At 38.6% G+C, this 72,089-nt stretch overlaps 1 protein-coding gene and 1 long non-coding RNA gene across 2 annotated transcripts; both read left to right on the top strand.

The window, feature by feature from the left end:
* Window positions 1-13,948: 13,948 nt before the first annotated feature.
* KCNE4 (potassium voltage-gated channel subfamily E regulatory subunit 4) lies at window positions 13,949-17,395 on the top strand. The gene is made up of 2 exons (XM_034439410.3): window positions 13,949-14,152; window positions 15,103-17,395. Exons 1-2 carry the CDS (start codon window positions 14,101-14,103, stop codon window positions 15,633-15,635), a joined length of 585 nt encoding a protein of 194 aa, XP_034295301.1. The 5' UTR covers window positions 13,949-14,100; the 3' UTR covers window positions 15,636-17,395.
* A 27,399-nt stretch (window positions 17,396-44,794) lies between these two features.
* Window positions 44,795-55,239, top strand: LOC117678822 (uncharacterized). Its single transcript, XR_004595141.2, has 3 exons — window positions 44,795-44,840; window positions 52,633-52,678; window positions 54,719-55,239. It is a non-coding gene; the product is annotated as an uncharacterized LOC117678822 (long non-coding RNA).
* Window positions 55,240-72,089: the final 16,850 nt, after the last annotated feature.

Raw genomic sequence — 72,089 nt, 5'->3', positions numbered from 1 at the left:
ACATTTCTGGCAAGTATGTATTAAAAAGAGTATTTTGGGAGAAGGGGAGGGAAGAGAGATTAAATTTTCTTCCTCATCTGAAGGCAAGCCATAAGCATAATGTCAACATGATGGAATCTGTAAATTTAATTGGTCTGTCAAGCCTGTCAGAAGCACTGCAGTTAAGGCCATCCTGTGGTAATCCTCTTCTTAGTCAAAGCCATGTTCAGTCAGTTTTTCCTGGAGTAAGATTTTTTTGCCACTTTTATTGGTCTTTTACCCTTCTAAATATACCTGCTTGCAGAAAACATGCAACCTCATTAATATATAATGAAAAATAATAAGTACAGAGATGAAGTTGCCTATAAATCGTTGTGACATTGCATTCTATACCTATGATTATTTTCATTGCAGAATTGAAATCAAACTTGTAAAAACCACATTTTTAAATGAACTCTGCCTTGCAAAGAAGTACAATATGAGAGGTAGATTATAGATTTTAGGGTAAGGCAGAGAATCAGCACTTTGCAAATCATAAGCAAACCCCACTAAACAGCTGCAAAGTACTTCCAGTGTTGTAATCATACATTATTAAGGTGACTAACTATTCCCCCATTACCCCTCAAAAAATCAAATAGAAGTAAAAAAACCTCAGTAAAACCCAATAATTATAAAACTGGTGGCAATCAAAATAGGATGCATTTTGCAAGTAGCAAAACAAAATTCAGACACATTCAAAAAAAATGAAATTACATTGATAGTAACAATCCTAAATAAGAAGGATCTGAGTCCCTTGGAAGTATAGCAAAACAGATTAAATTTCAGAAATTCCATCATATAGGGGCAAAAAAAATGTTCAAATGGGGTAGTCCATAATGTCCCTTTGAGAACAGCTCTTGTGAGGGCATGGCATCTTACGGTTGTTGCTCATCTGAATTAAGGAACCATTATTTGGCTTCGATATTAGGCCACCTTAAGAAAAAAAAAGTGAATGGCTGTCCAAGAATACTTCTTTGGGTAGGGCACTCAACATACACAACCCAAAAACCCCAAACTAAACTATAAAATCCCTCACATATGGCATGGCGTCAGCTATGTTACATCATTTATATCCTGTTTGTTCCAAGGAGGGTAGTTCTCAGCCATCAAATACGGTCTACCCATATCTAAATATTTCCTGTCCTGGATTATTTTATATTTAAAAACCAATTATATTCAGCAGTAAGGACCACACACATTTCTGTACTCCAGCTGTTCATTGTTTATATTGAGCATCTAATTGTATGCCCCTGGAAAATAGCTGACTACAATTTAAAAACTACAAGCAAAACTATTAACATTGCATAGGATTAACAAGAAGCTTTTTAAAAAATATGCAATTCTAAATCATTCAGCTGAAAAACCAAAGAACAAGACCAAAGAATCAAACAAGACAAAACAGCCTGGAGGATGCACATGACTGAATCAGGAGATCATAAATATTATTTTTTAAGGGGGGAAAAGAGGGATGTCCTTTTTGTCTTAAAGATGGGATACATTCATTCTGAAGAACTGCTCTATTAATCCAGATGGATTTGAGAACTTCTTCCTGGTCTACAAACTGTTCTGTTTAGGGAAGATTACATTAGTTAAAGAGAATCTTGGATGAAATGAATTGACTTAATGGAAATAGCATTGGCCACTGTAGTGACTTTTGTTATATTGCTCAAGGGCAGTCTACCATTGATCATGCTATCTTTTAGAACTGCTTGAAAGGATTGGAGTATAAGTACCATTCTGCAGGGGTTCCATGCCTTCTTAAAAGGCAGGTTCCAGCTGTTAATCCCCAAGGCTGAGGATTCAGTGATTGAGCTTTTGGTCCCTCCTGTTCCTCTGTTCTTGCCCCAATGCTGTTAAACATCTTTTGCATTTCTTTGAGCAACTGGTTCTGGCAACAGCAACATTAACACTTTATTTTCAGAATGTAGCCTGTTTGCTGATGAACGACAGCTATTTCAAGATTGTTAACATCTTTACTGCCGGTACGAGTGGAGTATTGATTCCTTATATATTTCCAAGTACCGGTTTTGTTCTATAAAGTCATACACAGCTGGGGTCAGGTATAGTATAGGTGGTACCTGGTTCAATAGTAGTAACTGCAAGAGGGACCTTGGAGCCCTACAGGACAATCACTTAAATATAAGCCAGCAGTGTGCTGCAACTGCCAAAAAAGCCAACACTGTCCTAGGCTTTATTAATAGAAGGATAGAATCAAGATCACATGGTATTAATACTTACCATAATGCCTTGGTAAGACCACACTTGGAATACTGCATCCAGTGTTGGTCACCACGATATAAAAAAGATGCTGAGACTAGAAAGAGTATAGAGAAGAGCAAAAAAATTGATTAGGGGACTGGAGACTAAAATGTGAAGAATGGTTACAGCAATTATGTCTAGTTTAATGAAAAGAACTAGGGGTCACATGACAGCAGTGTTCCAATATCTAAGGGATGCCACATAGAAGAGGGGGTGAACCTTATTCTCCAAGGCACCTGAAGGCAGGTAAAAAAGCAATGGATGGAAACTAATCAAGGACCAACCTACAAATAAGGACAAATTTCCTTACAGTTAGAACAATCAGTGGAATGACTTGCCTCCACAAGTTGTGGGTGCTTCAGCACTGGAGGTTTTTAAAGAAATTGACTATCATTTGTCTGTAATGGACTAGGGTTTCCTACCTGAGCAAGAGGTTGGACTAGAAGATCTCCAAGATCCCTTCCAACTCTGTTATTCTGTTACTTTCAGGGCCATCTTCTAGAGAAGAATAGACACCTCCACTATAATTAACCCACAAAAGGGTTGTATTTTGCATTACTGGGAGGTCTTTCTAAAATGGCATTGTACATTTGTTTACTTATTCCAAAATCAGACAAGCCAGGATCTGGGGGTTCTGCTGCTTATTTTGGTGAATGGGACCCACATTTTCAGCTGCTACAATCTTTTAAAAAAATCTATGTGAATTCTCTTTTAGTCAGCCTGTTTGAAGTCACTAAATTTCTGAAATAGATTAAAGATCAAGGAAATTGAATAAACAGGTTAGAGCTTGAGCAAGATCCAAAGATCCTCCCACCTTCTTCTCGCTAGTTATAAATTAATATTTTACATATTGGCCAGGTTCAACACTGCATTGAGTTAAGGATACAGAACTTTTCTCAGCCTTAGCGTCAGCCTCAGGGCTGTATTTTGGCTTTATGCCAGGGACTCATTCCAAAAAGTGACTTAGTATTAAAATATAGATGTAATTTAATTTAATTTAATTTAAATGCAAGTGTAATTAAAATGAATGTAAATAAATAAATTGCAGTTGACATAATTTAAATTTTTTAAATTATTTTCTCCGTTTTCATCCAATTTGGAACATCTGATTTGATAGAAACTTTATGAGGGATCTATAGAGCTTATTTAAAGCTTTTAAAGTCTGCATGCAGCCCTGGGATCATCTGAGTGTGCAATTCTGTACTAAATCATGGTTTCTTCAACCATAGTCTTTTTGAATAATCTGCAGTGATTGGGTTCACATCTCATGCTGCATCAGAAACCACATTTATAAACCACACAGATACAGATGAAACATATGATGTAACGTAAAGCAGGGACTTTGGATCCCAATTTCTCCCCTCCCCCTTCCCAGTAAGCCCCCCAAGCCAAGTCTGCAACCTCAGAAAAGGACAGAAACTGTAGAGTCTTATCCTTTTCCAAGAATTTTTGAAGCCCAGTAAGGAGAGAACGTCCACCCCACACCATATTTCATAGTTATCTCAGAAGAGCAGACGAGGTCATTCTAACCTTAAACACATACCAGATGTTTTATTTTCACATCCCCCCCCCCCCGCAAATGCCTTGTCGTACAGCAGTTCAAATGGATTCCCACCCGCTGTGGTTTTCCTGCCACTTGCAAATTTCACATGCAATGTTTCCACTGAAACTTTCTGTGAGCATTCACAAGTTTTAATATTTTCTTTTACTTACATAACATTTTGCATTATCTATGTCTGTTTAGCTTAAAGCCCAGTGCTGAATGTATTTTCCATGGACACAATGTTCTCTTTGATGATCCCTGCCCTGCCTTTTACTTAAAGTGTCACTTGTAACCTTGCTCCAACCATGAAATGGCCTCAACGAAGTGAGAAGGAAAAGGTAATACTGGTCAGAGTAGGAACAGTTCTGTGAAGGTGGAAGCAAGTCAGGCCTTTTGTAATCCAAGGCCCCACTATGAATGAATAGTAAGGTGGTATTCATCCGGTTCGGACCAATTCGGGCAAATTGATAATGGAAATTTTAACTGGTTTGGCAAACCAGCAAATACCACCTCTGGCTGGCCCTGCGCCCGCCCACCTGCTTGCCTCGCCCCGCCTGTCCGCTCTACCCACTCTGCCTCCCTCTGCCCCACCTCAGTTCCAGCTGGCAAAGAACCAAGCCGACAGCGGCAGCTAGAGGCTTCTCTCACTGAAAAAGAGGAGCCCCTGAAGCAGGGATGAAATCTAAAATTTGTTACTACCGGTTCTGTGGGCGTGGCTTGGTGGGGGGGTAATGTGACTGGGTGGGCATGGCCAATTTTTGTTTTTACTTTTAAAAGCATTTTTTCTACAACCTTAAGAGGTTGCAGAAAAAAAGGCTTTTAGAAGCCTCTGACGATCAGGCAATCAGCTGGGATCGCCAGAGGCTTTTAAAGGCATTTTTTTTCCTACAACCTCTTTGGCCAAAGGGGTTGCAGAAAAAAATGCTTTGAAAAGCCTCTGACGATCCCAGCTGAGCCGCACAATCATCAGAGCCTTTTTTTTAAAAAAACTTTTAAAAGCATTTTTTTGGCTGAAGAGGTTGTAGAAAAAATGCTTTTAAAAGTAAAAAAAAACAGCCTCTGATGATTGCGCACCTCAGCTGGGCATGTGGGGGGCGCAGGGATTTTTGCTACCAGTTCTCCGAACCATCCACTGCCATCGCTACCGGATCAGGTGATCTGGTCTGAACCGGGAGCATTTCACCCCTGGCCTGAAGGCTTCTTGCACCAAAAACGACAGGCTGAAAAAGAAGCCTAAGTCCCATTGCCACCGCCCTGTTCTTCACGCCGGCCACGCACACGCAATCCATTGCCTGTCTCCCTGTTTCTCCAATTTTTCCTCCCTGTGAAGGAGACTTTTGTTTTTGGACATCATTTTCCAAATGCTTAGGATCTATTTTTGTGGAACTTCAGACTTCATGTTATTACCATACTGTGATAGTTTGCTTCATCTTTCCAATTATGCCTGTTTTCATTACTTTATGGCTTCCCAGGCTAACCATGTTCCCTGGTCTGAAAAATGCTCATAGGAATAATTCTCCTAAGCTTTCTTCCTGTGGGATTGTATAAAAGCATGGGCAGCCCGGGAGATTGCTACCGTTGATGAGACAATTGAGTAAAGGGAGACAGAACATCTGCACCTTTCTGTAGCTTCTTAATTAAGTGAAAATCCCACCCAGCAGAGTTTGACCTATTTATTCTGAAGAAAATGATAAAGAAAAGAGGGCATTAAGACACAGTATTACATAGTACTAGAATGGATTTGATCTTGTGAAGATTGAATTCCCAAGCTGTTCTCAATCAGGGAACATGAATGAAAAGACTGGCCTTTTTGGTTGTGGCCCCCCACATTATGGAACTCTTTACTCGCAGAGGTGGCTTCTCGGCCTTCTAGTAAAGACAGTTAAACAGTTCTGCTCTGTGTACTTTCAGCTTGAACTGTCTGAGGTGTGTGTGTGCTTTTGTCTTAACTATAGTTTTAATCTTTGACTTCTTTCTTAGAATATTGTCTGGATACAATCTATGGATTGAGCAAAGACACAACATCAAGCACAAAATCAAACAACAAAACCTGTAAAAATTAAAATTGCTCCAAACTGAGCCAAATGCTGCCCCTCAGCATAACCCAAATTATTCAGGGATTTCTCTCTTTTGAAAAGGCTATTTGAAGGGTTGTATTCCTGTTTGGAAGACAGAAATGGGAATCTTTTGCCTATGAAGAGCTTTTGGGCTTTCCTCATAGTTGTCTGCCTGTCTCACTCTCAGTATGTCTTTGGTTTTAAAAGTGGAGAAATCCTGACATATATTATTCTCTTGTATTCCCACTGCCGTTTTCGCTGATCATAAACAGATGGCCCCAGAAAAGGCTAACACTGAGTCAGCTGCAAGTACAGAAATGAAAAGCCAGTGGGAAATGAATGGGGACTAACTTCTTAGAATCTACTAAATCCTGAGAGTTGATTCCATTAATCCTCCTTGACTCATGACAAGAGAGAATCCAGCAAATAAACATAGCTGGAAAAGGATGATCTTTTTCAAGGGGTTAATGCTGATGGCTTGTAATGTACTGGTTGATAACTGTTCAGTTTCCTGGCGAAAATGTTTGCTTTAGTTTAGATCCTATAGAAATAATGCATCCTTTGGAAGCATTTTTTACCGGAAATGCTGTAGAATACGATGAAACTTAAAAGAGTTATTTGGTGGGGGGATGGGTGGGAATTTTTCAGCAGTATTATCATAAGATATAAAACTTCTTTAAAATAGTTGTTGTGGTCGTTCAAAGTAGATGATGTGAATCTATGCTATTTGTTTATTTAATTTGTTTATTTATTTATAGTTCATGTTTCTGCCCATGTTCATGTTTTAATTGGTTTGTATTTTTAATTTTGGGCCAAATTTATATATATTTTAATTGCTTTTTAATATTTGTATTCCATGTTTTTTAATTCTGGCTGTACACCGCCCTGAGTCCTCAGGGAGAAGGGCGGTATATAAATTTAAAAATAAATAAATAAATAAATAAATAAATAAATAAATAAATAAATAAATAAATAAATAAATAAATAAATCTCCCTCAACCCTCATATTGAGTTGCAAATATTGGTTTATACAGTAATGCTGTAAGACTTGTTTGCCTTTTTTGTAACATTAGGGAATTGTGGAAAGGATCATTCTTTTTTTTTTTTAGCGAAAGAAATTAAAAGTCAGAAATCATACCGTAGCAGTTTGCACTACAAAATGTCATAGCCCACCGGGAGTGCTAATTGGAAATGCCCATAAAGTCATCAGGATATCATTACATTATGGTGATGGTCCATAAAGTCAGCAGGATGTCAAAGCTTAGTAAATGGAAAGTTTACCAATAAATACATGGAAAGTTTGCCAACAAATAAATTATAAGAAAATCTTTGGAAAAACCTGGGAATATATGCTGACTCAGAATGAAATCTTCCTTTGCAATGTTCTATTCCCACAGTAGGCAATCAAGAGCTTAAAGATTGTCAGTGGAATGGCATGATGTTGGTCATGTTTCTCAGGAACTGGCATTCATATTCTGCCCCTAAAGCAGCATTGGGAGCAGCCACAGAAAGCAACTTTTCTGTGAATTAAACAAATGTGTTTAATTTAGTTTGAAACCTGTTCACTTTGCTGTTGGCCCTTATTCCAAAATATAGAAACTGGAATGAAAGGGTGATAGTATGGCTCCAGAAACAATTTTTCTTCTGTCAAATGCAGACAGTTGGAATGCATGATGAAACATGTGTAGAAATACAGTGGCAAAGATTGTTGAGAAATATCCATTCAGATATTATGGGAACCTTTATAAAAAAAAGTGCAAGCAATTACGCAAACATATGAGCCATGAAGTTTGCTGAATGTCTTTTTTCATTCCATTGCTCCGAGAATATTCCACATTTCCTCTCAGTTATTAGAATAATACCTTTGACTCAAAACAGTCTGATGAGGAGCTTTGTTCGAATGAAATTGTCCACACTTCTTAGCTAGCATGCAATGATAGATCAATCTTTTGTATTATGTTGGAAAACCATGGAACAAACACAGGATGCAAAGCTAACAAAAGAAAGAAAGAAAGAAAGAAAGAAAGGAAGGAAGGAAGGAAGGAAGGAAGGAAGGAAGGAAGGAAGGAAGGAAGGAAGGAAGGAAGGAAAGAAAGAAAGAAAGAAAGAAAGAAAGAAAGAAAGATCCAGAAATTCTAGATGGAATTGTTTTTGTTTGTTTTCTGCCTGTCTTATCACAAAATTTATGAATTTGGGAGTGTGGGGAGCAAAGGAGGAAGCAAGGAGTAGTTCCGGCAAAACTGTAGTCCCATGAATTTTGCTAAAATGTTCCCACTATAGCTAATTGCATTTGTTTTTGTTACAGCTGGATTGCTAGATTGTCTATTGTAGCAATCTCCTTACCACCCTGGAGAAAAGCTTCTGTGTTTATTTGTTTTTCCTTTGTTTATTCAAACGTAGGCACATAGTTGGATGAATTTTGACTTTCCTTACTCCAATAAAGTCCTGTAAAGACAGAAAATGCACTGGGTTACACAAACATTTAGTATTAATATTTAGTTTATTAACCTTCTGCTAATCTTTTATGCAATATTTTGATGTATACTATAAGCATATGTATAAAAAGGCAATTATGATAAAAATTGTCAATATTAACAACATCATTATAATGGTGGGGTTATGTAGAGTAAAAGCAAAGTAAAGACAAAACAATGCTGCATCAGATTTCAGTGCAATGAATCCAATGTCAACAACTTTTGAATTATTGTGCAGAAATGCATGATAGAGGAGATTTAAAAAAAAAACACTTATTCAAGTGTACATCTTGCATTAAAAAGAGTGTGTGCAAAAGTTCTGAAAAAATATTTTTTTGTAAAAACACCATTGTTTAACATTTAAAGAACAGTCAAGAATTTTTTAAATCTTATCCTAGGGGAATTATGATGCTATCATTTAGGAATCGTCATCTGGTAAGAATCTAAAATGTTTTCTCATATACTTTTCTCAAAAAGTGATTCAGCCAAGGCAATATCTATATCATAAATCCAAAATATGGTTGATTTTCAACTATTTTCATATATTGAATCTAGATCATTACTTGTACTATTGGAATGGTTTGTCCGATGTGCAGTTTCGATAACAGAAAACAGACAGGATTATGGCAGAGAGTGAATTCTTACATTTGCTGTATGAAAACACAATGAACAAAAAAGGCTGCCAAACTATATCCATATTTTACTAAATAGTGATATTTGCCTCTCCAGCTAATTCATTCCTTTAAGGCAGTTAACAGTACAAATAATGAAAACCATATAAAGCAAGCCAAGTGAAAAGAAAAACAGAAAAGAATTTACCCTTATCAAAATTCTTATGCAAAAAAGAGAACTTTTCATTTTCATCTAGATCAGGGGTGTCAAACTGGTGGCCCGCAGGTCGGATGTGTCATGCGCAGGCCACGTCCATCCCAGCTCCGCGAATGGAAAAAAGTCATGAAATGTCACGTGGCGGCAACATGACCCCACACATTTTACACCCGTGATCTAGATAGTTTATTGAGTAGCTTCCATACTAGGCATTTAGTCTGGAAATGTCATCATTCATATTTTAAAGTCCTAATGCAGTGTCATTCTGTTTTTAAGGCATTATTTGTGACAATTAAAATAATATATACAAAAATGCATTTGCATAATTAGTCTGTTCAGTGAAAAAATATTATGGAAGCTTTTCAGAACTTTTTTTTTCTTACATTCAATCATGTCCAATTCTTGGAAACTGGCTGGACAAATTCCTGAAGTTTAAAGTCTAGAGAGAAAATGTATTAAAATAACAGTAATATAATCTAAATTATTTCTAAAGACAATTCATTTCTTAGTATTTCAGTCTTTCTGTTTTCTGTTTCTTTTAATGGAAACTATATTTCACAATAATTTTACAATTATCCAATTGGATACAATTATCCTATACTGGATGGACTGAGAAGAAAAAAAAATGCTTATTCTCTAATAGGTATTAAAATATTTCTTCAATATCAGTCATTTGCAGGAATTTGGGAGTTCCTTAGTTTCCATGAGGATTGTACTCTGAGACACCAGAAGCCAGTGAATTGTCCACAATGTGACAATCAGCTCAATCATGATGGAACACAGATGCTTAGGGAGACTGGGGAGACAAGTAATGATAGCAAGGCATTGTGGCACCTTGACCTCTGTGAGGATTGGAAATTCTGAAAGCCAGGATGAGATCACAGATCCTACCAGTGGGAAATCACCTGTCCTTCAATCCCAGAAGTATTGCAAAACTATCTTTGCAATATTTCTTCTGAAATGATTGTTGACTGACTCAATTTTCTGAGTTTGTGCGCATTGCCAGAGCATAGGGCTATTGCACTTAATTCAGATTAATGTAGTGCTTACATGGAAAAGGGTATTTAATCTTGCTGATTAAATCTTTATTTATAATCTTCATTCTAATATTTATTTTAGACACTTAGACTATTTAATCAATTTTCTAAAATTGCTAATCTTTTCTTCTTCCTTCCTTTTGTAAAATATAGTATGTTTAACTTATTCAAATCCTTGACTTCAGAAAGTCTTTTTCAATTGTACTACTTTCTATTTGGTCTTCCTCATTCTTTTGAAATGATTCATGATTCAGTTTCCTTTGGAGGCTTGTTTTTGGTATATTTCTGTTTAAAATGGGATCTGTCTCCTTTTTCCTACATTTTTATCCCAATAAGCAGTTTTCTTCCTGCAGTTCTTAAAAATTAACTGTTATTATATTGTAGCATCAGTAGAGAATTGAAGATAATACAGGCTATTCTGAAGGGGCAGTCTTAATAATAAGTTACTGTGGTCAATATGTCATGTAAATTGAAAAATTTGGTGAATTTTCATTTCCCCATAAAAAGTGAACTTTTGTACAAATACTATTCTATAAGTAGAATGGGCCTTTTAAACTCTTCAGGGAGTTTTCTGCTTGCTCTATTGGCTTCCTTCCCAAAGTATTTCAACTGCTTCTTCAGTTTTTCTTCCTTCTCTTCCTTATTTGATGAGGAAGAACAAAGTGCTGCTGGCTGATCTTCTTTAGACTTTTTTTAAAATAGGGATGAAAAAAATGATTTCTTTTAGAATATTGAGATTTTAAAGTGGGCTTTTAACTAGTTGACAAATGTGTCCATGTCACAAGTCTGCATGCTCAGTTCACAATCATTGACAAACCCATTGAACAATCTACCAAACATCCTTACAGCAAATTGTGTTGTACAAATCCAGAAAGTGAGGTTAGTTTAGGATTCAGTGTGAGGAGGTATATCCAGAAATTTGGATTAATCGAATAAAACCTTATTTAAATATTTAAGACACATAAGAGAGTATTGTTAAATATGGCTATTGTGTAGTAATTATTCCAGGGCAATATAAATTGGATTACTGCCAAGAGCAGCAACCAAAACTGAAGCTATAACCAAAAGTTTCATCACCCACTTTGCCACAAGGGGTAAGGGCAAGGGAATCCAGCAGGTTCTGACAGGTTCTGGAGAACCGGTAGTGGAGATTTTGAGTAGTTCGGAGAACCAGCAAATACCACCTCTGGCTGGCCCCAGGGTGGGATGGGAATGGAGATTTTGGAACATCCTTCCCCCAGGAGTGGGGAGGGAATGAAGATTTTGCAGTATCCTTCCCCTGGAGTAGCATGGGAATGGAGATTTTGCAGTATCCTTCCCCTGCCATGCCCACCAAACCACACCACGCCCACCAAGCCATGCCCACAGAACTGGTAGTAAAAAAATTTGGATTTCACCACTGGGTGAGTGTATGACAGGTTTTAAATTTGTGCTTCCTTTTATTCTAAATTCCATCCAAATAGGGTGTAAATATTTTACAGTTTGTATAAGCAGTCTTCAGTCCAGGATTTTTTTCCCTATCTTATCCTCCCTACCCACCCTCCTACTAGCCAAGAATTCGATTCTTGGTTATTCAGCAATACCAAATTCCATTTCATATTACCTTTCCTTTACAGATATTATCTAAATTAGTCAACCATTAACCATCAGGATTCATACAGTAAATTGTGAAGTTAGGACTTCAAAAAAAAAAAATCAATGTATTTAATAATGGGGACTTTATAATGAAAAACAACCCCACACATATTTCAACAAAGATAAAAGGCATAGTGAATCATATATATTTATTAATGAACCAATAAGTAACAGAAATAAGTTAGGCATTATCTAAATTTTCAGTGGCCCAACTCTGTGAAATTTAAAGTGAAAAATTCTACTTTTTCATTACTTTTTAAAATCACAAATTCCTGAATTTCTCTGAATAAAATAGTTTAATTGACATAGAAATCCTTAAGCAATGTAGTTGCTTTGGAATGTAGGATTGACAGAAAAATTCTTCCATTTAACAATTCATTTTGAGTTGAATGGTATTCCAGGATGATAAAATTTAGAGCATGTGTTCCTAGTTGCTTTATTTAAAAACAAACAAAAAACCACCAAAGACTTAAGTTTTATATCCTTCTTGAGGGTAGCTACTGAAAGTACAAGTGGTTTGAAAACTATTATTTCTTCATTTAACTCCCACCCTTTAATATTGCTGATATGGCACATAGTTAGATAATCAATTGTTAAAGGATGTAGAACATGCTGTGATACCAGGGTTGCATTTTGGAGGAATAGATTTTATACTTGTAGGGATTTTATATGGTTTTAACCACTGACCGCCTGTATGAAGCCAATGGTATATTATAGAAATGCTATTCAGTAAGTAAATAAATAAATAATAAATAAATTTGTGCGTACTTGTTAAAGGCTTTTTACTAATTTGAGGGTAGCAGCTACACTCCTAATAACTGGCCTCAAGTCTGCTTAGAACTGTGTTAAAGTAATCCAGTTCTGTACTCAGACTCCTATTGAACTAAATAGTTATATGTATACATAAAAATTGGGGAGTTTTATGAATAAACCAGCTTTGTGCATATCAAAAGTAATGATCAGAAGTTGAAATATTCATTAGGACCTTACATTTTAATATTTTATGTATCTAAGCCAAAACGTGGCATTTTCCTCACTTTTCCTGAACAAGCTGACTTTCTGCAACATAGCCTTGTCAGGGTTCCAGCTTTGCTTGTGAATGCCAAGTCTGCTCCCTGTTAGGCAGACACTGGACTTTCCTTCCCTTATTTCCTGATAAGCCAGCTTTTCCAGGCAGAGGAGAAAGACTGAAATCTTGGCTTATCTTGAATGTGTAAGAAAATGTAAAAGCTATGCTAGATAACAGCCCTTCCTTCCTAAATTCTTCATTTCAGAAACAAAATGGAATTGTGGGAAGTACATCATCCTTTATAGCATTAAACATCTGAAAAATCAAAATTTTTGGTTCATCTTTTCAATAACTCAGAAATTTACAAACCGTGATCTATTTTCTCCTGTCCACTGCTTCATGTGCTTGCGATACATTTTTCTGTACAAATGTGTGTTGGTTATTGAAAGGATCTGCTGATTATTTGGTTCCCATGATAAGATCATCTGTATTTTGTCTAATAAAAGAAGCTGATGATTATTTTCACAACCACCTTAGGCAATCCCATTTTACAACCACAGTTGGGTGGAATGTAGTCCAGGTTGCAACTCCAAACCATTTTATGCTGCTTTATAATACCCATTATAACTACTTTTACTAGACCAGCAAATCCCATAACATCAAATGTTTCATGGTCGTATTGTAAACTGAAGCATTCTAACTTTAACTCTGCAAGTCTCGGTGGGCCTTTTTGTTTAATCCCAGCCCTTTGTTTAAAGGGATGGATTAAATTTAAGATTTGATAGCTTTAATTTAAATGCAGTCAAACTTTTCTGTAAATTATAAAGGCCATCTGCAAGAGTACTAGGAAGGAAGCAGTGCTTACACATCACCATGAAAGGGGTTTTCTGCTGATGACAATTCACTGCTTTTTGCAGAACTTATTCCCTGTGCATACAAAGCAGTGTTTAGCTCAAGTCACATAATTCATCCATAAAGTGTCTGTGCTTAACCCAAGTTTTGTGTCCAACTTTCTAGCCTTTGTTTAGGAAAGAATGACTCAGCCATCCCACTGTTCTTCATTTTACAGAGGTGTCAGGAATTTAACCAGTTAAAAGTCTGAGGCCATTTCAGTTTGTGGGCTGGCTCTAGCATGAAACTATTATATACTCTGGGTCACGTGGCATAACATTTCATCCAAGCTAGTCTATTAATTCTGGCAGCAGCCAGAGAAAGTTTCAGAGCTTCTGGAATCCGGCAGATGTACTGTTTCTTTAGAGCTTTGGGAAGCACGGCATTATTTGCAGGCTCACGTAAGTTTTTGAACATTTTTTTTTTATTAGTCTAAGGCACTGTTCTAGAGTGGTAAGCTATGCGAAGCTTCACTACACTAACTGGTTTGGTTGAAAACCAACTCTGTCTCTCCTTCTTGAATTTTAGAAGTGCTTTTTCAGTCATTCATTGCCATGTACTCTCTTTGTAAGGAACTCTGATGTAAGGGAATCTTTGGATATAACTGGAAATACTGCTTGAATGGAAATTTTAGTTTGCAAAATTCTGTAGTTTTGAACTAAATGATCCAAAAATCATAATAATTTCCATTAGCACTTAGGCTGTGTAAACCACGTTATCAACTTGACTTAATACATTTCGTGGGGAAGACTGAGTAGGATGGCAAGAAAAAAAAAGGAGAATCAGTGTAGTATAGTTAAAGTTTTGGACTTGAACTGAAGAGAACCAAATTCAAGCCTATTATCTGCTCATTCAGGGGGTAGTGAAATTATTGTTTTGGGAACAAAATTGAACAACATTTTTCCAATCTACTTGTAGGTCTGTCAGCTGTACTGTACATATTTTCAAAAAACTGATTATTTGTATTATAATAAGTTATAGTGGGGCTCATTACCACTTTGATCTCATATTTTACATGTAAATATTCCTGGGTTCAATTTTTGCTGTCTTTAGTTTTAGAAGATCAGGCAGCTGGTGGTAAAGACTTGTGATTTTGAAAGTTGTCCAAGTGGATAACACTAGGCTACATAAAGGAAAAATAAACTTCAGTGATGTACAAAACAGTTTATTATGAAGCTAATTCCCATGAACTCTTATCAAATGTTCTTAGATGATCAAACTGTTTTGTCCTGACTAAACTATTGGTCTATCTCAATTACCCAACCAATAACTATAAATTCACATATGCATTAGGATTAATTTCCTATCATCATTGCTTGATATTCATGCCTTAACCTCTTACTTTCTCCAGGAGCCAGTCTTCTTCCAAAAGCTTTGATGTTTGTAATGGATCATCCTAACACAACACAGTCCCTGCCGGCTGTTGAAAACTCTGGCTCTGTTGTTTCCCTGTCTGAGAAGAATGGAGGTAGTGGCAATGAATACTTTTATATCCTGATTGTCATGACCTTCTATGGAATCTTTTTAATGGGAATCATGCTAGGCTATATGAACTCCAAGAGGAAAGAAAAGAAATCTAACTTGCTGCTACTTTATAAAGATGAGCAGAGGAAATGGGGACAAGTTGTAAAGCCTCTGCCAACAGTCTCGGGACTGAGGTCTGTCCAGTTTCCAATGATGATCAGTATGCTGCAAGACAGCATGGTACCAGCTTTTTCCTGCGCCTTGTGTTCCATGGAGGGAAACAGTGAATCTTCCTTGCCAGATGTTCACCTCACTATTGAAGAAGAAATGCCTGTTGATGAACCAGGAGAATCGACGGAAGCAGCCCTCCTCAAGGACAGTAGTGAAGGCTCTTCAGAAAGCATCCATCAACATTCCTAGCATTACCAGGTTCTGAAGACTCAACATTTTTGAAAAATTATGATCAGTTTTGCTTCTGGCATTGATTCATCCATCATCAGGATGGGTCATTATATTGTTGGAAGATGGAAAGAAAAGTAATAAGCCCAAATATAATATATAACAGAATGGTTTTGTTACTAAAAACAGAGAAGGATTTTTTTTCCTCTGAAGGAAATATCCTGGCTTCCCTTCAGCTTATTTCTGAATGTACAAATGTGAAAGTAGTGGTGATATGTATGTGTCTATTTTATGAATAACCAGTGATTTGATAACTAATGCCATGAATATTTTACCTTATTAAACGTCTCAATGAGACATTCCTAGTCTCAAAATGACTAAACAGCAATAATACAGAGCAAAAACCAATCTTTGCTCATTCGGTGTCTAAGCGGCAGTCCACTTGAATGAATTCCTAACTTTCAGATATGTATAATCGTGTAGAAGAAGTAAGTTTATACAGATATCTGAGCAGCAACTGGGAAGGGGGCATGATAATGAAATGGCATGAAACAACAACACTTGTGACTCCAAGTATATAGCAACAAACAACAATTACCGCTATTGTTACTTGTTTATCCCAAATAGAATGGATGTGGAAGTAAATCCTACATTAATGTAAATTTCTAGATCAGTAAGCATTGTACAAAACTGATAAGTTAGTTCTGTTAACATCCTGTTCATTCTGAACGAGCCATGAATCACAAAAAGATCAGGGGCTATAATGCCCCGTTAAGATATAACTGCACCACAAGCAGGCCCTGTATGACCACTCGGATGGTCTTGGTCTGTAGCTGTCATCATTGCAGCTCTTCATTAATCCATAATGAGTATAAAACATTGATCACAAACATGGTGAGTTTCTGATTCTGGATTTCTGGTTTAAATAATCATTTTAGGAAGTATTCAACCATAGCTCAAGAATTTTTTAATGATCATTTGTTACAGTATTTTACAAACACATTAATTAAAACATCATATGGGTTTTAAAAAGTTTTACATGTAACAGTGATCCCAAGATTCATTACTTCCATCATGCATTGCATTGGACATCAACATTGGGCTTATAAGTATGAGAACAGAAACACTGCCAAAACTCTGAGTTTTCCAAGTTAAATAATGCAGAAAGATATGTATTGCCATGGGATACAGTCTGTGAAAACAGAAAGGGAATAGGCACAAATGAGGTAAAAGTCCTACTTTTCACTTCTATTTTAAGGCATTCGTTCTAATTCTAATTTCAGACAGAGCTAACCAACTTCATTGATCAAAGAATATTGCCATTTTGTCTGTCTGCTATCAACAAGATCATTATGTTATAGGAACCTTGTTTGCTTGTTCGTTCATTGATGAGTGGCTACAAATCTCATTAAATGCAATAGATGTATTGCTATTATCTTTGCTGATCATCTTATAAGAACAATCTTGGGGTTTCTATATTTCAAGAAGGACTGTTTTCAATATTCTTAGATGCCAAACTATGTTTGGCATTTTGCCTGGAATCACTTGAATTCTGAAATTGTACAATTCAAAATAATAAATGAGTTGATATATTTTTTCCATTGCTTTTTCTTCATTGATTATGAAACAAATGTATTGGTGATTCTCTATTCTTTTCAGCTTGACTCAAAAGTCAATTGTGTATATACTTTGATACCACACTGTATATATTTGAACTGTATTTAAATATTTTTTCATTAATCCTCATTTTATTTAAATAAAAATATGATAACGTTTTGTTATTTTTATGGAATGATTATTCAGTGACTAAGGTTTCTGCAACCAAAACTACTTCTTTCTTCTTTTTTACCTTCAGCAAACCATTTCCTGGTAGTTTCCCATACTCCTCACTGGAGTTATGGGATCAGGTTCATTTTAAGTGGCAATATGAGAGCCTTGATAGTACAAGGGTTTAAGGCACCTTGTTATTAAGCTGCTTAAGACCAGCTGCCTGCAATTACTGCAGGGTTCGAATCTCGCCAAGGCTCAAGGTTGACTCAGCCTTCCATCCTTTCTAAGGTAGGTGAAATGAGGACCCAGTTTGTGGGGGCAATAAGCTGACTTTGTATATACAAAAGGATGAAGGCTATTGCTGAGCACATTGTAAGCCGCCCTGAGTCTTCGGAGAAGGGCGGCATATAAATCAAAATTAAAAAAGTTGTGGACCCGGCAGTGTTGGCAAATTATCGTCCCGTCTCCAACCTTCGCTTCATTGCGAAGGTTGTTGAGAGTGTGGTAGCGCGACAGCTCCCCCAGTACCTGGATGAATCGTCGTATCTGGATCCGTTCCAGTCGGGCTTCAGGCCTGGGTACAGCACGGAAACGGCATTGGTCGCGTTGGTTGATGATCTCTGGAGGGCTCGGGACAGGGGTTGTTCCTCTGTCCTGGTCCTATTAGACCTCTCAGCGGCTTTTGATACCATCGACCATGGTATCATGCTGCACCGGCTAGAGGAGTTAGGGGTGGGGGGCACCGTCCTACGGTGGTTCTCCTCCTTTCTCTCTGACCGGTCGCAGTCTGTGTTGACAGGGGGGCAGAGGTCGGCCCCGAGGCCCCTTGTATGTGGGGTGCCACAAGGGTCGGTCCTCTCGCCCCTTCTGTTCAACATTTATGTGAAGCCGCTGGGTGAGATCATCCGTGGTTTCGGGGTGAAGTACCACCAGTACGCTGACGATACTCAGCTGTACATCTCCACCCCGGACCACCCCAATGATGCCCTTGAAGTGATGTCCCGGTGCCTGGAGGCCATGCGGATCTTGATGGGTGGAGAAACAGACTCGGGCTCAACCCATCCAAGACCGAGTGGCTGTGTTTCCGACATCCCGATATAGTCAGTTGGCACCATCACTGACTATTGGGGGCGAGTCATTGCCCCCCACGGAGAGGGCTCGCAACTTGGGTGTCCTCCTGGACTCACGGCTGTCTTTAGAAGAGCATATGACGGCCGTGGCCAGGGGGACTTTTTATCAGGTCCGCCTGATTCGCCAGTTGCGTCCCTTTCTGGATCGGGACTCGTTAAATACGGTCACTCATGCTCTTGTCACTTCCCGCTTGGACTACTGCAATGCTCTCTACATGGGGCTCCCCTTGAGGAGCACCCGGAGGCTCCAGCTGGTCCAGAATGCGGCCGCGCGGGTGGTTATGGGAGCGACGTGGCGCTCCCATGTGACCCCCCTCCTGCGCGAGCTGCACTGGCTCCCGGTGGTCTTCCGGGTGCGCTTCAAGGTTTTGGTTACCACCTTTAGAGCGCTCCATGGCATCGGACCGGGGTATCTACGAGACCGCCTTCTGCTACCAATAGCCTCTCACCGACCAGTACGCTCCCATAGAGAGGGGCTCCTCAGGGTGCCATCGGCCAAACAGTGTCGACTGGCGGCCCCCAGGGGGAGAGCCTTCTCTGTGGGGGCACCTACCATCTGGAACGAGCTCGCCCCAGAGATACAGAAGATCCCGGACCTGCGCACGTTTCGCCGTGCTCTCAAAACTTTTCTATTTCAGCAAGCTGGCCTGGCCTAACTCCCCTCTTTTAAATTCTTAAATTTTAAATTTTTTAATTCGTGATTTTATAAATTGGGTGTTTTAATCTGTGTTTTGGCCGAAATATTTAATAATTTTAAGGGATTTTTAATATTTGTATTGTCTGTATTTTATCTTGGCTGTTCACTGCCCTGAGTCCTTCGGGAGTAGGGCGGTATAGAAATTTGATTAATAAATAAATAAATAAATAATAAATAAATAAATAAAAAATATCAGCTGTGATTCTTCTAACACATGTAATTCATCCAGGAACATTTCAGACTACTTTGTTCCTTAGTCTATGACAAAAATGCTGTTCAAAACAGAGTTTGTGTGTCTAAACCATTTGTTGTTTATTTGTTTGCTTTGGCCATTGTGATCAGCAGTAAATGATAAGCCTACCATATTAGGTTGCAGAAAGCCAAATAAACACTAAGTGACAACAGAGAATACAGATGACTTTAATCCTTTGCTGTCATCTCAAGGTCATTTAGATTTTTGCAGTCCTATTATGCTATAAATGTGAAGTGTTTCAATGTATTTTGTTAGTTTTTCATGAGCAGGGCCGGATTTAGATTGAAAGAAGCCCTAGGCTATTCCACTTATGAGGCCCTTTCACCAGTGGTGGGATTCAATTTTTTAACAACAGGTTCTGTGGGCGTGGCTTAGTTGGGGGTGTGGCTTGGCAATCATGTGACTGGGTGGGCGTGGCTAGCTGGTCACGTGACTGTGTAGGCGTGGGTAGCTCGTCATGTGACCGGGTGGGCGTGGCTATGTGCATAGACTTTTTTCAGAGGGCTGAAAAAAGTCATTTCTGACTGGGCCTCGCACTTTTGACCGGTCCTCACACTTATGACCATCCTCACATTTATGCTTGTGCAGCTTTCTTAACAACCATGTCACTCATTTCACAACTGCTTTTCTTCACCATGGTGACAAGATAGGGCAAAAACGTAAAATGTGAGGACAGTCGTAAGTTCGAGGACTGGTCAAAAGTGCAAGGACCAGTCAGAAATAACTTTTTCAGCCCTCTGAGTAGTCCATATGCATAAAAGGATACAGCAATAGAGAGGGATGAAGGAAGGGAAGGGAAATTAGAGTAGGAGAGAGAGGGAGGAAGAGAGGAGGAGAAGGAGAAAAGAAGAGGAAGTAGGGAAGAGAAGAAGAGGGGGAGGAAGAGAAAGTAAGAAGGAAAGAAAAGAGAGGTGGTAGGTTTGAGGAGAAAGATTGCTGTACAATAAAAAAGATGAAAGGGAAGAAAGCCAACCCCAAACAAATATAAAGATATTAAGATAAAGAATGAATTGTTAAACTTTAAAGAATAAAAGAGAACAAATATGAATAAATAACAATAATTAGAAACACACATACAAACATACAATGTATTTTCTTTGAACAGAGTATTTGGCCGGTTCACAAATTTAAACAGTGTTTAGTCATTTCAATTAAATTTACAATTTCTATATTTCCTTTTTGCCATATTTATTCCTCATCTATTTTTGTAAAAAACCAATATTACCCTTCATCCTCATCTCTAATCTTAATCAAATTCAATTTTTCCCTTCTATTCTATATTATACCCCTTCCCATTGTCATCTATTTTTATATCCATCCTCACATTGGTTAATTATGTAATATTAGTTGTTTAATATAAATTCAACATTTTAATATAAATCAATTAGTTATATAACTACCTTTTTTGTATATTAATCAATATGAACATGAATATTCCAATTATTTCCATGCAATCCAATTTCTTACAAATCAATTAATTATATTTACCAATAATAATAAACCAAATAATTTCCCCCATATATTCCTCCAAACCACAACTTAACCATTTCTGCTTTCAACACAATATACAATTAATAGTATCTCAATTATTACAATTCCCTAGTTAAATAGAGCTTTTTTTCTTTTGTGTTTTAAAATCTCCTCTTTTTCCCTAAATTTCCCGTTGTTTGCACCTACCTTTTTTGGTGAGGAAAAAGAAATCTGCCTGCCTAATTTTCCAACGTGCAAAGCCAACAGCCTGCTTTACTTTCTCTTTCGTTTTTCAGTATAGCTAGGGGGGGAAAAATCAGCACTCTTTGCAAGCAAGGAGCAGATCCGTGAGCAAAACAGCTGAGAGCAAATCAGCTGGGGGTCGGGAGCCGATCTAAGCAAGGGCTAATTAGCCTATGCTGAAGCTCCGGGGGCCAATAAAATTACAAAAAAAACACCGAACCCTTTGTTAAATTGCTGGCTCCCCCGCCCCTCGCCCACCACTATTTATTGGCAATAAATAGTGGTGCGGAGGGGCGGGGCAAGCCAGCAATTTAACAAAGGGTTCGGCTGCACCACTGGCTCTAGGGCGGCCCTTTGAAGCCCCGCGGCAAGAATTTAAACAAGTTTTTTTTCCTCTAGCCATCGGAGGCAGCAATAGATGGGGAGTGGGTGGGGTAAGCGAACGGCAGGCGATCCAAAAGAGCAGAGAGGGAGGGTGAGTGAAGGCGTGGAAGCTGCTTTCTCCATCCTGCCCACGTGGATCCCAGGCAGCGGAACTCAGGCTAGGGAAGGGGTGGGCAATTGTGGCTCTTTTACAACCTGTGGCCTTCAACTCCCAGAATTCCTCAGACAGCCAAGCTGTCTCAGGAATTCTGAAAGTTGAAGTCCACAGGTTGTAAAAGAGCCACAATTGCCCACCCCTGGCTACGGTAGGCTGGCGCCGCGCGGGTGGGAGGCGAGGGGCGGGTGAGCCAGCAATTTAACAAAGGGCTCGGCCGAACCCCCTAGAACCCCCAGAATCCCACCACTGTGTAGGCCCCTCTTGATCTTGAGGCCCTAGGCTGAAGCCTAGTTAGCCTATAGGAAAATCCGGCCCTGTTCATGAGCATTGCCATAATTCCCAATGGCCTTTTCTGCAATTCTCTAGAACAATAGATTTGGATTTTTTTTAAAAAAAAATTAAGAATCAGTTCTATGGGAGTAACCCTATGTCCTAATAATTAGAATCTGAGTTGCAATTACCTTTCCGTGCTTTTCTTGTAAATCAACCTGTTATTAAAGACAATATAACAGGCTGATTTTGGGCCTTGTGATCAAGTGGTAAATCCTTAAAATAAACAAGGATTCTTGCATATGAAGGAGGAGAAACAAGAATCAACTCATTGCTCACTTGTAGAGGGCATGATATAGTATGTAAATCAGGTTTCCCTGCCTGGAGCTCTCTCTGTGTTTTGGATTATAACTCTGCTTAAATCTATGTAGGATGGATACTTCCAGTGCACACATTTGAAGGGCTAGACTGGGATAAGATGCTTTAGGCAGAAAAAAACTTAAATAGAAAACATGTGACTTTTGGTAAAGACTGAGTCAGTGCACTTGCTAAAATACCTTTGATTCAGTTTTTTGGTTGTGGCAAAGACTTGATGGGAAAGCCTGCAGTTAGAAGGCAATAGTACAATTTGGATAGAAAGTTCTCCACCTCTACCTAGAGGGCAGGACCTTAGAAAACTTCCACGGAAAGACTCTACCAGTTTGAAAGTAGTTTTGAACCTCTGTGATCCCTTAGTGCCAGCAGCTTTCAAAAACCAAGCCAACTGGCGGCCATAAATTTGAAACTGCAATAAAGTCCTCTGTCTGTCTCTGAAATACTATCTCTGGGGAATTCATGGGGAATGTGTCTCTCACTTGCAACCCTCCCTCCCTCCCCCCCTCCTTCTTCTGGTTTTCAGGCCTCTCAGGGGAAAGTTAGTTTGACCCGTTTGCAGTTTCCTCTCATAGAAATCCCTGGGATCTTTTTCCGCAAATGGCCAGACAATGCACATTGTATGAAACAAGTGAATGGATATGGGTAAGACAAAAGGCATTTACCCCAGCCACTTTTTCACAGGGAGAGGTCAGTGAGAAGATTACTGTCTTGCAGCAGCTAAGGTCTCAACAGCGATTTTTGCTCTTTGTTCTCAGTGCTGTGAGGTTAGCAGAAGAGAAAACACTCAGGAATCCTCTTCAAACCACTTTTGAAGCCCCGCAGACAGGATGCAATAATGGTGAGGTAATGCTCTTACTTTTGAAATGGAGGCAAGAATGGCTCAGATAACCTTGAAAGGCCAAGCTGGTGTGAGACTGCAGCCTGACAAGGCCAGCCCTTTCTCAGAGCAAACTATAACAGCCGGTGAGTCTGGTGTGCTTATTAAAAGTCTTTTGCTCAAAGATGACAAGCAGGCAGTCGGCAGCCAGGCATCTGCAGACTTTCAGGATGACATGACTAGTTAACCCCCAATTTGGAAATCTTCCAGCAGTGGGGGAAGGTGGCGATAATGCTGACACTGAAAACCTGGACAAGGAGAGGCAGAAAGTGGGATGAGGGGAATCAGCAGGAAAAAATGTGACGTGCCACTATGTTGCCTAAAGAGCAGTGATTTCTGACAGTTTCTGTTCTTCATGAATAGGAATGGACAGTCCATAGAGTGAATAATTTTAACATAATTAAGGGATAGAAAAATAGTTATGAGACTTCAGCATTCTTGGACTCATATTAGTTTCTTAGGATAATTGCATTTAATACAAAGCACACATTGCTTTATCCAACTATGAGTAGCTGGTGAAGAAAATATGATTATACCAACAAAGATCGTTAATTAGGCTCCTCTGGTTACACCAGTGTTTGGTCCTTTGCTTGCTACATCTTAAAATTTTGTTTATAATGAGTTTATACTTTAGATGAAATGATAATCTAAAATTATTTTAGTTTTTAATTGTAGGTATATTTTATGCATACAAAATCACACAGAGAATATGCAAACATAAAAACTAATGGAGAAACATCTCTTACAAAACAATCATAACAAGATGAGCAGCCACTGTAAGTTAAAATCCACTGTTTGGTAGCAAAGAGATGCCTTCGTTCATTTTCCCAGGAAGCCAATTTGCATATTTAACTTTGTTTAAAATAATGCTCCATGGTTGCTATAGGAAACATAGGCAGCAGTGTTCATAGTCTCATACTCTCTTCCTGCAAGACACGTCAACAGCATTTTTCAAGCTATTCATGAATGCCTGTTGTTGAAGATGCACTAGAAATAAATAAAATGCCATAGGTTATACCTCAAGAGAAAGGGGAAGGAGAATACAGTTAACCATGTAGTAGTTTAATAGCACAGATTCTCAGAGTTTTCTTCATGCTTCACTAATTTATAAATGACAGAACAGACTTAAAAGACTCCAAATTTACATAAACTAATATAAGTTAATGGTATAAGGTTCACCTTACATTTAATGTTGCCAGGTGTCCACTATTTGAGCGGACAGTCTGCTTTTTTCACATGTTCACTATTTTTTTTCACAAAATAGTGGACATTTTTTTTATTCAAAAGCTTTATGATGAAATTAAAACGTAATTTAATATTTTACATATTATTATAATATATTTGATGTTTTGAATTTTAAGTAAAGTTTTGAAGTGATTATTTTAAAATGTTTGTAAGAAAATATATAATTTAATTGTAATTTTTTTTTTAATTTTTTTACTACTTAACCCCCCCCCCCCGCTCGTCTGCTATTTTTTGGCAAGCCTACTTACATTTAATTAAAATTATATGACAATTCTGCTTTTGCTCTTTAGATAGGTATGGAAAAATGTCATTTGCTATGGGGCTGATAGTTGCTTAAATGACCCTAGAACAGGGGTGGCAAATGTGGCCCTTTTACAACCTGTGGACTTCAACTCCCAGAATTCCTGAGACAGCTGTCTCAGGAATTCTGGGAGTTGGAAGTCCACAGGTTGTAAAAGGGCCAAATTTGCCCACCCCTGCCCTAGAAGAAGCCCCCACTCCAAGAAAGTCTTAGGCTGGTCACCCAGATGCTTCAACTGTGATATTTTAAAGTAAGAAGTAGCATTTTCTTTGAGTGCAGAACTACCCTAAGGCAGAAATAGGCAACAGACAACGTGTGGGCTGCATAAATTTCCAGGCTTGTCACCACTATTCATCCACAAAATAAACAAATTTTATTGACAAAACATCAGCCTGTTTCTGATTTTTATGAGTGGAAAACAAAATCTAGGATATTTTCGGTTGGGGCAACATCTTAATCTATACCTTAAAACATACTAAAAATATAGAAGTGTTCTTATTGTGATGCCACAAGACCTCAGCACAGCCTCCTGAGATCCTCCATAAATTTAAGAGGCTGAGCTGTGGCCTTACTCCTCATATATTGCCTGCTTCCTGCTTTAAAGCAAAAGTGGGCAATTTTTTTCTTGCATACAATTTGCTATTTCCATTACCAACACAACTATCTTTGTTCTGGCTTGCAGTCAGATGCCAATATTCTTCTTATTCATGTCAGAATGAAAGTCTTCTCTCCACCTCTCAAAATCATTAGCCAGTGAAGTTCTGCTATCCACAGAATTTATGTAACTTTGGGATTATTCTCATATAGAGCAACATCACATTGTCATGGTGGCATCACGTGATGTATCAGGACTTCCCCCCCCCCCTTGCTAAACTGGGCATGGGCGTGGCCAGTGCATGATGCATCTGGTCCATGGGCTGGGAGTTTGACAGCCCTGTCAGAGAGTCAAACCTAAAAGTTTAGTCATCTGTAACAACTTGCCTTTAACTTTCACCTGCTACCTCTCCAATCCTGGCTTGAGGAAAAAAGTAGAGAGAGTGCGAGAGTCTCTCCCAGGGGTACTATTCAGCAGGTTCTGGAGAACTGGTAGTGGAAATTTTGAGTAGTTTGGAGAACCGGCAAATACTTCCTCTGGCTGGCCCCAGAGTGGGGTGGGAATAGAGACTTTGCAATATCCTTCCCCCAGGAGTGGGGAGGGAATGGGGATTTTGCAGTATCCTCCCTGGAGTGGTGTGGGAATGGAGGTTTTACAGTATCCTTTCCTTGCCATGCCCACCAAGCCACACCACACCACACCCACCAAGCCACGCCCGCAGAACTGGTAATAAAAAAAATTGAATTCCACCACTGGTCTCTCCTCACTAGATTTCTGCTTCATTGTCTGGTCCACAGCCCCAAATCAGCCCAAACAGCTAATAGAACCTATATAAATCATCTCTCTCTTTTTCTTTCCCATCTCATGTCTGTTCATTATGCTTTAGTGCTCCTGTTATGCCCGTCTAGTGTTGTTGGGTTGTTAAAGAACACAGATATAATGTTATTCATGAAGCCTGCTAAACTTGTGTTTTTGAAATAAACACATTATCCTACTGCTTAAAATAAAAAGCCCAGGAGAGAAGGACATGCTCACTCAAAGCCACAGTGCCTCATTCTTACCCAAAAGCAGCATGGAAAATGACATTGAAATATATTAGAATGCAGACCTAGTAAAACTGGTTGCTTAAGGGGGACTTTAGCACTATAACACCCAGAATAGCTAAAGATAGCCTTAAACTGTCTCAATTTTTCTGGAGAGAAAGAAGTTCCCTGAGGATGTGCTCCAGCATGAATCCAAAAGCTTGGAAGACTAAAACTCTGGTCCCAGTGACTGACTCAGTTTGGATCCTGTCTCAGGTATAGGTTGATGAAGATGAAGACAACCTCATAGGAATACAGAAGAAAAGAAGTTGGCAGAGCATGTTTGTGTAGTGGTTAGGTGCAAATGAAAAAAAGCTGGTAATCACCTTGTACTGTATTTAAGTGTAAGAATTTGATAGATTATCCAAAAATTGCAATGGTATTTTTCCTCCCAGAGGAAAGAAAACAACAAAACATGTAAAAGCCATTTCTGTGTCATCTGTTTGAACAACAATGGTAAAAAGAATTTAAAGGTAGTATTAAACAGATCACTTTTTCTGTTGAAGAAGTTTTCTCTTAACTTTGATGTTTGGGGATTAGAAAATTAACCACATACTGCAACAATGAAAATAATAAGAAACTAATGGTGCAATTCAGTTAATGTCGTTCAGCAATTCCTGAAAAGAAATTTAATAAAGGATATTAGCCAAAATTTATATATTATACTGATAAATCCACAATATTTTTCAAGACGAAAAAAGAACAGAATGAAAACGTGCTTCTATAACATATATCTTATTTGACTGGAAACAGGAAGAGGAGGAGGAAATGGCAGAATAGATTGGCATAAATGTTTGCATCTGTCCAGAATAAAAATAAAAACAAAACACACGGTTGAATATTTAATTGGCAATGATGAGAAGCAAAGCTATTTCCTGGATGCTAAAGTAATTTCTTCAAATATAATAGGAATTGTGAGAGTAATAACAGACTTAGACTGAGCTTTCATCTGTTCTCAATAGTGAGGTAAATTTAAGTTTTGGAGTGCTGCCACATCAGACTATATATAATAACATGGAAAAGATGTTTGGATCTGATGAAATACTTGCATTCAAATCCAGAGTTCTTTTCCCATAGTAGCCAACCCAAATGTCTCTTTCAAATCTGCAAGCTTCTGATAAATAGAATGTATACATTAAAGTGTTTCTCTATTTGAAAAAAAAGAAAAAGGAAGCTATGTACTGAAAATTAAATAAGGAAGAAAATCAGGCTAGAATACTATTGCCAAGAAGAACCTCAAATCATGAGAAATACCCGCACCCATCCACAGTCTGACATGATACAATCCAAAGTGGTTCAGACACAATTATGTGTTGAATTGATTTCCCCAGCAATGATATGATATTATTGCTAGGGGCCTGTTAGTATACTAGATTCGGGCTCCTCTTGTAGTTCTGATGTTTCCATCAAATTAGGAATTATTTTGGTAAGCAAGAAATATTGGTGCAGAAATAGCACCAATTGTGTTGTGTTGTGATTGTGTTGAGTCTTCCATGTAACCATGAGGTAGGAAGACTTTTGGTTAAGCTTACTTCTAAGTTCTTGGCTTCCCCAAATGGTTAGACATAAAGACTGACCTGAATATAAGAATATAAGCAGCTTGGAGCATGCCACTATAATTTCTGTGTCAGTTCTGATTGGCTGTGGCTTCTTGGTCAATAATACACTACAGATCTGCAAACAAATACATCAGTCAAGTTAATCAGTCAAGTTCCCCTTCATTGTAACTATGAAATCAGAAAACTTGGACAGCAGATAATGTAACCATTGGAAATGCCCAAAACACATGGATCATTGTAAACATATTGCTACTACTTCTACCACTACTTCTACATTTTAACATTAAACTAATTTAAATGCACAATATACTGTACAATTATATCTATTTTAAAGGTTATAAATAATTGTGGTTTTCCACCCAAAATGAAGTCAGAGAAAAGGAACATTTACTCTTGTCCCTATAATATTTTCTTGGTCATTGTGGGAAAATATACACATTTTTGAAAAGGGATTTCATTTGTGTGTTTAAGTCAGAGTTCATTCCTGGAAACCAATGGGACAACTCCTTGCAGTTTTCTTGGCAATGTTTTTAGTAATGATAGTCATTGTCTACTTCCTAGGGCTGAGAGACAGTGACTGGGCTTCATATGCAGAACTGGAGCTCATGGTCTGTCAGTTTCTATCCTGATGTTTTAACTATTACACCAAGACGGCTGTCTTTTGAATAGGAATGAACCTGAAGAAACATAAATCAGTCTGCTCTTATTTTGCATTGGTTGTAATGGGTAGAATGCAGTAGTGGGTTTCAATTTCGGCCGCTACCAGTTCGCTTGTGGGCGCTCATGCGCTCGCATGTGTGACACTTCTGCACAAAGACATCTGGCTGGGTGGGCGAAGCCTCCCGCCACTGCTGCTACCAGTTCGCCCGATCCGGGGCGAACTGGTAGCAACCCACCACTGGTAGAATGAACAAACTGCCCCTTTTTATTTTCAGAACATATTGGAAAAGTTATAAACAAGCTCCTCCTCTAAACCATGTCCTATGCACTCTTTCTTCTCCAATCTGTTGTCTCCATATTGTATGTACTGGAACATCAATTGGGAATTGCTGTCCCCACACATCTGGGAGATACTCAGTTGGAAAAAACCACTGTATTTTACTGGAATTTGTGGAATTCCATGCTGCTGCACACATTTGAATTTTCACAAATTGTACACCCCTCAGATGCTATACTATTCAGACAGAATAGTTTCTTAGACAGAATTAATCCTAGAATGATTTACAAAAGTATGTAGAAATCCACAGGGACCTCACATTTGTCTTAGTTTTGAAATGCAATAAAATATAATGTTCTATTAATTGAGCTTAATATAGTAATAACTCACTTGTCCCACTGATTTCAGAGGATCTTCCCTCAATATAACATTTTGGTCTAAGTCGAGGTGAAATGCTACCAGTTCGGGCAAACTGCCCAAACTGGTAGTAAAAAATGCTACTGGTTCACTGAACCGATAGTAAAAAAAATATTAAAAAAAAGTCCCGATGATCAGATGAGTGACGCACGATCATCTGGACTTTTTTTTTTTTACTTTTTACGCAGCACGCATGTGTGGGCAGCGAACCGGTAGCAAACTGGTTCAGATTTCACCACTGGTCTAACTCAATAGCACTCGTCTGCTTCAAAGCCTCCTAAATGCACTTATTGACAAAGAAAGATAATCAACTGGCTCTGATAATTGAAAATAATTTTTATAAATCATTATTTCAGACAATAGTTTAGAACTTTAGCCGAAGCATGCTATATTTGTGGTTACAACATAAACTGTACTTATTACCACATGGCAAATGCATAGTAATTCAAAACTGTGCATAGCAAGAAACCATTACAAAGTCTGTCAATAAATGGCTAGTGGTGTGTACCAACAGATAATCCAACTTGAGTAGTTATGAATTTGAGTCTTCAGCATAAATAAGGAAGCTCAGAAATGGGTATATTCACTTTCATGATAAAATAGATCCAAACAGTTTGGTAAATTATTCTTAGAAACTATGTTAAAGGAAGAAAAAATGTGCATCTGCTTAGAGAACCATCTTCCTTTTAATTCTCTATAAGAAGGATTGATAAATCTGTTAGTAGCATTTCTCTTACCAACTGTAGCAGCAAAAACTCTAAAGCTTTTGTTAGTCTTAGTATGGAGAAGGTCTGTTACATCTGACTGTCTTGTAGTTATTACAGATAATGAGTGGAATGAAGTAAAAAGCCAATTTCACTGCTATAAAATTGGTAAGATAACCAGAAATTCAAGCCAAGACTTATAAGAGTTAAGCTGCCAAAGTTTCTGCCTGGATGGGTAAATCTTAATTTTTCTCCCACATTAAGCAAACAATATTTTTATGGATAATGTTTAGGTTGCAATAATTTTTAATTAAATGAACCAAATCATACACTTTCCCATTATAATTTTTATAACAGTATGAAATCTACTAGAGATACATTTTTCCCTCTCTACATGAATTTAATAGCCATAATAATATTACTGCAACAGATCTACAAAATTATGCAAAAGTAGATTGAAAGTAGCCTTTTTCCTTTCTCAATAGTTGTTACTGCTATCCAATATGAAAAAGATTTCTTGGTAACTGAAATAACTGATTTTATCTTCCTAATGCCAGTTTCTCACAGTAAGTTCCCCCCAGGATTTCTCTCATGCCTGAACCCCACGCCTACTCAAGCCTCAAGAACTATAAACTAATTAAATCAGAATTTTTCAGGCTGGGAAAGAAGAAACACAACATGTGATGTGTTTTTTAAAAAAACATTCAGTTAATATATAGATATTTGGGCTAATATGGGAATCATGCCAAATAGATCACCAAATTTGGTCTATATGGTAAGGAATGGCGAAATTCTAATTGTGTTGGATCTCTGGGTTACATACATTCAGGATTCATAGGGGAAAGGTTCAAATCTCAAATCTGCAGAATCTCAATCTCAGATCTGCAGATTCTTGGGGAAATGTTTTGTCACCGAAGACACATGTAATAACTATTCTGTTTTTAAAACTCAGGCATTGCTTCTGCCAAAGAACCTAGAACCCTGCAATATACGCTGTTTCTTTTCACTTAATAACAGTGGCTATCATCTTTTTTCATTCGGTATGCAATTAACTGACAATCAATGAAGTGAGTTGGAAGCAAAGTCAGAAAAGATCTTGGATTGGTTGTGCACAAAATAGTTTTAAACACAATAGCTTCATTCTATAGGTCAATATTTATTTGTAGCTGAATGTATTTTGTGTCGCAGCGTTTGACAAGATATCACACCCATGTATATAATAATTAATGGATATTGAAAGGCTAAATACATTGAAAACTTACTGTCTTCTTTGCTTTGTCTGGAAAATTTACACATTATTTCCATGTACTTTATCAAGAATATTAATTATTTGTGAAAGATCATTTAGAACTTAGATTGTCATCAAGACTCTCATTAAACAAATACGTAAAAGTATTCTGGAAACAAAACATGGCCTTTCTGTGTTTTAGAAAAGAATGTCAAGTTGCATCTTGAATAAACAGGCCTGCCTTATTCCTATTAAAAAGGCACAATTGCATCTACAGGATAATGTCAGGAATCACTAAAGATGAACTGGAAATATAGTAGATAGATTTTCATCTGATGTAAATTCCTTCTGCTTGCTTACTCTTGGACTATTTCACGTGAGCTCCTGCATGTGGTTTGTACGTCACTGGAGAGATACTGGCAGCAGTTGGGAACATTTTTTTTAAAGAAGCTCTTAAGATCAAATGTGAAATGCAGCTTAGGGAATGATTAATTAACACAAATACACAATATGGGTCACGATTACAAAAATCTACTCCATCTGTGGATCCTTGCATGCGTACATGCTTCTTTCTGGAAAATAAACCAGTCTGGCTTCTTTCGAGGAGGAAAATGATTTTTGAATCCTACACACTTTCTTTTTAAGAAACAGGGTAGAGGAGTTAGCTTAGAAAGAACAGCTAATGTTAAAACTATGAAGGGTTGTGCTATTTTGTTTCTAGGAGTTTACCAACCACGAGAAGAAAAAAATAGAGCCCACGTAACCTGACTGGAATCCATTTCTTCCCACTCTATAAAAAGCAAAGATCGTAGCCATTTTGTTAGTATATTTCATTTACATGAACACTGTAAGCTCAGGTCACCAACAAATACCTGGGCAATGTTGGTAAATTATAAATGGGATGAGGGGTTTCATTCTGTCTTTGACCTCCTCTTTCTCTAGAGACTTTTCTCCAGCCCAAAGACTTTTCATCCAGTTCTTGGCAGCTGGTGAGAGGAAAAGCATTTGAGAAAAGAATGTATACTATATGTAAACAGTAATTGATAGAGGAATAATAGCCTTGCTTTGACTAATTTTCAGGTCTTTCCCATAAATGTTTTAATGCACAGGTGCCTACTAATAACTACCCTCAAACCTTTTGGTACCATGTAGTATATTTAATATGATTTTAAAGTAAATTGTAAATAAATATGCAAAAGTTATGATTATATCTTAACTAAATTCAATTGATAATAATTGCAATATAAAATTAGCAAAGTAAGAAATTAATCATGTTTATTTTATATGAGGTATGTACGATATCTAACCATAGCAAAATACTAGGGAACTGAAGTACATCTTTCTTCAGAATCATGGTATTCAAAATGTGGGAAATTGTACTGCTAAATAAGCCAAGAGCAAATATGTAGATGATTTGTTTTATACTTGGATTAATCCACAAGCTTCTGACTTCTGAATTCTCTCTGTCTCACTGTACCTCTGGTTTTAATTCAGATTATCCGTACCTCTTTGGATATTGTATGAGAAGAAATAACTGAAATGAAGAATCCAAAGAGGTACGGATAATCTGAATTAAAACCATTGCATTTGATTGCCTATCTATGCACTAAAACACATTTTTCACAGAAATCCATTGGTGAAATGGAGTGGTATGGGATGCAAGGGGCGTCTCCCTTTTGGATGAATAGACCAAATCTTTCGCTATCGAATATTGGCAATACAGTATTCAAAATTTTTCTTTGATATGGCGATGAACCCATCACAGCTTCCTCTGATATTATTAAACTACAAATTCTAGCAGTCTTCAAACTAATGAATGCTATAGTTGACAAGAATAGACTGCTCATTCCATAGTGGCTAAAGGAAAGATGTAAGCTTTGAATTTTTGATTGCATAAAGAGATGCTTTTTCTTCATTTTCCTAAGATATGATACCGCAAATTATTTTGTTATGAAAATATATACTTGTAACTCTGTTAGCTTAGAACTGTTGCATGATTCTGGAAGTACTTCAACCATTTGATTTATTTCCACAAGATGGTGCAGTAGAGCTAATGATCTTTTCAGCACACAGTCTGCACTTGGGAAGGAATATAATATGAAAAATAAAGACTGAACAAAAACATCCTTCTAGAATATTTTGCTTTGAAAATAAAACAGCAAAATATCTTATTGTTTGGATTCCTTTTCTCCAGCCATTACTATAAGGACCTCCAACTGTATATAATTAATGCACATCCCATTTAAAAGGTTTAGTAGACCCCAAATTCTTTTATATATTGATTTTATTTATTTTAACACATTTCTATTTATACAAAATACACTTATACACATGACAACAGATGTTAGGATATGTTGTGATTCTCATTGGAAATTATACTCAATTCCTTCATCAACAGAGTGGTAGATCAAGCTGACAGAGAAAGCACTGATATCAAAAATATCTTTTAAAAATAAATTTAAACTATCTTTAATTTGGGAGCCATTGATATATTATACAGACATCTACCTTATCTGAAGTTTGGGTTTCTCTTACCATAAATCTTAAAACATCAAATTCTGTCTGGCATAAATTCTGATCAGTTATTATTTGTACTGATGATTCCTATTAATTTGATTCTTTTTATTCACATTTTTACTTGACTTTAATAATAATTTTTAAACTGACATATGATTATCATTATATGCTGTCTTAATTCAATGTTATTATTAGAAAAACAGGATTTTAAAAAATTAATTAACATCTTAATTTTTATAGCTTCTTAAATTCCTCTTTCTAGTTCTTTTCGTGGCTTGTTCATTGACTCAACTAATTTACTTTGATGATCCATATTTTTAAAAATATTTTTCTGCCGAAGTCGAGTATGCACATAATATGTGGACAAACACAAATGCAAGATCAAATGCAAATCTTATATATTTTATTTTTATCTTTTTCTTGGGAAAGTCAGACTAGCATTTATGAATATCACAAATTCTGTTCCCATAACAACAACCTATGATAGATTGTTTGCGCTGGGCAGAAATGAGGGGCACAGTGATATAGGAAAAATATTTCTTTATGTTCTGATTACAAGTAGCACAGAAGCATTTGGTTAAACCCTGTGAGAAATAAAAAGTGATGTAAAAGTGGGCCTTTGCCCTATCCGGCAAAGTTATGTATTCTTATGTACTCATAGTTGCATGAGAGCAAGTTCTAAACATAAGCTTCTAAAAAAGATCAGTATCTCAAAGGCTAACTTCCCAGAAGCCTTCAGAGAATTAGTTTGGGAGCATATGGATATCACAGCTAGGTAGCAACTAGGCACTGACTTTTGTGGGTCATGCTTTCTTTAAAAATTATTTAGAATATACACATTACAGCAAGTCCAAAAGCAATTAATTGAAAATGGTCTAAAACAATTATAAATGTGCAAACTGCAGATAAGGATAACAAAATCTGAGCAACTTAACTAGCCGATACATCTAGTCTTTACAACAATATTGCAAAAGAATGCAAATGATAAGAAACATAACAATAAATCAGGAGTAGAAAAAAATAATAATTAAACCTTAAACACAAAATTAAACATGCATTTAGAGGGAAATACCTATTTTCCCAAAGCTTCACAATGCAGGTTGTCCTCCTTTTCTCGGTTCTTTCTAATATAGGTTAGTTGTAGTATTTACAGTAAAGTTGACACTTTCTCAACTATTCAGCAAACTTTGGTTCTTCTGCCATTTCTCACCAGGCAGTGGCACCTAGTCGACATTATCTCATTTTAGAGATAAGTAAGCCTGGTTCTGTGTCTCTAGGCTAGATAGGATATGAACATATTGTGGAGAAAAACAATAGTGAATCACTGTCATATTGTTTCCAGAAAAAATACATAGATGTATTTCCTAGATACTGAGTTCATCTTGGTGGAGACTTTAATTTTTTTACTATGATCCATTTTTTCTGTAATTTCCTGTAATTAGCATGAGTGGAAATGAGAATGAAGATTTCACAACAGTATCCATTTTGGAGATTAAATGGAGTGCAGTACTAGAGTGTTCTGAAGTACTCTTCTGTTAGCACCATTTTCATGTAGAGTATAATAACCAGCCTACAGATTTTGCTCTGTAGAACCTTAGCAGAACCCTTTTCCATTGTGCAAATATCACTGCCTAGAAAAGTTATTCAACTATTGTATCAATGATTATTTAAAAAGATAAATATATGCTAAATATATACTAAAAATAAATCCCACTGAGTTCAGTTGAAGTTTTAACCAAGTGAATCTATGCTGGATTGCTACTGTATAAATAATGACGCCTAATTTCCAGAATCTACTCATGATAATTATCAGAAAAACTATTTGTGTAGAAGAAGGGAGAAAAGGGAAAATACCATGCAAAGGTCAACTTGTTCTGGCTCATTTTCCAGAAGACTGCTACAAGTTTACATTGCTCAACAGCTTGTAATGTAACTGGTTTAGCTAAAATCAATAGGCACATAAACAGAAACATGCTTCAAAATGAATTAAACAGCTTCAGTCTTCTAAAGGCATTCAGACTAAACAGTTTGTACAAAAGAATGGCATTGTGAAGGAATCACTGTAATTTTCTTGGGGAGTTTAAGGTGACTAAACCCAATCTAATCAGTTCTGCAACAGCTCCAGAAAGTCTGGCCATGATAGGAGTTGTCGGGAGCTGTTATTTAGCCATATTTTGGAGGGCCTTAGTTTTCCCTCTCATAAGGAACAGCACTCTTAGCTCAATCTAAAACAGCACAGACATAGACACTTTGAGCAACATATACATATGTATGTGTGTCTGTTTGAATATCTGCATTTAATATACATTTTTAACATTTAAAAGGGTTAGGCTGCCATTCTGCTTGAGTATGTTTTCTTTCCTGGCTCTGTTTTCTATCATCCTTCAGCTGGAAAAAATATGAATTTCAATGGAGGAAGAAATTAAACAATTCATATAATTTTTCAGTGTCAAAATATTGAAATCTTTACCTTAGGATATGAAAATACCTTTACTGTGTAGAAGTTGCAAGTAATTGGCAAAAGAAAAACAGATGATTTGCTCGTGAATCTTTCTCATTCAGGCCAAAACCTTCTACTAATTACAAGTATAATATTTTGTGAAAATACCTTTGGTAGGAGATTATATCAATGGGAGATGCAAGTTAGCCATCGCTCGTAACAGGAATACTTCCATGTGGGGCATGGAAGAAGCAGCTTCAAATAAATAAATAAATAAATAAATAAATAAATAAATAAATAAATAAATAAATAACCCAGTTTTTTTATCACATCCTCCTGAATATTTGCCTTGATTGCCTCCCTTGCTTTAAAGACCCAGACTGACCTAAACTGAATCTTAAATCCTAAATTAAATCAGGCTGCTTTAAACCAAGGAGTAATAAACTAAGGGTTATTTGTTGAATTCTGATTCCCAGAATCCCTCACTATATGTTATCCTGATTAAGGGCATTGGAACTATATAGCCTTGAGCTATTGTCTCAGTCTGATTCTGAGGATGCACAAGATACTTTTTTTCCATACAAAATGACCTTGACCAAATAGCTGTTGTAGGAGAAAAAACAAAAAAACAAAGCTCTTGCCTGTGCTCTATTGATCACCTGGGCTTTGTAGTCCAGATTCATAAACCTCAGAAAAGGAGAACAAATTAGAAATAAATGATTGATAAGTCTGCTCCTGGTCACAGAAAACTCAGTGGTTCTGTGTGAAGGAATGAAGGGCTAACCTTGAGAATATGGAAGGAAAGAGTGATTCATTAAGGAGTTCTTGGTGTGCCTTTTTGTTTACCTGGTCTTACTTGAAAGACTGACACTCAACAATTGCAATGCTTTGTGGGGCACCTATTCAGCATTTTGTGAACCGATAGCATTTAATTCTTTTCAACCAAGAAGTTGTAGGCATATAGTCTTAAATCTCTTTCTCTTTGCAACAGAATTTAAGTGAGCATAGAACATAATCCTACTTATCCTGCAATTTTTCAGCCTACTCGCCAAAGATCTCTATAATATTGACAGTTGAAGTAGAATTAACCCACCAAAACTAAAAAATTGGGAAGCAATTTTGGATACCAATGTTCCAAAAGCTTGTGCTAATACAGTCCTCTTGAACAATCTCACCCTGCATGTATCCGTCTAATATTGGTGGATTTGATGCCAACTGAGTAGAGTTGCCCTCCACTATTTTTTAAAAAAATCTTGCTTAAAGAAGCCTAGTTACATAGCTTCCAATGTCCCATATAAATTACTCTGGCTGAATGTTATCCTTGTTGTGAACGAATGCTTACCAAACACAATTCAGTCCTGAACAAACTTATTTTATTAAAACAGCTGAAAATTAATTAATTCATTTTCAGATTAGTCCAAAACAAATTCTTCATAACCAGTCCTACGACCTTATCACCAACCTTTGATGTCTTTGGCAACCTGCCAAAGGCTTTTCTTGAGAAAAAACCCACAAAGTTCAAGAACTGACAAGAAGCACTGGAATCAACGTTGCTTTTCTACAAAGAACCCAATGGCTCGTTGCTGCTCTTTTAAGCCTTATGGGAATGGCCAATCATCTTCTGGCCTTACTCCTGAGTCATCCTTTTTGCCTCAGTTGCTCTTGCCTTCTGGCAGCTCTTTGCATGCATGCACTAGGAACAGGCTCCTCCTGTTCCTCTGCCTCTCTGCTGTCTGCCTCTGGAGGCTCTGGAGTCCACACATTGCTCCCAGATGGCCCTCGCCCCATCTCTGCCTCCAACGCAGAGCCCTCATCTGGGCCTTCCCCTGACTCCAGGACTGGCCGATTGTCCTCCCCAGCCTCCTCACTGTCTGACTCCACTGCCAGGTCCGCAGGCTGCTGGCGGACCACAACAATCCTGTACCCTCTAAATTTATTTAGCTTGTGTATCATATCCATTTGATTAAAAAATAAAAAGAGATGTTAAACAGCTAATGGTTTCATGTTAACCATCAGGATGCAAAAAGATGCAGTTTTATGAGCTTTACTTATTACTTGGTTCAAGTCAACAATTTTTGACCTGAAGAAGTTGATTAAAAAAAAAGTTTTAATTTGTTATAAAACTGAGTTATTCTTTTTAAAGTGATAAATCAAATGTTATACTTGGTATATCTGGCAGCTTCATCAACTTTCTTAAAAAAATAATTGTAAGGACATCTGTAAAAACTAGCACACTTGTAATGGGATAACCTTTCAGTCTGACAAAATGGGTTGTAGTCTGCAAAAGCTTCCACAGTGAATAATATTTCTAGTACATCCTTCCACTATATAGATGTAAAATACTAAGATTCCCTAGAGATAGAGCTTCTGCCAATGTTGCCTAAAATACTGAGGTTGCTTTTGCTGAAATGTCACTTTCTTAACTATATTTGGATTAAAATGAAAGCTGCTGCCAAGTCTCCTATACGGTTTTCTGGGAAGAGCCATCACTGAATCTTCTGTTTGAAAGGCTTTGCTCTGCTGTCTTGTTTCTGATATAATTTCTCTTCTGTATAATCCTATATAGCAACTTCAAGATTTTATATTATTTTTGGCACTCATCAATAGTTTGAACAAGCATAAAGCAACATGCAATTCTTACCCAAACCCAACCCCCGTCCTCAAAGTCCATAAACAATACCAACAAATTGCAGAGTTTCTAAGCAAAAGAATGGGAAGTTTATTACATAGGGAATAGTTACATTACTATTCATTTATGTAACTGCGTGTAAAATATTGAGTATGTTAAAATTAATTAAATGAACTTTGCTTTGACTTATCCTTCCCTACCTCTTTATCTTACTTGCTCCTATATTTTGGAAGTATGACCCATAAATATGGATATGACTCAGGCCTTTAAACATTGTGTTCCCATGCTACCTTAGGAGAACTTTCTCAGACCAGAGACCAGCACAGAATTACACTGAAGCACAAATTGGCTTATTTGCAGCACTAAAGTCTAAGACAGAACTAAAGAAGACAGGGATTTACCTCACTCCTTTTTAGCATTGATGGTGTTACCTAATTGGCTAAAGAAACATTTGCAAGAAAACAACCAAGGTCAGAGAGCACCAAGCACCTCTCAGTTCAACCCTGAGCCACAAATATTCTCTTCTATGGATATACAGTATACACACGCGAGGCTACAACAGCAAGGTAATTACATGGTTATAGGTAACAGGAAATATTTGATTAGATGTAGCACATTGTGTACCCAAAGGTGGGCTGCTGCCAGTTCACACTGGTTCAGGTGAACTGGTAGTTAAGTTTATGCACAGTTTGCCAAACCAACAAATGCCACCACTGTCTGGCCCCGCCTGCTCCACCCTATCTCACCACGCCCCTTTTGGCCGCTGGCTAGAGTCACACCCATGCCCAGCTACTCTCTGGCTCCTTCCCTCGCTTGCCCAGACCACGTGGCCCAGATAATCTGCGCACTTCCCCCACTTGCCTGCCTTTGCTGCGGCTTACCATGCTGGCCACGCAGCCCAGCTGATATCCATGCTTTGCCCGTTCTGCTTACTGCGGCTGCCCGCAAAGGTAAGGTGCTCGGCCAAAGGACTGCCTCAGGGTGGACACAGCAAGGCTTGGCTGTATTTCGGGCCTGGGTCTCGCCATTGGAGCAGCAGCAAGTCCTGGCACACAATCTACTCCTCAAGCTCCCAATACCCAAACCGGTGAGCTGGAAGAGAGATTCTCTGTCATGCTGGTGAGTACGTATGGACCGAGTGGGTTTTTTGCTTTCACCCCCCACCTCCCCATCGCAATCCAGTGTGGGGCAGTCAGCCGAATGGAGGTGGAAAACCAGGTGTTTCCATGGGCCCTTCTCTTTTCCCGCCCCCCTAGCCTTCTTTTGCCAGCATGTGCCAGCAGGCTCGGCAGGCAGTTGTGATCTTTAGATGAGATTTTATTTTGTCAACCCAAGATGTGGAGGGGAAAGGGGCTCGGAATGGTACATAGGAAATCTTCCTGTCTCTGCAGCATCAGCCGGCCTGCACCTTCCTACCTTGCTATGAGTGATGGCCACACCCACCCAGTCACATGACTGCCCACCCACCCACCCACGCCCACCCACCCAGTCATTAGGGCAGAGAACCAGTTGTTAAAAAATTTGCAGCCCATCACTGTGTGTACTTAATGAGATAACTGAGGCCATTAGAGTGTAACTATGAAACAATGAGTCAGGACTACAAAGGCAATTAGATTTTGAAAGAATAGAGGGACAGTATTTTATGAATATAATTTCTTTCAAGGGTGCAACTTTCTTTTGCTTTCCCAGAACTCTGCTGCCTCCTAGGATCTTTTCCTAGCTTATAAGCTTTCTTTGGTGTTCTAATGTTTTATGACTGAGCTGACAGTTTAGTGCGCCTGGGAAAATGTATTTGTGATGGGGGGCGGTATTGCCTACAGTAATTTGACCTTATTTAGCTGAGTTAGTGCTTTCCTTTCCTTTGGAAGATGTATTTGGGTTAGGGTCCTTTAGTTTGATTCTTCAATGTATAGCACTACAACTTTGAATTAAGTGGGAAATCTATAGATCAAATGAGCAGGGATCACTAGGCTGATAATATCATTATATTTTAATTGCACTGCATTTATTTGCAATAATTTATTTGCATTTATTAGCAACTGCATATAGGAAAATACACTCCAAAACATAACACACAGGAAACATAGATAATTTCCAATAACTTTCCCCCTTCCCCATTGCCAAATCTTGAATTATGTTATTATGGCATAATTCATAATTCTTTATGGTATTTTGGATAGCTTCACTTAGTAAAAGTTTTCCTTCTTGGTTTTTTTTTTTTGAAATATTCAAATGTAGCACCTTTAGTTAACTTACCTGTTCTGTGTTCAACATGTAATCAAATAGATATGCAACCTGTACTATCACATGAATTTTAAAGTAAAAAAATGGCTGCTATGGGATAATCCAGAATTTAAAATCTGATTAGAAAACATCTTATATTGAAGATTTCAACAATATTAGGATTTTTACTTTAGATTAACTGCTAGATGACGATGAAGAGTTTTTATCATATTTTATGTTAAATACCATTTGTCCATTGCCACCCACTGGTGGTATTTAAAACAACAACTTTTACTGCCATTTGGACTGGTGCATTTTCAGCTTCCAAACCCACATGCTAGAAATCACCAGTAAAATTTATGAGGTAAAAACTTTACAATTAATCTTTATTTATAAAATATTTATCCATGCATCAATCTGATATGTAAATTTTAAAAACGGAATTGAAAGTAGATATCCCCTCTTTGTCTAAATGTCAATATCCAAAATTTCAACTGATATTAGATTATGGCTTACTCAAGAAAAAGTATTTTGGATCTACTGGACACCATTGCATTTGTATGGAAAAGGAATGAGTCACTCAGCATATTGTTGGAAATGCAAAGAGAACAATACTGTATTAAAACTTTTTTTCAATGTCTTTTTTTCTAGTAAGAAGTAATTAAATATATTGATTTTGAAACCAAGATTTTATATTTTCAGATGTCCATGTTCTTTTGAACGGTATACATATTATATGGAAAGGGATGACTGGATAACAAAAGAGACTCTCTGCCTTCCTTTATTGCTAAAAGACTAATTTTTCAATATTGGAAATGTAAATTTATGGCCTCAATTACTCAGTGGACTCAATACCTGATGTTACTTTCAAGTTACAAAGAGATGCTTACTAATATAGACTATATATAGACAAGTACAATGAAATATAGCTCTACTGAAACTATTTTTGTAAAATTTCATATAAACATAACCAGTTAGAATGATTAAAATTAAAATCTGCAAACAAATTATTTCCCAATTGCAAGGGAAAGAAAGTGGAACTAGTTGAGAAATATACATTAATTTCTGAACAAAAACATGCAATTCTGCATAGTTTATAAAGCCTGCTTTCAAAATGTACACAGCACACTGCTATTCTTAAACTAGTATTAATGTAAAGTTTTTGATATTTTTTGCATGTTATGAAAACAATTAGAATATTATTTTCTGCTCAAGTTCTAATCAAGGAAATACAAAGGAGAAAATTGCATCCCCATCAACACTGGCAAGGCAAGCTTTTATATATAAATAGGGAGCAAACCCACACTGTAATGTACAGTAATGATGTCACCTAGTTTAGTAATGAAATGTCTGCAACAAATAATAAGCTCAGTGATCACCAAGAATCCCACAATAAATATGTTTCTCCAGTTTCTTTGCTGAAGACGTAACAACATATGTTTCTTAAATAACAATAGACCAATAATGAAAAAAAAAAATACACAAAAGCGGCTGCTCTCGAAATACACATCTACAGACACTAAATTAAGTACCAGGTAATAAATATGTTAAATATAGGTTTGTATAAGCTCATTACTAGCAAAGTTCTATTTTTTAAAAATAGATTTTAGTTTCTGGAATAAAAGAACACATTGAATGATGATGTGCCATCAAGTCATTTTGGCCTCCTAATGTCCAGATTTCCTCCATGACAATCTATTCTAACCATAGTCATCTTCTTCTCTTGATATATGTTTTGCATATAGGTTGAATAAATAAAGGGAGAGTACACTGCCTTGTCACAGTCCTTTGCCAATCTGTAGCTGGTCAATTTCATCAGGTTCTGTCTGTAGTTGGCTTCCTGACCTGTATGTAAGTTTCTCATGAGGATAATGAGCTGTTCTGGGATTCTCATTTTTCTGAGCATTCACCACAGCTTGACACGATTGACACAATCGAAGACCTTTCTATAATTGATGAAGCACATAGTGCTTCTTTTGGGTATTCTTTGGCCTTTTCAACTACCCAGCATGCATCAACAATAATGTCTATGTTCCTTGGCCTTTTCTAAAGCCATCTCAAACATCTGGCATTTATTTTCCCATGCAGGGCTTTAATCCACATTGGAGAACCCTAAGCATGATTTTGCTAGTATATGAATTTAAGGATAGTATACAATAGTTTATACACTCTCTTAAGTCTCCATTTGGAATGTAGATTGACCTCTTCCACATTTGGCCACTGTGCTATTCTCCAGATTTGCTGGCATAGCTCTGGTAGAACCTTGATGAATTCTTCTTCTGTTGCTTGCCATTTATCAGTAAGTATTCTATCATTTCCTGTAGCCTTTCATTTCCTGTATAACAGCATCATCAACTAGATAGCCCAAAGGCTTTAATCTAGTCAAATCATAATAATATGAATATCAAATTATGTAGTATTAAAAAAAGATTTTCAGCAATTTCTCAGTAACGTTATGTGCCACCCAATCTGAGGGTGACACCACCATCTGGCACTATATCATCAATCATTTCATATTTCCTATCCATGAGGTTTTCTTGATAAAAAAAATTACAGGAGTGATTTACCATTGTCTTCCTCCAGACAGTATGAATTGATACCTTTGCTATCGTCACTAAAGTTATTATTTGCCTCTAGCATCTTCCTATGTCACATACTATACTGCATGTGTGTAGTGAAATTCTCATGAAATAAACAATAGAGATAGGAGAAATGCTATATTTTGGTAACATGAAATTTGTTTCACACATATTTTCAGTTGTTTTGAAAATGTTTTAAACTGCAGCAAGAATTTCACCAACATTCATAGCAATTTTGCTGCAAGGTAGGAAAAAAAACATCAGGAAAATAATATCCCATATTCCTGCTTTCAGTATGTGAAATTAAATATATTTAATTTAGAAATGAAGTAAGAGTTTTGCTTGATATCCTGAGATAACCCTTCTCATGGTAACTGATGAACTTGAAAGATTCAAATGTGATTGTAAATAAAGCTAGTATAGATACCACAATGTTAACAGAATATGGCAGTCCTAAAGATATTAGGTGGCTCAGTGGCTAAGATGTTGAGCTTGTCGATCGAAAGGTCGGCAGTTCAGTGGTTCGAATCTCTAGTGCTGCGTAATGGGGTGTGGTCCCATTACTTGTCCCAGCTTCTGCCAACCTAGCAGTTCGAAAGTAAAAAAAATGCAAGTAGAAAAATAGAGACCACCTTTGGTAGGAAGGTAACAGTGTTCCATGTGCCTTTGGCATTTAGTCATGCTGGCTACATGACCATGGAGCCGTCTTCAGACAGCGCTGGCTCTTCGACTTTGAAACAGAGATGAGCACCACCCCCTAGAGTCAGGAATGACTAGCACATATGTACGAGGGGAACCTTTACCTTTTAAAGATATTATATGTGCTTGTGTAAGATTAAATAATATGAGAGGAAGAAGAAAAAAGAACACTTAGTAGTAATCTACAAAATTGACAAAATTATTTCATACTGCCTCTAGCTGTCAATCTCTGCTGCTGATACCAAATTATAAAAGGTTTTACTGTCATTTATGGCAACTACAATAATATTGACTGTATAGAAAAACATTATGACTGAAGCTACAATCTAAAAGCACTGTTACACTACAAAATATGCTCCTATCTGTTAAGAAATGTTGATCTGTCTCTCCCCCTTTTTAGAATCCTACCCTGAAGAAAGACAAGATTAGTAAGAGACAAAAAAAGGTAAGGGATGGAGCTGAATCTTCCCTACTGCTAAGCCTCCTTTGCATTCACCATGCCAGTTCAAACCAGTTCTGTTGGTAGGAGACTCTTGCTGCTGCTTTCATCACTATGGCAACCTGCACCGGAAACAGGGATGACACTTGTAGATTTTTTTGGACATTCTTCTCCTGGGCATTGAGGTTTTAATCTGAATCACGTTTAAGAAGATACACGCCGTGTCCATTTGGCTGTGGTTTGCTAGCAGGGTTAAGCAGTAATATCTTAAATCACTTTTCCTTTGTGTGAGCTGTTTTTCTTTTCTAAAGGTGGAGTTTGAATTCAAATGTCATATTACTTATAGTTTGGCAAACATTCAGAAAGACTGAGAAAACATCAATTAAAAATGGCAGTGTATTTCTAAAATGATCGAAAGCTAGGGGCCAGGCTAATTTGTTTTATTCTAGCATCCAAGCCACACCCTGGGAGATACAGATTACATGGGTACATTTGCATTAGCAGTCCTATTTTTTGGTAACATTATGGATGATTCTAGGTCTATTTTTAGGAAACACCAGGGGGAAAAGCTTGTATTCTTCAAAAACTGCTGGAAACATTAAAAGCTTTTAAAATGATAAAAGAGAGAAAATGAATTACTTAGCTATCTCATAAATGTTAGTGACCTATCACTATCCCATATCTGATCTGGCAGACAAATGGTGCAGATTTACTTGGCCAGCTCATCCCTATTGCTCTGCTGCAATATTAACCATATACATGCTTTTGGATTTTGTTAAGTATGTGAAGACGACACTGAGGCCAGGATGCTGAACAGATAACTTTTATTAACAGTATTAACAAGCATAACAGAACGAACTCGCCCGCCTGACAGCTGCTTAAATACCCAAGCTGTCAGACGGTCTGACCAATCCTGAAACAGGCAGCATCCCGCTGAAACAGTTGCTGTGCGCCTCCACCAATCCGAGCCCACTGATGACGGAGCCGGCGCGGGGCGTGTTTACCCAGGAGGATTCAACACCCCTTTCCCCCCGGATAGAGCACTCGTAATCTGCCAGGTAAGTAGGACGACGACGAAGCCTCCCAGATCTCCGTAGCCCGGGGTTAGGTGGAGACGAAGGTGCAAGTTCAGCCTGGGGACTCTCAGCTGGCTCAACGACCACCGCACCGGGAGGACCACCTACAGTGGCAAACTCTGGGAATTCTGGCAAGTTTTCCGGAGGGAGTGTCACCGTCGGAAGCGGGTCGTTGGAGACCGGCGGGGCCAGATGTGCCTCCGGAACTGCTGTAAGCGTCGGCGAACACGGGGCAACTTGCAGTGGTTGAGGCTCCACAACATCGGCCCAACGACGCCTTAATTGGTTGATATGTCGCCGCCACACTCGGCCATCAGCCAACAGGACCCTATAAGAATAGGGCCCGGTTAGTTCTATGATTCGCCCCGGGAGCCACCTGACTGTGGAGTCAAAATTCATGGCGAAGACTAGATCACCCACAGCGAATAAACGAGCCTGACCTTGGCCCCCCGTGTATGACTCTTTTGTATAACTCGGATGTAGGCGATCCAGAGTGATGCGGAGTCGCCGTCCCATCAACAACTCGGCGGGGCTGTGCTTGGTAGAGGCAGTCGGAGTTGTGTGTTGTGCCAACAGGTATTGGTATACTCTCTGGTGCCAATTTGCGGGCCCTAGACGACGTAATGCCTCCTTGGCGGACCTCACGGCCCTCTCCGCCAATCCGTTCGCCGCCGGATGGCAGGGGGCCGTACGGGCATGGCGAATGCCCCACTTAGCAAGAAATAACTGGAAGGGTGCAGACGTGAACTGCGGGCCGTTGTCAGTCACTATGGTATCAGGCAAACCGTGAGTGGCAAAGAGACCTTCTAAAACCCTCGTGACAGCGTCCGTGGTAGTGGACGACAAGATGGTAAGGTCCACCCACTTGGAGTACGCATCAACCGTGACCAGGAAGGTGCGGCCAAAAAAGGGGCCCGCAAGATCCAGGTGCAGTCTCGTCCAGGGACCCCTGGGTGTTTCCCATTCCTGGACCGGGGCCTCGGGGGGGGCGGGCCGTGATTGTTGACATTGGGGGCAACGGGCCACCCACCCCTCTATGTCTCGATCGATCCCTGGCCACCAAACATAACTACGGCCTAGACCCTTCATCCGTACGATGCCCGGGTGGGCCTCGTGGAGGCAGGCTAATACTTGAGGTCGTAGCTCGGGGGGGACAACTACCCTGTTTCCCCAGAGGAGGCACCCAGACAACACGGACAACTCGTGCCGTCTGTGCATATAGGGCAAGAATTCGGCTGCCGGACTAGCCGAAGGCCAGCCCCTGCGCACCCAGTCAAGTACACGGGAAAGAGTGGGGTCAACAGCCGACTGGGATCGAATGTCGGCTGCGGTTACTAAGGGAGACATCTCGTCCACCAGGAGGACGGACGTAGTCGGGGCAGGGTCCTGGACAACTAAAGGAAGGGGACAACGGCTAAGGGCATCAGCATGCCCAATCGCTTTTCCTGGTCTGTATTGTAACTCATAAGAATACGCAGACAAAAACTCCACCCACCGCAACATGCGCGGCGAGAGGACAAGAGGGGTTTGACGGTCAGCTGCCAATAAACCCAATAACGGTTTATGGTCGGTTACCAGGTAAAAAAAACGACCATAAAGGTAATCATGAAACCGTTTGATCCCCGCGACGGCAGCTAAAGCCTCCCGGTCAATCTGACTATAATTACGCTCCGCGGGTGACAAAGTGCGGGAATAGTAGGCAATGGGGGCTTCCGCCCCATTGGGCAATAGGTGACTCAAGACAGCCCCCACCCCATACGGAGAAGCGTCACAGGTCAGAGTTAGGGGCAGACCTGCATCATATTGGACCAAAACGGCATCAGACGTGAGAACGTCCTTAACGGCGGTGAACGAGGCAGCCGCCTTACTATCCCAACACCAGGGGGATTTAACGTCCAATAGACGATGGAGGGGCTCTGCGAGGGAGGCCTTGTGCGGTAAAAACACCGCGTAAAAGTTAAGTAGGCCCAGGAAAGCCTGCAGCTCGGCCCGATTAGTGGGAGCGGGGGCATCCTTGATAGCTTTGATCTTGGATGGAGCGGGGCGGATTCCAGCAGAATCAATCAAGAAACCCAAAAATTCCACTTGGGGAACCGCCATCCGACACTTATCAGCCCTAAGTTTCAACCCCGCTGCTCTGAAACGAGTGAGGACATCCCTAATCTTTGAGACGAGGTCGTCCTGATCCGCAGCTGCGATCAGGATGTCGTCAAAGTAGGGCACGACTCCATGTAGCCCATGGAGCAATCGCTCCATCAAGCTCTGAAAAATACCCGGGGCAACACTGACCCCGAATTGCAGACGGGTACACTTAAACGCTCCCCTATGTGTCACTATCGTTTGGGCCAGAGCAGTGTCCTCGTCCACGGGGAGCTGCTGATAAGCTTGGGCCAGATCAAGCTTCGCAAAGACCTTACCCTGGCCTAGTGAATGGAGTAAGTGCTGAACCACAGGGACGGGGTAATGGTTAGCCTGCAACGCCCTGTTAAGTGTCGCCTTGTAGTCAGCGCAGATCCTAAGGGATCCGTCTGACTTCAAGGGGATAACTATGGTGGTCTCCCACTTTGAGTGTTCCACCGGTACAAGGATCCCCTGCGCTATCAATTTGTCCAGTTCCCGGTCCACCCTGGCCCGCAGTGCAAGAGGCACCCTTCGAGGTTTCAGTCGCCTAGGGGCCACTTGGGGGTCCAGATTAAAAGAAATGGGAAGCCCTGTATATTTACCAAGTTGGCCATCGAATACATCTGCGAACTCGCGAGTCAGTTCAGTGGAGATGTCATAGCTGGTAGAGTGAACTCCGGAGACGCTCAGGTGTAAAGCATCAAACCAGTCTAATCCCAATAGACTGGGAAGGCGGTCTCGTACGACGATCAGAGGCAGGCGACCTGAAAAAGAGCCATAAACAACACGGAACGAGCCACAACCTAACGTGGGAATGTGCTTCCCTTGATAATCTTTAAGTTTAATCGAGCAGGCTTTAAGATGCCGTTGGGAGAAGTTAGGGAGCAATGCCTTAAGGGTGGGCCATGCAATAATAGAACGGGAAGAGCCCGTGTCCAGCTCCATACGACATGGAAAACCTTCCAGCTGGACCGTGAGATGGATCTTGCTGGCCATCCCCTGTGAAGAGGCGTGGTTGACCCCCACAGCGTCGACTTCTGCATCCCGATCCTCTTCCACACGATTACCCCGGCGCTCGAATCGCTTGGACTTAAGGTGTTTGGAAACAGGCTCCCCCGCGTCATCAGGGAGGGGAAAAGCAGCCCGGCAGACCCTGGAAAGGTGACCACGTTTGCCGCACCGGCGGCAAACGGCAGACTTGAAGCGGCACTCCGCCCGGTTATGCTGCCCCCCACAACCCAGGCATCCGCTCTGAGGAGATTTGCCTGCGGGAGGCGCTCGTTGCTTACGGCCAGACTTGAGGCGGCACACCTCCCCCTCAGGCTCCGAAGCATCATCCATGTCAGAGCCCTCATAGTGGACGGACTGCGAAGTAGCAGGCAGAGTCCCCATCCCTCCAGCCTGCGCACGCTGAATGTCGGCAGAAGACTGGGCGGACATCTCCGACGCTCTGGCCTCATCCATTGCAATAGGGAGGGTTAAATCTGAGCGAGCCAAAAGTCTCCGTTGCAGCTTTAAATCACGCACCCCGCAGACCAGTTGATCCAGGAGCATATCATCGAGCTCCCTAAATTCACAGTGGAGAGCTGCCGTGCGCAGGGAAGCCATATATGCGTTAACAGACTCCCCTGCCTTTTGAGATCGTTGGTAAAAAGCGTGCCGCCGGGCTATTTTAGAGGGGGTGGGAGCGTAGTGCTGTTTAAGTTTGCCCAATAGTGTCTCCCAGGGTACGGTGAATACTGGTTGCGGCGCGGCCAGGGCCCTGGCGGTGGCAAAGATCTCACGCCCACAGGAGCTTAAAAAGTACCCTCTCTTCCTGGCCGGAGGAAGATCGGCCAGGTCGTTTGCATGTAAGAAGCATTCAAACCGTTCAATATATTCGTCCCACGTCTCTGTAGCAGCCTCGAACGGCGTGAAAGTGGGGAGAGGGACAGCCATCGCGGTATTAACAACCACCGTGACGCGCCTCAGCTGGCCTCAGTTCCGGCGAGGGTTCTTTAGATCAATCCCACCCTTCGTCGCCAGTTGTTAAGTATGTGAAGACGACACTGAGGCCAGGATGCTGAACAGATAACTTTTATTAACAGTATTAACAAGCATAACAGAACGAACTCGCCCGCCTGACAGCTGCTTAAATACCCAAGCTGTCAGACGGTCTGACCAATCCTGAAACAGGCAGCATCCCGCTGAAACAGTTGCTGTGCGCCTCCACCAATCCGAGCCCACTGATGACGGAGCCGGCGCGGGGCGTGTTTACCCAGGAGGATTCAACAGATTTTACCCAATCATACTTGCTTTATAGCAGATATAATATAAATAAATAGAATATAGAATAGAATAAAGATTTTTGAAAGTTATAGTTCAAAATACTTGATATTTTTGATAAACTTGAATATTTATATTATCTTTTTTATATTTGTGAATACTGTAATTACTGTTGTGATCATGGTATACCTAGCATGATTCATGATTTTTTCCTCTATTTTTTGTAATACTGTTTAAAGCAGCTTCTTGCTAGAAATGAGAGTGTTATAGAATTTAATTCTGCTTTTCCTAATTAGACAAGTATCTAGTAGTCAAACTTCAGGTTATACCACCTGTAGAAGTAATTATCTTTTGATTCATGGACCTTAAGAATATTTACCTTTTCATTCCACTATATTTAAAAGATATAATTAATGGAATAAAGTCCAGTGGGCTGTAAATCAGGGCAGAGGCAGAGAGAGAAGGAGAAGGGCAACATAGCTAAGAATAAAAGAGATGGAAACTGAGAAGAGTTTGCCAAATATAAGTGGTAATTTTAACATTTGGTTGCAAAGATACTGTTTAGCTTAGGTTTCTTCTCTGCAGTAAGCAAAGAGGATGGACAGCTTTGAGAGACATCGTTGGCAAGGTTTCAACCAGCCAACAATGGAGAGAGAGAGAGAGATTATTGCTCTCACCAGTGAAGGAAATGCCCCATTGATTGATCATAGGGGAGAGCAACCAAGGAGAAAAATGGGCAGGATCAGATAAGACTAGATGGATAAGGCTAGGTGGAGGAAATGGGAAGATCAAGCAAGGTATTCAGCATCTGAGAATGAAAAAAATGTTACAGATATTATCAGACCCAGATGTGACTTTTGGAGCATCTTGCCAATTAAATGGGGAAAATTAATCTGTGTATTAAATTCTATGTCCTTCAAAAGAACTGTGTCTTTAAGATTGGTTAATCTTCAGTGAATGGAGAGAGCCAAAGCAGTTTGGCAAGGTGTGTGTGTGTGTGTGTGTGTGTGTGTGTGTGTGTGTGTGAGAGAGAGAGAGAGAGAGAGAGAGAGAGAGAGAGAGAGAGAGAGAGAGAGAGAGAGAGAGAGAGAGAGAGAGAGAGAGAGAGAGAGAGAGAGAGAAGCTTAGAATATGAATTTGTATGAGTGTGCAATAAAAAGAGAATTGCAATTGGTTAGCAATCTCTGTTGAGCTGACTTTCATAAGGCGGGACTTGAACTCATAGTATTCTGCTTTCTAGTCTGGTGCCTTAATCACTAGACCAAACTGGGAGTCCCAGAAGTTGTCAGAGGTGGCCTCAGCACCCATATGGGAAAGAAACAGATTTGTGATTCTTTAAATTAAGGGGCTGAACTTGTGTCTCAGGTAATGTACAGTTCCCAAATTTTGGCGGTGTTTCCAAGAATCTTCCTGAACTTCTCACTGGAATAAAAATTTAATGCAATGTAAGTGAAAGTTATTAAATGTATGACAAATAATGTCAATTGTAATAAAGGTTGAATAGAAGTGCTTCATGATCCTTGTCTGAAATAGGTTTATTTTTTCCAGACCCTCTCAAAATGTTTTCAGTTCAGATGATTTACTTTTGGAAACCACAGGATTGCTCTTGGAATGGTAGTGTCTGGGAGGCTATTCCCTCATGGTCCAGAGGGAAAAGAAATATTCTGGAGTTCTCAAGAACATTTAGTTTCCAATCATCAAATGTTACACATCCCTAAATGAATGTATCTTTTGTGGGTCCCTTTTTACTTCTTTATCCTGACTCTATTTTATTATTGACAGTTGGTTGTTTTATAGCTCAAGCATATTCCTCTGACAACAATTCTGTACTGTTTAAATACAGGCTATGGAAGACTGACTGCTTGCAAGGAGAACATTAGGGAAATCATGAAGACACGCAAGTGTTCTCCATAGATTCTGATTATTACAAAATCAATCTCCCCATCTATCTGCAAATTTATGTACTTTCCTTCATAACTACCAATTTGGGGAAGGATATTCTAGAGCAGCAGCCTCCAACCTTTTGGGCCCCAGGGACCAGTTCCATGGAAAGAGGTTTTTCCATGGACCGGAAGGGGTGTAGTTTTGTGTGCTGCCTGCATTCCTCGGATGGGGCTTTGCTTGTTTGCGTGGCCCGGTTTCTGCCATGCCGTGGACCAGTGTCGGTCCACAGACCGGGGCTTGGGGACCCCTGTTCTAATGGGCTAGTGTTCTTGGTTCAGAAGTAAAGAAAAAAAGAAACTGAATCATTATTTCATTGGTTGGACGCATAGCAAAGTTATAGATCTGTTTAAAATATTTTGGATGAGTAATTTTGATTTATTTTTTCCTTGTAGTCAACAGCAGTAGCAACAACAGACTGAGACCATCTCCATTAATACAGTAAGTACTCAGTTCTCACAAATGTTCAAGTTACTGTTTTTGCAAAGAATCTTGCAATATTACAGTAAGTCTGACACAAAACGATGTGTCAGCTAGATAGTTTAATCATGTTAAAATTAAAAACATTAAAACATTAACCCTGGTATCCGCAAAACAAGATACACAAGTGCTCTTGGTGCTCTTTTGAAAATGAGACTCTTTTATCAAAATTGAATTGTCCAGAGGATGTTACTCATTCCTGAATTCTGCTGGATTTGTGAAAACACCATTAAAAAAAACCATCAGTCTACTTGTCTTCAGTAATGAGCAAGCATATTTTGCACTTGCCCAATTGATCACTTTTAGCTTCTTTAAGTAGGTGTGGTTAATCTAACCAGGAAATTACTAGGGCAATAAAGTATATTGTTATATCTGCTGCTGAATTTTGAAATTTATGACTTGTAACAAACTAGAGTTTGTAACTGCTTTTGGATCTAATTATTGGTAATCACTAAACACTATTTGAAAAATGCTAGCTTAATTTTGTGTATTAATGTATTTGTGAGTATTTTAATGATAAGATTCAATATACTTCTATATAACATTGTTTCTACTCCACAGTACTTTTCACATAGAGTTATTATTATCTGTTATTCCTTCCCATTTCCTTCCTTCTCTTGGAGCCTAGGAATATGATCCATTCTATTTTCAAATTGAGAAGACAATCAATTGGGCTATGAAATGGAATGGAGAAACTATAATTATCCCTTGGTACTTTAATTTGGAAAACATAACATCTAGTTAAAACTGAATCTGTATGAAAACTTCCTAGCAAGCAGAACATGCAACATAATCAAACTATTGTGATAATGGCAATGACAGAAGATGAAAGGATGTTCATCACGGCAGGAGAAAAATCCTCATAAAGGTTAACATTGACCTGTCTATACAGGTCAATGAACAAGGGGCTTTCCCAGTGCCACCCCAAGGGCATATGGCTTCCCAAGGCCATATTAACTATGACATAACTTCCTACCAATACAAGGATTTGCATTTTTAGAATGACTTGGAAGGAGGGTCACCACTGATCCTCTAGGTTTTGGCATCCTAGGCCAGCCTTTAGCCTAAAGCTTGCCTTCTTGTGTCTCCAGATAATAAAATTAAAGCATCAGCCTAGAACAGTGATGGCTAACCTTTTTGCCATGGTGTGCCAGGAGTGAGGGGGGGTTGTTGTGCACGTGCGTGCCCACACCCCTAATTCTATGTGCCCTGCTCCTGCACATGCGCGTGTGATGTCCCCATAGGACCGGAAGTTGGCAAATGGGCCATTTTTGGCCTCTAGAGAGCCTCCAGGGAATGGGGAAGGCCCTTTTTGCCCTTCCCAGACTCCTAGAAAGGCTCTGGACGCTGGGGACAGCAAAAAATGGGATTTCCGGTCCCACCAGAAGTTGGCAAATGGGCCATTTTTGGTCTCCAGAAGGCCTCCGTGGGTGGGGAAGGCTGTTTTTGCCCTCCCCAGACTCCTAGAAAGGCTCTGGAGGCTGGGAAGAGCAAAAAACAGGCCTTGCCCACCCTCCCAGGACCTTCGGAGGCAGGAAGCCTGTTTCCCTACTTCTAGTGGGCCCAGAGGGCCAGAAAATCAGCTGGCCAACACGTGCCCACTGATATGGCTACGCATGCCACCTGTGGCACATGTGCCATAGGTTCGCCATCACGGGTCTAGAGCCTAGAGCCTAGAGCCTGGTTTGCTTGTCAAGATGTTTGATTAAAATGTGAGTCAATGCTCTTCTACTCATAATATATTTGGTCTTGCTACTGCTGAAGTCAAAGCTACAGAGGATTGCATATTCATATGGTTAAACTCATGGAAACTACTTTTTTGCCCTCTGAAATTCTTCATTTTGGCTCCAGTAGGCTTTATTTCTGAAAGCATATTACTATTTTAAAACTGTGTTTTTGAACACAGTTTGGTGTCAGTGTTGGTAGCTAAGCAAAGGTTTGTAAATAGAATGCCACATATACATGATTTTCAACATTAACGTTTCACCATTGATATTTCAGCCATTTACTTACTTTCTCCTGATAACACCATGAGTTCTAAACCTGCCTTATGCATGAAGCCAGCTGGGTGATCTTGGGCCAGTCAATTTCTCTTCAGCCTTACAAAGGAGGCAATGGCAAAGCACTTCTGGAAAACCAAGAAAAAGGCAGGCTCTTGTCTAGACTCCTAGAATTGGACATGAACACAAAAATGACTGACTGAATGACTGATTGACTGACTCGATGTGTATGTGTGCATAGTGAGTATTCTTTATATTAATAGTTTATACTTAAGGACAGTTGGTATTTCTCTCTAGGGCTCGCTGACGCATGCATTGTGAAGTGTATGTTTTGTAGGATATTTTCAAATTAGCAAATCATTCAGTCTCTCCAAATATTATTGCTATACAGAAGGCAAACAATGTGACCAGCCTCCAGTAGCTTCTAATAATAGAGATGATACATTTTCTAACATCAGAATGGTAATATTTGGGTAGATGGTGCAGTAAATTTTATATGCTATAATAAAAAAATGACATGCCTGGGTTTGTTTGTTTGTTTGTTTGTTCGTTCATTCATTCATTCATTCATTCATTCATTCATTCATTCATTCATTCTACAAGGCTAAATGGTAAAGTCATCTCCTATTATTGATAACAGTAATATTTAACAGATATTATTTATACAGTAATTTTACTATTTAAGGACCAGAACATTTCTTTTCTAAAAGTCTTCCATTACAAAGAAATAAGATGCAGAAATCCGCTTCCATTAGAGTTATATCTTCTCCATATTTTTCTTTCTTTCTTGCCTCTCAAAATATTTTCTTTATAGCCTTTGTAAGAAGGACAGACAGATAATTGAAGGACAACCATTTTTTTCCTCCAGGCTTTTATTTAGGGTTAGTTACACTGTAATAAGCCACTATTGTACCATGGGTCCATTTAAAACTAGTGGAAAGGTGCCATAGAAGAGTCTCTGTTTGTCTTGTGGAGTGCTAAGACTGGGAAGAGCCATTTTGTCTTGAGGAGAAATACTGGAAGAATGACAAAAACCCTGCTGTCTCGGAGAATGTTCTTTCTTAATCGGACTAGGCTTGTCATTCTGGTTATCGTCACTTTCATCCAATTCTTCCTGCCAAAGATTCCCACTCATATTCAACATGCACGTGCGGATTTAGTTTCCCCACTTTGGCGTGGGAAAACAAATCTTCACACTGGATAGTTTTCAGCCTCTTTGTCATGTCCAGAGCAGTTTCCCTAGCTTGATTTACTATGTGCAAAGTTGGCTTCCCCTTCAAAACCAACTTCAAACACACTGGTGTTTATATATACTGCAATAAAGTATATAGTCCCCAATGCTGTTTGCTTATCCAGGTTTCCATAGTTTTGTACAAGGAAATTGACCAATACTCTGAACTTCAGTCTCTACTTGTATTATACTCTCACTATATTAGGAATCATGTTCTGACACTAATCACCATTCCAAATATCATATCATGTCTCATATTCATTCATTTCTGTTTAAAATCTTCTCCATATTTTTTTTTCCTTTCTTGTCTCTCAAAAGATTTTCTCTATAGCTTTTGCAAGATAAATAGACAGATAGACATTAGCATTCTGATAGGAAAAAAAATGCTGCTTATTGTCTCAGTTATTTCCAAACTTCAAAGAATTGTACTTAACTCTCTTCACATCTATCTTCAAGTTCAGGATGTTTTCTAAACTGGGTCTATCTTTTTTCACAATTTGATGTATCATTTCCATTTTTATTGCTTTACTATTTTAAACTCAGTTGGGAGAATAATACATGGCTAAACTGTATAAATAGCATGTCTCCTGAAATGTTGGTTTGACAGTGTAAAATACATTCATTAAAATGTGTTACTGTCTTAAAAAATTATTAGATTTATTAAAATTCATTTAGTATGAGGAAATTAGTCACAGAATATTGGAAAAGCTTGAAGGCTTTCACCTGGGACCAGACTCTTGGAGTAAAAACTTCCATTATAGCAATCTGTTCCTGTGCAGAGTTAATAATCATTTTTAAATTCACATAATCCTGAATTAAAAATATTCAATGAAATTGTTGGCCATAAGACTAATCTTCAATGAAGAAACTCTAGGACGGGGTGTCAACTTCAAGGCCTGTGGGCCAGATCCATCCCACAGGGTGCTTAGATCTGGACTGTGGGGCCATCCTGGAAACATTGAAGGGCCAGTCCGCAGTGCCTCTGCCAGTGAAAACAGAGCTTGGGAGAGCTGCACACAGCCTTCCCGAGTTCCGTTTTCACTGGCAGAAGGTTCCAGGAAACCATCATAGTCAAAAATGGAGCTCAGGAGCCCGTTTTCACTGGCCAAGTGCTCAAGCCACCACAGGTGCCCCTGACATGAGTGACATCGAGCTGGCCATTCCCACCCTGGCCACACCCACGCCAGACCCCTGAGATCAAACACAACCCTGATGCAGCCCTGAAATCGAGTTTGATACCCCTGCTCTAGAACGTTGCTACATTTTGTGCATGCATACTTTATTGTACAAAAATAAGAGCCATTCAGTTGGTCCAGAGTGCAACAGAGTAGGTAGTTATGGGTATGTTTCCTTATGACCATTTAATACTACACAACACAATACTGTTGTGGTCCGTCGGCGGCCTGCAGACAGTGAGGAGGCTGGGGAGGAACATGGGCCAATCCTGGAGTCTGGGGAAGTCTCGGAAGTGGGCTCTGCATCGGAGGCAGAGATAGGGCTAAGGCCATCTGGGCGTTATGTGCGGACTCCAGAGCCTCCAGAGTCGGACATCAGTGAGGCATAGGAACAGGGGGAGCCTGTTCCCAGTGTGCGCATGTGCAGAGCTGCCAGAAGGCAAGAACAGTTATAACAAAAGGGTCAATTTGGGAGTAGGGCTTGGAGATGATTGGCCCCTCCCATAAGAAATAAAGGAGGAGCAAAGGCATATGGGTCTTTGCAGGAAGCAACTGTTGCTCGTGCTGGCCGGTTTCAAGACTGCAGCTCCACGGTGACTCTGTCTTTTATTTTATTTATTTTATTTTATTTCGAATTTATATACCGCACCTTCTCCCGAGGGACTCAGGGCGGTGTACAGCCAGATAAAAAAAATACAATACAAACATTAAAAACAATTAAAAAGATATATATTAATTTTGCCCCAATTTAAAATAACAAACCAATTAAAAATATTTTAAAAATATATTAAGCCTTGCTGAAAAAAGAAAGTTTTAAGGGTACGGTGGAAGGCACAGAGGTCTTGGATTCTCCTTATCTCTGGGGCAGCTGGTTGCAGAGGGTAGGTGCCCCCACAGAGAAGGCCCTCCCCCTGGGGGTCACCAGCCTACATTGTTTGGCTGATGGCACCCCGAGGAGGCCCTTTCTGTGGGAGCGCACAGGTCGGTGGGAGGTCATCGGTAGCAGCAGACAGTCTGGAAGATAACTAGGTCCTATGCCATAGAGCGCTTTAAAGGTGGTAACCAACACCTTGAAGCACACCTGGAAGACCACTGGGAGCCAGTGCAGCTCGCGCAGGAGCGCTGTTATGTGGGAGCGCCAGGCAGCTCCTATGATTACCTGCGCGGCCGCGTTATGGACCAGTTGGAGCCTCCGGGTGCTTCTCAAGGGGAGCCCCATGTAGAGAGCATTGCAGTAGTCCAGGTGCAAGGTGACGAGGGCGTGAGTGACTGTGCACAGGGAATCCCGTTCAATAAAGGGCCGCAACTGGCGAATCAGGCAAACCTGACAGAAGGTCCCCCTGGCTACAGCTGTCAGATGTTCCTCCAAGGACAGCTGCGTATCCAGGAGGACTCCCAGATTGCGCGCCCTCTCCGCGGGGCCAAAGACTCACCCCCGATAGTCAGTGATGGAGTCAACTGACTATATCGGGATGCCGGGAACCACAGCCACTCAGTCTTGGAAGGGTGTTCCATGTGGCCTTGCAAAGTTAATTGCCAATTAGATCTTGGCAGCATGTTAAGGGAGATTAAGGTGGGTGTTTATCAGCCTTATCCCGAAGAACTGTAGCAGACTTCTATCAGACTCTTTAAAGCTATTTGGGACTCATCTGTGAATGAACAGATTGAAAATGAACAGGCTCTGAATGAGCAGAATTCACAGCCATTGAAATAAAAAGAGGGTTTTTGGGACTCATTGTGTGCTTTTACTGTATCAGGAAGCCTAGATCAGAACAACTACACCCCAAGCTACTCCAGCTCCCAATAGATTTCTGGATGTGATTCAAGGGACTGGTTATTACCTTGAAAATCCTATATGGCATAGGACTGGATCACTAGAAGGACTGTGTCTCCCAAGAACATCTGTCCACTCCAAATGTTCCACATTCCTTCTTTTAAAACTTGTCATTTAATGGGACCTAGGAAATGTGTCTTTTCTATAATTGCCCCTGCTCTCTGGAAAGATCTCCAATAGATACAGGCCCCTGGTCTTCTCACCTTCAGGAAAGTTGTTAAGATATGACTTTCCACCCAGGCATGTGGGCCAGTTAAATAGGAATCCCTTTTTGATTTTTTAAAAAACGTGCTTGGTTGCCATTTTATGCGTGGTATTTATGTAGTGTATAATTCCCTCCTTTGGTTTATTGTTGTTCTTATGTCATATGCAACCCAAAGTGAATGAATTGGATAATCATATATTTTATAATAATTAGATTTTTATCATGTATTTTATTTGAATTATATTACATTATGGACATTCATTTAATTGTTGTGTGTTTTAATGAGAAAAAGTGATGGGAACTTCCCCATGTATGAAGATGATTTCACGGCATTACTTTTAAAGGATAAACTCACTTCTATACTTGAGGATATACTTTTTTCTGCTCTGGATTAACATCAGGGTCCAGGTTTTGCACGCTATCAAGAAACATTGACTTTTGTACATTTGATTATACCAAATGGCCAGTGGTATGAGAAAAACATGAATAGAGAGAGCAAGGAGGGGACTCTTTATTCTCCATGTCTCCATTACTATATTCCTAACTGGAGGATTGTAACGATTACTTTATCCTTTTCTCCAATATGAGACATAAAACACATGCTTTCTATTGTAGAATATTGCTCTCTTATATAAAGTTTATTTGTTATTTTGGAACTCATGATACAGTACTTTTAATAAGCTTCATTAATGTAATATGCTCACCAACATATATTACAATAAATTGAAATAAATAATTGCAAGCTGAGGAGAATGACAATTATATGGTTTTTCATCTTGTCAATTGTTCTGATTTTTCCAAAATTCAACAATCACATATCTATAAAGCAAATGGATACTGAGTTGTACACTTTCCTATTAATTAACAAAAAGTAGGAAATGCTCTTTTTATTTGGAAATCAGCAGTGGTAGAAATAATTGTGGATAAATTAAAATGCTTCTGCTGATTTTGAGAATGAAAAGGGTAGTGGTGGTTTAATATCATCAGTCCCACTTAAGTAAAATATTTCTGAATAAGCACCTTTAGTACACATGTAAAAGATGAATAAGTTTTGCTAAGGAATACGTAGAAAAATCTGTAAAACTCTGCATATCAGGACATAGTGTATGCACTAAATGAAAGGAAACTATCTCAAGATAATGATAAATACAGGTAGTCCTTGGTTTACAAGGGCAGTTGGGACCAGGACTGCCATTGCTAAAAGTTGTGGTTGTAAAGCATGATGAAATGTGACTGCATCACTTAGTGTTGGCCACCCTGGCCATTTCTGTTGCTGTTGTAACCCAAGGATGTGCAAATTGTTAAGCAGCAAGAGGCCAGGTAGAGTGCAGAATTGCCTTGGGGAGGAGGAGGCTGTGGGAGGTCTAGTAGAGGCCACGCCACACACAGGTGGGGAGATGCTATGGACAGAAGAATAAGCATTGGCAATTTACCAGACAACCAACTTACTAGACAAGTTAACAAGCTGACCTCCCAATAGAACTGGCTTGTGGAAAGCCAGCAATGAAGGTCATAAAAGGTGACCACATGACCACACCTAGATCATGATCATGTGACTATGGAGTGCCACAACTGTTGGAACTTATGTTCCATCGCACATACATTTTTTCAGCACCACCATAACTGAACAAATGGACATAAACTGAGAACTACCAACATATGAACTAGACCCAACATTTCAGCCAAATACTGAACTCACTTTGTTTTTCATATCTTTTCCTAACTGCCAGCCAGCATTAGATATTGGCTGCTGTTTCATACCAAGTTTGAGGCAGGGGTGAAATCTACTTACTGTACCTTCCCTACCGGTTCAGAAGGTTAAAACCAGGAAGTAATGACCAGGAAATAATGACATCCAGGCGGGTGGGTGGAGCCGCCGCTACCAGTTCACCGAACCACTTGAACCACCGCTACTGGTTCGCCCAAACCAGAGTGAACTGATAGCATTTCACCCCTGGTTTGAGGTACCCCAAACCTACTGAATTTTTCCCTTCAGGACTTTTGGGCTATACAAGCAGTGTTTACTGTTATTCGTGATATCCATGAACAAAGCAACTTTCTCTCATTTAAAATATTTACTAAATTCAGCATCACCCTTACTATTTTTAGACGCTAAGAAGAAACTCTCTATGAATGCTAACCTTCAGTTCTAAAGTTTGGGGCATGAGTTGTAGACTAAGAGACAAACTAATGGTATTTTCCGGTACTAGCACTATGAATTAAGTTGAAGGCTTGCATGTTTAATACATGGCAATTCTTTCATCAATATTTCTGTGTAGTGAGGTTATATAAAATTCATTTGCAATGAGATTTTCCCCCTTGCCCTTGCTTTTTCCCCACACATATTTGAGCTATTGTCTTTAATGGAACATGAAAGAATGGTGAATTTAATTTTGTTAATAGATACTGATTTTATGAAATCACTAGTGCTATTTATTAAAAGACACTATGCAGTTATTCCGTTTTTCCCTTTTTATTTTCTTCCTTTTATTGCTTATAATAAAAGAGAAGATGTAATGGGACACATAGAATGTTGCAAATACAAGATGGTATCTTTTGGATGAGCATAAATAAATTCTATAATTGAGACATAGTGAAAAGGATCGTTGTCATCACATTTTACTAATTATTTGATTGCATTTATTTACTTTTCTAGTGATTAATAATAGCATCAGTAAAAACATACATTTCTATTTCACTTATGTTGCAAAATATATATTTTGAAAGATTATAAGAAATAAGTGGTACAGATAGGGAAAGCACAGGAAAAAATGGATGGATAAATTACAAATTGAAATATATAAGTAATATATTCTAAAACTTCATTAGAAGCTTATAGTATTATAAATTATTTCATATCAATTTTATTTTTTTAATATTAATTATCATAAAAAGTATAATACAAAACACACAGACACATAGACACACACACAGTCACACACATATATGAAAAATCAGTCAACAGGTTGAACTAATCATTACACTAATCTTCCAATCCCTCTGTTAACCATCTGTTATTATATTTAGCATGTAGAAAGTCCACAAATGATTTCCACTCTCTTATAAAGCTGTCTTAGTCCATTATTTCTAATCAAGGCAGTTAATTTCACTATCTCTGTCAATTCAGTCAATTTCAAAATCCATTCTTCAACAGCCGACATCCCTTTTTCTTTCTGTGTTTGGCATGTACAATCCTAGCAGCCATCACCATGGGAAGGAATAGCCATATCAATTTTCTAATCAAAATGCATGCATATAATAAATAATGCATTAAATTAGTACAATAAATTATGTATCAAATGAATAGACAAATTTTAAAACCCAAATTTTGGATATAGCATAATTCCATGTATAAGATTATAATTCAAAATTGCTCCCAATCACAATTAAATTCTTTGTCATATTTATTTTTAAAGAAATATTCTAGATACTGAGGTCTACTCCAAAAATGTAGTTAGACTTCTTTCAAAGAGAGAATCAAAAATATTTTCCAATAAAATATGAAACTAGGATCCAACCTACTTGTTTCATTTCCAACATTTTTTTTAGTTTTAGCTAAAATGGAATGGAATAATGCACCAACGATAAAACATAGCAATTCTAAGTATAACGTTTGAAGTAAACTTGATATTCTTCCTTTGAATTCCCCGCTGTTGCATCTCTGACTTATTCATATTCTAAATTAGTTTTCTGGTAGGTTTTTTAAAAAATTTTTTTAGAACTTTTCAACCCAGATAATATTAACTTTAGGGATGACGTTAGACTTATTGCAGGAGGAAACATGATTGAAACATGATTGAAAACTCAGAACAGCTACAGAGAGAGCACAATTACAAGACATTATCACAAAATTACATTCCTTCTTACTTTTTTCTGTCCTGGCATTTTCTGTTTTTTTAAAAAAGGACTTGGTAGAGGGAAATTCAATAGGGCACTCTATCATAGGAGCTGTATTTACATTTTAGAAAAAGCAATAAACTGTTGAAAAAACAATTTGATTTCCTCTCCTTGCACGGATCGAGTATTTAATTATATTTCTTAATTTGCAATAGGAAGTGTGGTAAAATAATAAAATCCATACCATTAATCAAAATGTCCCTACCAAAAACATATGAAACAGAACACAGATGGCAACAGATTAACCGAGTTTACCTGGAATAATATGTTCTTTCTATCTGTGGAAATTTGATATAATTGACTTAAATCTCTTAACTGAGCAAGTGGACCATTTGTATTTTTTTCACTATAGATTTTTACATTTTATATCTGTGTTTGTTTTTTATATTGTAGTTTTTATCTCATTGTTGGATGCTGCCAGAGTCACTTATGGTGAGGTGGGTAGTTACAAAAATTTGATAAATAAATAATCTATATTCCTATGAAATAAGGAGTGCTTTTGGGAAAAGGACTATTGCGCTTTTGGGAAAAGGACTATTCCTGTTATGGGCTTGAAGTGAATTAAGCTGCAGAATTAGATGGATATTGAAACTAGTATAATTGTTATATGTACCTTAAGGGTTTGTTTAAAGTTTGGGTTTTCTTATACAAGATGCTAAGTTTGAAATCACTCTGTTTTATAGAATGTACAAAATGTCAGCATCTGCTCTTGCCAGCATATGAATTCTCTATGCTCCATCTGTTGTGGTTCCTGTTTTCTCCTCAGTAAACAGAAAATGTGGCTTCCTCCAGCATAATGGAAGAGTTGAACAACCTCTATAGATGGAAAGGATTTTAATGCTATTCATTTATGGTTTTTAAAGTGTGAGAATAATGTGGGCAGGAGTCTCATGGAGAAGGTGAATATATCACAACTCAGCATAAACGAAATGCGGTTTATGACTGCATTTGTTGTTTAAATGGAATTGTTTAACCAGTGTTACAATCTTTCCCCAACCTGGAGACACTATAACTTTCATTGAGAAAGAAGGGAAAAGATAAATTGACTGAACTGAGCAAATCCTATCCTCCACGTTTGGAGCAAAACGACAGCTATTGTTGCTATAGCAGTGCTGCGATGGGGAAGAAAGGAGATTGATGGATGATATGCAAGAAGCAGGCCACCAATGATTTCATTGCCTGGTCTGGCCAAGACAATTCATTATCTTGTGTTGTTCTCTCAAGTTCTTCTCTAGTACAGCATAGGATATCAACAGTCACCACATATGCAATGTTATTGACTCATTATTTTCCATTAATTTCCCAATGTTTTTGATTATTTTAATTATTCATATAACTAAATCAGGCTGAAAGGCATTTAAAAATTCCTTATAATCTTATGAGACCCAGTTTAGTGTAGGGATTAGGCTAGAAACTGGGAGACTGTGAGTTCTAGTGCAGCATTGGGCACAAAGCCAGTTGGGTGACCATGGATAATTTTTCTTTAGCACTAGGAAAGGGGCAATGGCAAAACACTTCTGAAAGACCTTGCCAAGAAAACTGCAGGAACTTATCCAGGCAGTCTCTGAGAATCAAGCGCAATTGGACAGAACAAAAATATTATATTATACAGTATATTATCACTATATATTATATAGTAGCATACATTATGGCACTAGAGTATATTATTAAAATATAGAAAATATTTTTTATGGCATGATCATTTTTTGTACTATATCTCACTTTAATTTTAAAAAATTAGACAAAAATAATTAAAAAGCAAAAAGCAGTCACTAAACATAGAAGAATGAATGCTACTAGACTTTTAATGCTTCCTACCATAGATCTTCTATTCCATACATTTTGGGTATGGAATAGACTTGAATATAGATACTATTCTACCATAAAGCTTGTGTACCATAAAGCTTGTGTACAATTTTATATAAACATTTATGAGAAATGTTTATATAAAAATGAAATGGAAATATGCAAGAAGATTATAACTAAACAGCTTATGGCCAGGCAAGCAGCAACAGAACAAACCAGTAATTGGTTCCATAGAAGTTACAGTGGGAAGAGGAGGGGTTGAAAAGGATGAGAGAACACGGTTGCCTAGTTACAAAGTCCATTTCAGCATTTATTCTCCTATCTTCAGTCCCTTCAGTTCCTGCACATAGAAACTAATCTACTATTATTCAGGAACGTTGCATAGTTACAACCTGCATGACATTCCTAATAATATATATATATATATATATATATAAATACAGCCTTAGGCTGATACAATGATCCTATCTTTGTTGCAGATACACAACTGTAATTGCAAGTGTGTTTTAATAAAACATTCTCAGTAACTTCAGCAAAATTAAATTATTGATATTCATTTAATAAAAACATTTACATATTGCTTTCCCTAATCTATGTCAATGTGAGTTGCATTCAGATCAAAGCTGGTAATAAAACAATTAAACAAATTAATATAAACAGTAAAATGACAGGTGCTCCTTAAATTTCTGTGAACTAAAGCCTTCCAAACAGTAGACCTCACCACTGAGAAGGCCAAAGTCTGGCAAGACAAGCCGACAACCTACAATTCATAGAAGTCACAACTGGATCTTCCTGAATTATCTTAATTCAGGTTTATAACCAGCAAAGCTGTCTCTTGGTATATTGGGTTCAAGTTATTTAGGGATTTATACTTAGCACAGATGTAATTAGCAATCTTGTAGTCACATTCTATACCAGTGGAATGTGCTATTGCTTGTTGAATGTGCTACAGCTTTTGGTCGAATAGAAGACATGTATAATATTTTACACAAGGTAATGCCTCTTTCTAAAGTACAATGAATAACTTTTAATGGTACACACATTTATATACTTTATAAACTAATTATAAAAAAACCCTTCATGCTTAAAACGAACAAAGCTAACTTCCAAATTAAATGAACTAAAATACAAAAAGAATATACAAAATGAATTATAATAAAGAAAAATTGACACAACTCAATTGCATTACTCTGAGTGGCTTGCCAGAAAAAATGGAAGCTGAAAGAGATATTTTTGATTTTCACATTTCATTTTTAAATTGTTATAGTGCATCTGTTAGTTGATGAAATTCTTATATCAATGTAATATTCTCTTTTTATTGTGTTAGCATATTGTTTAATAAAGCATTAATATTACACTATTGAAATGTCCCATATGGATCAATGGATTTATCAATATTTTAATTATGTATGTTATTTTTATTTATTTATTTAAAAATACTTTTTGCTTTCAGAATTATTACAGCTATGTTTAAAAATATTTTATCATACAAGCAGCTAGCAGGAAAATGTGCATGCTAAAAAAGTGATATATAGTAATATTACAATTAAGTAAGGAGGGGAAAGTAATAAGAGGGGAAACTGTGGAAAATAATTTTATTTACAAAAGGTAAATGCATTGCACCGATGGAAAATCCTTCCATGCTCTGTTGAAACAGGTAATACAAATATTGACATATTACACATATCAACAATGTATTGACACGAAACTGGGTATAACCTTGCAGAGTTCTATAATAAGTCTTTATAATGACATGGCTGGAATTACTTCATGACATCTAGATGTGGAGATTCTTCATAAGGATAAATCAATGAAGGTCTCTTGTCATCATCACCTCCTATCTCATTTTCTTCTTGGAGGTGAAACTTTCCAGTGAACTAGGATATTAATAAAACCAACATTTTGAGTAAAAAAAATCTAGTTTATATGGTTGCCTATTATCCCAGATTGATCAGAACATCTGTCATGACTGGAAGTAAACAACAGCTTCTTCTTAAAGTTCTACCTGAGGTGGGCAGCCTTGGACCATATTAGGCCACAGCATTTCTTTTTTGGAAGATCTAGATACTCCCATAAACTTCCAGCACCTTCCCATTTGATCTGCTTGGAACTCCATCTTATTAGAAATTGCCACTGAATGTTCATGAGGGCTGTGCTGTGCTTCAAATTTAAAGGAGAATTACAGAGCATGTATGACTATTTACAAAGCACTTGTCAGCTCTGATTTGCAGTTTCCTGCCTCCAGAGGGCCTCTGGGGGGTGGGGAAGGCCCGTTTTTTGCTCTTCACAGGCTCCAGAGCCTTTCTAGGAGCCTAGGGAGGGCAAAAACGGCCTCCCCCCCCACAGGCTGTCTGTAGGCCCCAAATGGCCCATTTTCTGTCTTCTGGGGAAAGCAAAAAACGAGCCTAAGGGGCCCACCGGGCCATCACATGCCAAAAGCAAGGGGAGCGCGGGGGGTGGGGGTCGCATACACATGTGCATGGGGGGGTGGGGTGCATTGAATTATGGATGTGGGCACGCACGTGCCAGACCCCCCTGCGCTCCCCCCCACTTTTGGAAAAAATGTTCGCCATCACTGCTCGAAAGAGTCCTGGATAGGTACCATGTGACTACTCGCAAGTTTCTGAAGCACCTTTTACCTTTGATTCTTAAGCACTACACAACTAGAGTGTGTGTATGTATGCCTGTACAAAGGAAATCTGGTATCAGGGACAAAAATCTCATCTACTTTTCTATGGAAGACTACGCCTGGACTAATATTTCATAATGTAGTTTTTCCCCACTCTTGGAATTTAATATGGAACAGCTCAGAAATAGTTTTCATCATACAGTTTTGCAAACAATCAAACTCGGTAGATATTCACATTTTAATGAAGACTGAACTGTGCTGCTATTCAGATTCCTCCTCAATTGCATTTATAGTAACTTCTGATCTAGGACTACAAATAAATCTAATTGCTTAGGATATGAATAAGTATTTAAATTGTTCAATCACTGTCAAAGCATGTAATCACTGAGGCAGATTTTATTTGGGGAGGGGAGTGACAATTCCTCCAAAAACTCAAGGCAACATATGTGTAAGAATGTTTTTTCTGTTTCTTTTCTTCCCACACCAACAACTTCATGCAGAAAATTTCCCTGAGAGGTGGTACCTTATCCAAAAACAGAACATAAGTTTCTATGATTGAGGGTAGCTTTGAACCAGTGTGTGATCCATTGTGTGATCTGAAAGTTATACAATCAAATATCTGGAAACCTAGCACAATCAATGAATTTTAATTAGTGATAACCCAAGGAGGAAACTTGAGAGTAGTTTACTTCAGCTACCGCATTCTGCCCTTCCCTTGTTAGCTCACAGAAAAGTCACAAAATCCATATTATTTACTTTCTCTGAGTGGACAAAAAGCTGCTATGGAATTGTAACATATACAATTCTTGGACTCCTTTTTTTTCCTGGACTGAACGAGGCTGAAAACAATAGCAGCCTCCAAGAAAAATATTAAAATTCTTGGAAATACAATTTCAATCCAATGTAACCTTAAAACATGAAACAAATATTTTTTTTCTTCTGGAGTGAAGCTGCTGTTTTAATATATAGTATTACAGTAATATATAATTGTTAATATCTGCTTGTTCATATTCCCAAGATAACTTTGACACTATTTTTCTTTTTTCCACAACATGTTTCAACTTCAGTGAACTAAATAAAAGGTCTGGGTTTTTTTGACTTACATAGTTTCTCTACTGTGTTTTAATGTTTTCATGTAAAGCAGCTTACATAACCAGTGTACAAAACAATTTTAAAATATACTTAAGCACAAGTAAACAAAAGCATCAGGATAATTCTTCATACTGAATACAGATAAAAATCAAAGCAGTGCTGTATAGTTATTTTGCTTTGGACCATGGATACATTTAAAATCCAAATATCTTTGTTGTTTAAAAGTGGGTGAATTACTGTTGATTTTTCTTTTTCTTTTATTTATATCTTTATATTTATTTTGGATTATTTTTTTTACAAAAACTCAAGGCAGTGAACATATCCAACACACAGCTTTCTTTTATTTTCCCCACAACAGCAGCCCTGTGAGGTAAATTGAACTGAGGGACGGTGATTGGCCCAAGCTCATACAGCTGGCTTTCATGGCTCAAGTGGAACCTGAACCTGTGATCTCTTATTTCCTAACCTGGTGCCTTAACCACTTGACCAGGGGTATCAAACTCGCATCATCATGGTGTTGTCACATGACATATTGCGACTTTTTTCCCTTTTGCTAAACCAGGCGTGGACGTGGCCAGTATGTGACGCATCCAACCCGTCTGCTGCAAGTTTGACAGCCCTGCACTACACCAAACTAGCTCTCATATTCTTGATGAGTATATCTCTTAAATTAAGGATTTGTGGGGTTTTTTTAGCTTTCAAGTCAATCTTAACTCCTGGAGTCTGCCTGGATAAATCCTTACAGTTTTATTGGCAAAATTTCACAAGTGGTTTGCCATTGCCTCCTTGTTGATCTGAGAGAGTGACTGGCCCAAGGCCACCTGGCTTTGTGCCTATGGCAGGACGAGAACTCATAGCTTTAACCATTATCAGCAAAGAGGCTCTTTAAGTACTATAAAAAAATTACTTCCTCAAACTTCAGTCTGGTTCCCACATTACAAAGGGACATCCAATTTGGAACATAATTATTTACATTTGAATATAAAGAGTCCTTTGTAGAGGTTTAATGCTTTAAAGTAATAGAATAGACTAACAGTCAACATATGGTGATTGTTGAGTGGTAAGATTCAACAGGTATCAGCCTCACTAAAGTATTTTTAATTAGCTGTAGTTTCTCAGTAATCTTCCAAGTATGAAGAACACTATAATATTCAAATTAGGAAATCACAGTAGCTATTAACTCTGTCAAGAAGTAGCCCCTCATTTCATTTTTTTTCTTTAAGTACATATATTCTATGGGCATCCAAAGACAAGAAGATCAATCAGAACTTTTTACAAATCTCATTCATGTTTTCTTGATTAGATACAGATATGCAGCAAATATCTCTAGCACTGGGTTTATTTACAAGAATGCTGATCAATGTCCATTAGTTCTAATAATGACCACAGTCCAGTGCTTTGAAAAAATAATTTGCAGTAAGAATATCCTGAGAGCTTGGTGGGAGAGATGAGAAACAACCTTTGTAGTTTGTGACTGGGCATTTTGTAACTAGCTATACCCTTTACATCAGCCATTTTAAGGAGAGGAAGGTGCTCCCATCACTGTCATTTTCAGATAATTCACAAAACATGTTCTTAAAATTTCAGATACACCGCCTAGACCAAAGGTTTATCCATGCTTACCCGTGGGGTGGGCAATTGAGGTTGATGTCATCTAAGACAACTTTTTTAAACTAAATTTTGGGTTATTAAGCTACTTCAACCCATGCTGCTACAACATATTTATTAGTTTGTATCCTACCTTTTTTATTTTTACAAATAACTCTAAGGTGGCAAACATATCCAACATACCTTTCTTCTCAGGGGTGGGTTCTACTTACCTTTACTATCGGTTTGCAATGGGAGTGGGCATGCTTTTGCATGCAGATCGTCCATTATGACATCCAGGCGGTGGGTGGCGCCTCCCACCACTTTTACTACCGGTTTGCAAGAACCGGACAGAACCGGAAGCAACCCACCACTGTTCCTTCTCCTATTTTCTCCATAACAACAACCCTGAGATTCTAGGCATTCCAGTTGCAGCTCAATTCATATTTATTACTGAAAATCTATTCATTGTTAGCATACCGTATTTATTTCCCTCTTTCAAGGATGAGAGTGAGTTATATTAAACAATATTAGATAGAAAGGATAACAATACATGCCAGCGTACACAGAAATGATGACATTCTTACTAGGTATAATGCTCTAAGGACTTTTCCTCATCTATACCTAAGAATGGCACCAAAGTACTTTGAGAAAACATTTTTTTTTTCATTTTGGTAGCTATATGTGAGGATTCAAGATGAAGTGAGCTGGGCAGTAAACAAACTGAATAAATAAATAAAAATTAAAAAAAATAAATTCAAGACAAAAGAGGTATAAAAGAATGCATTGAACTGTGCAGCCTAGAGGTTTTCCTGATTGCCGGGCATCTGCCTTGTTGTACTTAATACAGTCAGAAAACATCAGATGTCTTTTTCTTTAAATCTTGATATTCTTAAGATTATAATCCTAATTGGGTCCACAAGACCTATGCAAGCAGCACTGATACACTCTGAATAGGTGCCTTGAAGTGGATCAAAAAAGATTGATTCAATTTTGGGCTGTGCCTCAGTTCAGTTAGATGAAGCACTCTGACTCAGTGCCTGTAGTCCTGGTGTCAGCATGATTGCTTTAATATGGCTTAGCTTTCAGTAAGTTCAAGGCACTGTTTTATTTTGCAGAACACCCTTAAAGGGGTGCATCAATCATGGCATCAACGTAAGGTCCTCTTTTGACATCTTGCAGAGCCTTTTAAAGAAGTCTAGAACATCCAATCATCTGAACCAAGCAGGACTGGCATCTAAATTGACCACTAGCTAATTGTCCTCAGAGCCTGCCAATAATTTCCTGCTACCAGAGCTTCAAATAATAAATTAACATAAATATTTTAATCTCTCCTCAATTAACATTCAGTAAAATCACTTATTAGATTTTCTTCCTGTTGCTGTCCCACAATCCTTTTAGCTGCTTAGTAGTTTGCCAAGAAATTCTTTATAATAGGCTGTTTTATAGGAAAGAGGAGGTGGTGCTAAAGGAGCATTCATTCTAAAAAAGAGCAAACTAATGCTGTGTGGCTGGTATCCCCAGAAACCTATGTTGCCCTCAAACATGCTTCCAAGTGCAAATATGTTTATTAATGGCATAGCATAGCTTTGTGAGCTGCATTGATTGCCAGTCTGTTTCTGGGTCATGCTTGTCACTGTTGTCTCTTTTTAAGATATTAGCATACATGTGATTTCATACACCCACTCTGGCTGGGATGGAGATAATGAAGAATTTAAGACAAAGAATAATGACAATAATCAGATGACCTAGCAGCATCTACTTTTTTTAGGCCATCTTTCCCCCACCTTCATCTTCAATCAATATTGAACAGAATCCATATAGGAACTAAATAAAGAAAACATATTTCCATGTAAATACCCAACACTGAACCCAGGCTAACTATTGCATCTGATCATTCCATAGTCAAACAATCA

Source organism: Pantherophis guttatus, chromosome 6 (assembly GCF_059756535.1).
Source record: "Pantherophis guttatus breed Tessera chromosome 6, ASM5975653v1, whole genome shotgun sequence".
Lineage (NCBI taxonomy): Eukaryota > Metazoa > Chordata > Lepidosauria > Squamata > Colubridae > Pantherophis > Pantherophis guttatus.
Note: the sequence above shows the minus strand (reverse complement) of the source record. Positions and strands in the feature narration are given on the sequence as shown.

Bases quoted from the DNA above. Each gene is read 5' to 3' on its own strand.
- KCNE4 (XM_034439410.3), top strand. From the start codon at position 14,101: ATGTACTGTTTCTTTAGAGCTTTGGGAAGCACGGCATTATTTGCAGGC. The intron at 14,153-15,102 runs GTAAGTTTTTGA...TACTTTCTCCAG, and splicing joins GGCATTATTTGCAGGCTCAC to GAGCCAGTCTTCTTCCAAAA.